The following is a 72,089-nucleotide window of genomic DNA, read 5'->3' as shown; positions in this document are numbered from 1 at the left end:
TGACAATATTACATCTACATTCCGTTGACATTTAGATCAACAACATTGGAGCATGTAACGCTGATTACATAGTGTATGAATGTAGGATATGACAATATACCATCTACAGTACGTTGACATGTAGATCAACAACTTTGGAGCATGTACCGCTGATTACATAGTGTATGAACGTAGGATATGACAATATCACATCTACATTCCGTTGACATGTAGATCAACAACATTGGAGCATGTAACGCTGATAACATAGTGTATGAATGTAGGATGTGACAATGTTACATCTACAATACGTTGACATGTAGATCAACAACATTGGAGCATGTAACGCTGATTACATAGTGTATGAATATAGGATATGACAATATTACATCTACAGTACGTTGACATGTAGATCAAGAACAATGGAGCATGTAACGCTTATTACACAGTGTATGAATGTAGGATATTACTATATTACATCTACATTCCGTTGACATGTAGATCAACAACATTGGAGCATGTAACGCTGATTAGTTAGTGTATGAATGTTGGATATGACAATATTACATCTACATTCCGTTGACATGTAGATCAACAACATTGGAGCATGTAACGCTGATTACATAGTGTATGAATGTAGGATATGACAATATGACATGAACAGTACTTTGACATGTAGATCAACGACATTGGAGCATGTAACGCCGATTACATAGTGTATGAATGTGGGATATGACAATATTACATCTACATTCCGTTGACATGTAGATCAGCAACATCGGAGTATGTAACGCTGTTTACATAGTGTATGAATGTAGGATATGACAATATTACATCTACAGTACGTTGACATGTAGATCAACAACAATGGAGCATGTAACGCTGATTACATAGTGTGTGAATGTAGGATATGACAATATTACATCTACAGTATGTTGACATGTAGATCAACAACATTGGAGCATGTAAAGCAGATTACATAGTTCATGAATGTAGGATTTGACAATATTACATCTACATTCCGTTGACATGTAGATCAACAACAATGGAGCATGTAACGCTGATTACATAGTGTATGAATGTAGGATATGACAATATTACATCTACAGTACGTTGACATGTAGATCAAGAACCATGGAGCATGTACCGCTGATTACATAGTGTATGAATGTGGGATATGACAATATTACATATACATTCCGTTGACATGTAGATCAACAACAATGGAGCATGTAACGCTGATTACATAGTGTATGAATGTAGGATATGACAATATTACATCTACATTGCGTTGACATGTAGATCAACAACTTTGGAGCATGTAACGCTGATTACATAGTGTATGAATGTAGGATATGACAATATCACATCTACCTTCCGTTGACATGTAGATCAACAACATTGGAGCATGTAACGCTGATAACATAGTGTATGAATGTGGGATGTGACAATGTTAAATCTACAATACGTTGACATATAGATCAACAACATTGGAGCATGTAAAGCTGATTACATAGTGCATGAATGTAGGATATGACAATATTACATCTACAGTACTTTGACATGTAGATCAACAACATTGGAGCATGTAACGCTGATTACATAGTGTATGAATATAGGATATGACAATTTACATCTACAGTACGTTGACATGTAGATCAAGAACAATGGAGCATGTAACGCTTATTACATAGTGTATGAATGTGGGATATTACTATATTACATCTACATTCCGTTGACATGTAGATCAACAACATTGGAGCATGTAACGCTGATTAGTTAGTGTATGAATGTTGGATATGACAATATTACATCTACATTCCGTTGACATGTAGATCAACAACAATGGAGCATGTAACGCTGATTAGTTAGTGTATGAATGTTGGATATGACAATATTACATCTACATTCCGTTGACATGTAGATCAACAACATTGGAACATGTAACGCTGATTACATAGTGTATGAATGTAGGATATGACAATATTACATCTACATTCCGTTGACATGTAGATCAACAACAATGGAGCATTTAACGCTGATTACATAGTGTATGAATGTGGGATATGACAATATTACATCTACATTCCGTTGACATGTAGATCAACAACATTGGAGCATTTAACGCTGATTACATAGTGTATGAATGTGGGATATGACAATATTACATCTACATTCCGTTGACATGTAGATCAACAACATTGGAGCATGTAACGCTGATTACATAGTGTATGAGTGTAGGATATGACAATATTACATCTACATTCCGTTGACATGTAGATCAACAACATTGGAACATGTAACGCTGATTACATAGTGTATGAATGTGGGATATGACAATATTACATCTACATTCCGTTGACATGTAGATCAGCAACATCGGAGTATGTAACGCTGTTTACATAGTGTATGAATGTAGCATATGACAATATTACATCTACAGTACGTTGACATGTAGATCAACAACAATGGAGCATATAACGATGATTACATAGTGTGTGAATGTAGTATATGACAATATTACATCTACAGTATGTTGACATGTAGATCAACAACATTGGAGCATGTAAAGCAGATTACATAGTTCATGAATGTAGGATTTTACAATATTACATCTACATTCCGTTGACATGTAGATCAACAACAATGGAGCATGTAACGCTGATTACATAGTGTATGAATGTAGGATATGACAATATTACATCTACATTCCGTTGACATGTAGATTAAGAACCATGGAGCATGTACCGCTGATTACATAGTGTATGAATGTAGGATATGACAATATTACATCTACATTCCGTTGACATGTAGATCAACAACATTGGAGCATGTAACGCTGATTACATAGTGTATGAGTGTAGGATATGACAATATTACATCTACATTCCGTTGACATGTAGATCAACAACATTGGAACATGTAACGCTGATTACATAGTGTATGAATGTAGGATATGACAATATTACATCTACATTCCGTTGACATGTAGATCAACAACAATGGAGCATGTAACGCTGATTACATAGTGTATGAATGTAGGATATGACAATATTACATCTACATTCCGTTGACATGTAGATCAACAACATTGGAACATGTAACGCTGATTACATAGTGTATGAATGTGGGATATGACAATATTACATTTACATTCCGTTGACATGTAGATCAACAACAATGGAGCATGTAACGCTGATTACAGAGTGTATGAATGTAGGATATGACAATATTACATCTACAGTACGTTGACATGTAGATCAAGAACCATGGAGCATGTCACGCTGATTAGTTAGTGTATGAATGTGGGATATGACAATATTACATCTACAGTACGTGTGTGTGTGTGTGTGTGTGTGTGTGTGTGTGTGTGTGTGTGTGTGGACTATTGCTGATCGTGCACGGTTCAAAGGGAGACTACCCTGTCAGTTTCATGTACCCCCCAGACTGGAACCGAATTGTGCACTGTCGTCAGTTACATAGTAACACGGTCAAAATGTGTGAATAAACTATCGAGTCCCTGCACGGTGTAGCAGAGACTTCTCCGTCAGGGTCCTGTTCACTACCTTGACAGTTGTCAGCTCATTTACAACACATGCTTGGTGCGGGTTACACCTTTACAAAGAGATGGAAGCGACTCATTCATGACCAACTCGTGTCACTCCGAGACTTCAGCTGAATGGGATTCCTGCCCCTCTTTTCTAGAAAGGTTGTGTTTGAATGGGCAATTAAAGTGTGTATAATTTATTTCAGTTGCAGCAAGCCCTAACACAGACAGCCAGTCGACTTTATCGGGTTTCACAAGTTTCGCAAGTTTTTAATATATCACTCTCCAAGGGGGACAACTCCGACCCCCCCTTTAAGACTCCGGCACATATGAGCGACTTATAGGTGAACAAACTGGATTTATATCTTCAGCGGTCTGATATTACAAGGTACTGTATTTCTGCTATGATCGGAAGTCACCTGACCATTTCAGGTTATGAAAAACTACATCAAAACAAAATAATGATGAAGTTATGAGGTTTCGCACTTATAGTCTTCAATATGTCTTGAAACATCACATAACTTCATTTCCAAATTCCATTTCTCAAATTCAGCTCCCATTCGCTAAGATCTTCGTAGATTCCGCTTATTTAGGCAATTCAGAAAACTAGACACGTTTGTGTTGTCTCGGCAAGCTCACCGTTATCACCGTTTGACAGGGGATAAGTAGAATCGCTGAAGAAGGAATCCAAGTAGGTCTAGTTATTTGTAGTGTCAGGGTCCATGGGTGCCTTTGACATTAGCCATTTTCTCAGCGATAGAGTGAAGCTACCATTTGTTATTTCATGTAAATATTAAAAGATAGGTGCCCATAAAAACGCTTTAGTTAAACCGCAAGCAACGCCACGGCTGAAGGAAAATCAACGTCAGACATTTTAATGTTCATCGAAACACAATACCATGCCTTTGGAGACATTATATACAGCAGGTCAACACTCGTGACTTGCAACAGGACGCTCGTGTACGTGTGACAACCATATTATGTTGGTGCATCTACGGCATCGATACCAAACTGCCACATTGACAACTCGGACAATTCCTGGGTTGAGACCTATTAGAGGCAGAACCGTACACAGCCGTTTGAGGGAGAACAAGCGTACTTCCATGTCACAGTCAGGTATGCCTAGCTTGGTCCGGACAGCATTTGAGGTTCAGAAGACAAGACTGAGACAGTATGCTGTTCACAGATGATTTCAGGTTTCATCTGCAAGGGTCTACAGGTGTCCAGAACAGGGAACGTTTTAGCGACGCTTGAGTCGTCAGTTTATGGGTGAATTGAAATGATATGGGGTAGCATCACAACTCATGGGAGAATACAACTCATCATTGTTAATGGCAACTGGGAGGACATCTTTCAAGATCATATTCTACCCTTAGTGCAAATGCAGGGACGTAACGTAACGTGGTAGCAAGATAATGTCCACCCACATGTTGCACTTGTTGCATCTTATTGAGGCAGAATAACCTGGCTGTACTGCCATGGCCGACTCCCCGACAGAACATGTCTAGGTTTATAGGGATCGATGCCTTCGACAGGACCAGTACCAGAACTAGCCTGTAAAGCTAGCTCTGTTTGGCCATCTATGGTTCACATTAGAACAACATCCCCCATTCTGTTATCAATCATCTGGTGTCAGTTTGCTGATTTCTTTTACACATTTATACATTTCACTCAATTTCTGACATAAAATTGTTTGCAGCACTAGTCCCATTTACATTATCCAAAAGTCAAACTCACCCCTTCCTATTATTTTGATCAATGACAAATGTGTTTGATGATTTGACCTTTTGCCTATGATTCATTGCTGCACCGTTCCCAATGGGCAATAGATTGAAATGAAGACGAAAAATATATCTGTAATTGTTTTATTCATGCTAAAGCAGTAAAGACATATGTTCGACAATACAAAATCATGCAAATATGTATTGAATCATTTGTTGAAAACATGCAGTCAATTTGAGCAAATGAATAAAATGTCATACATGTATGTATCAGAAAATGCATCTGTGAAGGCATCACATGTTCTGTAAGCCATGGTCGTCAATAACAACCAGAAGTTACAGAGGACCTCAGTAGGTTGGACAACTGATGCTATTGCCCAGAAAGTACTTGCGTAAGGTGAGGATTTGTGAGACAAATGTTTCAATACAAAAATACCAGGTAATACATGTATCTGAATGGCATAATAATATACACAATTAACTTTAACGTTATTCATAATGTTACAAATTCGATTAAAAAAGTAACCTGGATAAAAATTAATTTCTTCTGAAACACAGTCGATGGGTGTACAAACCCTAAAAGAAGAAATTATGGAACTCTGTAAAGCATTACTATATCAAGCGAATGTGTTCATAATGGTTTGTTGGCGAGGAACCTACGTCGTCTGACACATATCCGCATTAAACAATCATCTCGTTCTATAAGTACCACAAATGATGAAATCATGCTTAGAAATATATAAAGTAATAGGGAATGTACTGGAGCTATATGTTTTATCACAGATCGTCAAAGTGAAACAGCAAAATACTCAGAGAAAAGGATATATATCTAGTACCAATCAATAGATATTCCTTGAAATCCGTGTCACCCATCACATACATTATGGGGGGCATGGGTGGCCCAGTCGTATAAGGCGCCGCGATTCGCTGTGCAGAGTTGCGTCCCTTGGGCACGCCAGAAACCTATGATTGTGGGTTCGAATCCTGGTTCGCCCCAATTATGTTTCTAGGTTTGTCAGCACCATACCCGTGTTCGTGGGTTTCACCGAAGTAGTAAACGTCTGAGACCTGCATCACTTCGGTTTCCTCCCACATTAAGCTGACACGCCGTGATATAACTGGAATACTGTTAAAAGCGGCGTTAAACCAAACTCACTCACTCACTCCCTAAATGACATTTTAATCATCCTTTTGTTCTCCAAATGGGGTAAATCTCATAAACGGTGATTGAAAAGCAGGTCAAAACGGCCTCAACAGTTAAGGTCGAAACGGTCACAGAAAGAGTCCCAACGGCCACAAACATTAAAAAGACAACAAACTCCTGGAAGCTCAGTCTCACAGGAGCGCCGTGTTGCTGCCTCAAAGCACATATTAACGGACTTGACTGATGGTGGATGGGGTAATAGACAAAGGTGGTTCATGGAGACAGACTACGTGTCTGTCTTTAGGCGGCTGGGCATAATTGCAAAGGACAAGGGGCAAGAACATCACAGCCCACTCACAGTGGACGTTCATTGATCATTATGGTGGCCATTCTAACATTTTTACCTCTGGCCGTTATGACTTTTTAAAGCCCATTTGATTGTGGGCCATGTTGACTCACGGGGTTTGAGTTTTGAGGCCATATTTTTACTACAACCTTAAGAAGTATCCCCAGTATTTTATATAATATATCTATGGTTTCACAGAATATCCAAGGGATTTTATATTTACATCTTCCGATTATATTGTGATACGTGAATGTCCCTCGCTAGAGATGTATTTTGCATTTGAACACAACATAGGCAAGGAAATGTGCGGAATGATGTAACATCAAATGACAGAGGTAATGTATATTTCAGAGGTTCGTTTAGCTGTAGTTTAGTGGTTCACGTACCAGGCTACAGAGGTGCTGATAATAAACAATGGTTTTACGAATCTCTGTTGCAAGTACGCCAGGACGCCAGGAAGAGATGCTTTACGCTCGTTTCCAAAGGTTCACGTAAAGTATGACTTGATACATACAATTGTTGATAAATGTTGTTTCAGATTCATTGGTCTTTTTATAAGTCGGATAAAACATGTCCAAGGGTTTTTATGAACCCAAATCCGAATGGTAAAATATATGGTATAAAAATCCTTGTTATATGTAAAATAATATCTCATAAATAATGGGTGTTTAAACATTCCTAGCTTTGATTGTTTCTTTTTTTTTTATTGCCTGGACGTCTGTGTGGTATCAGGGAGACAACTCTTCCACACTATTCATTTTCCTTTAATACCATTGGCGCTGATGTGTCTAACTGGAGACTTTTGCCTCATATTGTTCACAATCACTATCACTGTCAATCTGACTTTCCAAAGCAACATGCACGTGACTGTGTTCAGTCCACTTGGCAGCTTGTTCTGGTACAAACTAAATGCATTTAATGACAATTCTGTTACGTTGTGCAAGATCAACATAGGAACATCTACAATGAAACAAGCAGCTTAAAACTTTACACATTAAAGCTAGATGCATGAACAGCAAGCTTCAACTGCATGGGAATACTTAATCTTAATCTGTCATTACCAAATGCCAGACTACGTTGTTGTATTTTCTAAAAACATATTTATACATTGGTCTACAAGCTATGGTGTCAAATGATCCCCAAGTTCATATGTGATCTTCAATACTGTCAGAGGCATTATCACTGCAAAGTATCGTGATGGAAATGACACATAAATATATTGAATGTGTAGGAAAGTAGTACTGTAATGGGAATAATAGTTTCCGCTTTTGTTTTGTAGTTCATTTGGCCCTCTAGTGTGAAATTACCCTTATGTCAAAGACATGTGCCCACTGAGAGCATGACAATGTTGTATGGCATGTGTCACAATCTGGATGTCTGGGCCAAGTACACAAAGGCATTGCCAGACTGTTGGAATTACACCAGGCATGCTGTAGGCTGTGCTCCAGTACCTGGGCTTTTGTGTTCTAGCTGGCCGGCATTCTTGTTGGTAGCATTTCTAATAAAATAAAATTTGCATCTGAAATCCCCGAATGACTCTCCACGTCTGTGCACAAAGGATTTCTCTAAACGTTTTTTCCCACTCTTCAGTGTTTGTTTTTCTTGATCTGTCTCATTCTGTACTATTTCAGTTCATTCAGAGAGAGCTACAGACCCCAATAACAAAGACAACAGAGTCCAGTCCCTGCTGTGAAGCCAACACACTCAAAATGCATGCATAGAGGAACAGATGATTTATGAGAAATGATTAAAGTTAAGTCTTCGACAGGCAGTATAATGGGTTTTTTCCCCCTGATGAGAAATATGATAATATGCCCACAACTATGACACCGAGGATGTACTTTTCCCTTAAATTTTGCTGAGGCTACTTTCATTCGAATGCCTTTGAAGAATATATGACTATCATGGACTCCATGCTTGTTTTCTTAGCTAACGTTCTGGGCTGGTAGCACAAGGCATACCTTGGGGGCTATTATTGTTATTGGGTGAAGAATAATCTATTAAGAACTGTATGTTTCATAAGAATGTTTCAAGTGTTTTTCGTTTGACCTCCGCCATCAACATGTGGTTGAAGTATGGAACATCAAAACAACATTCCAATTGACCAGTGGACCATTATCAAGCTCTCGTCCGATGTAGCTGGTATGTTTAACAGTTTCAACAATTCAAAAAAGGATACTCTCAGCTGTCCTTCTCCTTTCATCTACTGAGACCACCATGCAACACAAGAAGGTTGCACACGTCGCCTCCTTTTCTTGCCAGCATGGTTGCTGTTTCATTTTGTTTGTTCCTGGCGTTGATATTCACAGTATCCAGCGAGAGTACATACTTCACTATGTCAATATGCCCTCCCTCACAGGCCAGATGAAGGATGGTGTTTCTGTCATCATCCTCTGTTAATGCATCAGCTCTTTCAGTCACCAGTAAATCAAATATTTCATTATTTCCAAGCCTTGCTGCCACCATCAGTGGTGTCCTGCTACATTGACCTTGTTTGTTTATGTCCACCTTGCCCAGCTTGAGGACACGGCTAACAATATCCACATGTCCTCCAAGACAGGCCACATGGAGGACGTTGTCACCAGCATCATCAACTAGTGTCAGATCAGCTTCTTTATCAACCAGCAGGTCAAAGACCTTTCCATGTCCCTTGTATGCTGCTGCCATCAATGGAGTCCTGCCAGACTGTCCTCTTCCATCGATGTCTACATCGTCATGTGAGATGATATACTTCACAATCTCCTCATTTCCACCCCAACAGGCCAGTATCAGGATGTTGTTTCCATCCTTGTCAACCTCTGATGGAAGGCCCCCTTTACTCACAAGTAAGTCAAAGATTTGCCTTTTCCCCTCCCGAGCTGCCCACATCAATGGGGTTCTCCCATCCCGTCCCTTACTGTTGATGTCCACCATGTTCTTTGAGACAACATGTTTCACCATTGCCACATGCCCTCCATAACAGGCCCGGTGAAGGATATTGTTACTGGCATCATCCACAAGTTTCAGATCAGCTTCTTTTCTCACAAGCAAGTCCAGCACTTCTCTGTGTCCCCTCCTTGCTGCCCACATCACTGGTGTCATCCCGCCACAGCCTTTCTTGTTGATGTCCTCCGGGCTCTTATACAGAATGTCTCTGACTGCCTTTAGTTTCCCCTCCCTGCACGCAACGATGAGGTCAGTGTCCACTGTAACACAAAGGACTATTGCTGGTCATATGTATCACACATCTTACCAATAAGCAACATGCTACTTAAAACAGTTATATCATGCGAGTTGCATGTTATATTTATACAAATACAAATTGTTTGAATGCAAATAACATCAGCACCTAATATCAGAATGGGTAAGTGAACATATGCTATTCATCGCCCCAGTCAAAGGTAATATTAGCACCTAATATCAGAATGGTATGTGATCAAATGCTATTCATCGCCCCAGTCATAGGTAATATTAGCACCTAATATCAGAATGGGTAAGTGATCAAATGCTATTCATCGCCACAGTCATAGGTAATATTATTACCTATGCTAAAGAATCAGAGTGACAACTATCCACAAGACTGTTGGGAGGGATGACGTCAACTGTCCAATAGTCAATGTTAATTGAGCAATATTCTAGCAGTACCAGCTTTCGGTGTCCACATTTCACAACTTTTGAGGTACAATCGAGCGTACTCTTTTAAGGAGGATTTCATATTGCTCAAAACTTGATTGATCAGGGGGCCACGATGGAGCAGGATATCTGTTTGATAGTGATTCATAAACACGTGCTTTTGATATAGTCGAAATTGTCCAAAGGACTCCTTTTTTTAGAGATTTCTGATGTTTATTGAAAGGGTTTTGTCACAACACATATACTACATTTCATTACATTTTGAAAGAAAATGGCTAAAAGTTTGAGTTGTCAGTATGGTGGAAGTGTGAAGATCAAATCAAAGTCAAAACTTAAAGTATCACAAAAACGGAACATGTGTTGGGCACCGCTACAAACTCATTATTTGGTCATCTGGTATGAAACTATTCTAGTTTGAACAGAGATGACCCAATAATGACCTCAAAAAGCAGCGTTTACAGTAAAAATTGGATTTGACTCGCTTGAACAAATTGGTCATCATTGGAGTGAACAAGTATATAAAGTTTCAGCATTGTTTCAGTGGTGTCTGAAGTGAAGGCGTTTACACTGGACCACACACCACTGGCATCGGGCAATCAGGCCTTGACGTGAGCTCACTTTTAGTGAGCTAACATTACATAAAATACATGTGTCTGTGTTCCTACCTCCTCCTGGGCTAAGCAGTTCTCCACACTCCACGTCGTCCGAGGCTGAAAATGAGAGAAATCTGTCTGAAAAACTTGAATAATCAACTTCAAAACCATATTCTAAAAAAAATGTATAATAGTAGGAAGTCATGATTTAGTCTTTGGATGGATAGGATGGAGCAGCTTACCTTTTGAAAATTCAATTGTTCGATAACTTTCAGTCTTAGAAGATTCAGTAACTTGGTTTTATTGATTGGATTTTAAAATAGGACAACCTTAAAACTATTGGACATTTACATTGGGGAGTAGGATTAATCATAATTTTAAAAATTAAACAAAGTAAAATTACTTGGAAAAAATTAATTTGTTTGATTAAAAAACTGCACAGCACCCATGAGGTACAACTTCAGTCTAACTAAACACCAGTACACTTTACATCTAAAATACAGATAAGACCTTTACATGTTCCTAATATATCATAATATGAGACAATAATTCAATACATCACAGCTAAGCGTGGAATAAGTTCGATCATTAACATATGTTTCTAATATTCAATCCTATGGATTTTTGTAACTAAAAACAGAACTCTTCTCCCTGGGCCTTCAAACGTCTGAGACCTGCATGACTTTAGGCTTTCCTCACACGCCCAGTTGACATGTTGGGAGTAAACTGAAACTATATTTACTCTCTATATTTACTTAATTGTGTTGGTATGTGTTTGTTTGATTTGTTTGTTTGTTGTTTAACGCCACACTCAGCAATATTCCAGCTATATGACGACGGTCTGTAAATAATCGAGTCTGGACCAGACAATCAAGTGATTGATATCATGATCATCGATCCACGCAATTGGGATCGATGACATGCATCAACCAAGTCAGCGAGCCTGACCACCCGATCCCGTTAGTCACCTTTTACGGCAAGCATGGGTTGCTGGAGACCTATTGTACGCCGGATCTTGACGGGTAGTTGGTATGTGTAATCACTGATATCTTTCAACAACTGATTTAATACTTACCCTGATTAGATCTGAAACAGAATAACACATAACATTAGTAATATGACAATCAACACAATTCATGAAATTATCATTAATCAATTCCTGTTGTGGTTAATGCTTATTATGGCACAGGTGATAATAAAGCTTGCTTTTTATTTGTTGTGCAGCGGAAAATGGTCACCAACTATACCTCACAACCATGCAATACTCATATCCCCCGCCAATGTGATATGTCCAATTGTGTGCAAGTCATTAGCCCCTGTGAACTATGTTCACTGGAACATTTAGTAAATGGCCTAATTGCCAAGCACTAAACAATTATTACTGGTGTTTCTTGCCATCTACAGTTTATGATAGAACACGTAAACTGTATTTGTGATGAGATGTGTTATTACTTTAAAAATAATCAGAGAAGTAAGGGAGTTCTTTCTTTACTTAGAGATCAATGCGAGGTGTACTTGGAAGTACAGTATCAATGATCTGATGATCTGAGTAGTAGACTGGAATCTGGAATGCCACCGCACTGGCATGATCGGTGAAGAAGTCCACTGTAGCTCAAAATGTTTTCTGCACATTAAAGAAATCTCAAAATTTTAGTTTTTCACTCAGAACACCGTGGAAATCCCCAGTAACTAGGACAGGTTCCTGAAGTTTCTGCATGAAATCAGTAAGTGAATGTGACAACCCCTGTCCATGACACTTTTGGAGGAACACACACACAAACAGTGCAGAACTTGCCAACAAGAAAGGAAATGTATTCAATACTGTGAGATGACGTTACATCACATAGCCTGACACTGTTCTTGAAACACATACACATCAATACCATGTGTAGTGTCTCCTGGATGGACTTGATGTCCCTGGAGGTCTCTTTCACTGTAATCATTGATGTGAGTTTCTGTGAAACACAAAACATGAACCACCAAAAGTCACCAGTTCATCACTAGTCCTATCTATGTGCCAAGTTTGGTTAAGAAATGTTCTACGGTTTTCACGATCTGCTCCGGAAGCGTGCACTACCGCCAATTTCAGTCCAAGTCAAAGTCGTTGCCATGGAAACTCGACAAATATAATTTTTCAAAATCCCAAACTATCAAAAGGCACCAGCACAGACATACCCATGTGCCAAGTTTGGTAAAAATATCTCTCATGGTGTTTGAGTTCTGTTCCGGAAACGAAACGAGGCCGACGGACGGACAGACGGAAGGACGGAAAGACAGCACCCATTCTTGTATCCCTCTTCCACTTCGTAGTGGGGGATAATAATGCGACTGTTTTCTCCAATGAAATCCTACTTAATCAAGTCGAACATGCCTAATATGTCCTGTAAGAATCAACGTAGTTGAAGATAATCTAGTATTGTGCCGATTCAACCAGTTTACAGACTAGGGAAGTAACATACACAGAGTGCACATACTAAAAGCCATGGTATATGGTATCAAGCAGAAGTTATTGTCTTATCATTGAAAGGAAACCTAATCATGATCATGAGTGAAATATTGTCATACTTTCTGTGTCTTATGAAGAGTACAGCCACGGTGATGATGATGAGGAGGAGGATGGCGGACACAGGGACAAGTATGGCGACCAGTGGTATTGAGGCAGGTTCTTGTGACTGTTTTTGACCATTCTCTGTAACATAATACACTTGTCTCTACACTGCTGAACAATGCTAGAGTTTGGAAGTGAAATACAGTCAGTAAAGTGCTGTAACTGAGCATCTTGATCCATGTGGCCTTCACCCTTCACCCCTTGACCCCATGAACTACCTATTGTCCTATCATACACACAGTATGCCTTGTGCCACATTTATTCATAATTGTTAACTTATTTAGTTAAAATGAAAGAATATCATGTTTTGCTGAGGATGGAAGTTTCCTCCTTGTGTGCGTATATAGCAATATTCCAGCCATATGAATATATCATTTACATAATCTAGTTTGAACCAGACAGTGATGTGGAGTACGATGTGGGGTACGATGAGCTATGATATATGGTCTCTGACGCAATCAACCAGTCACCGAGCACTAAACAAATAAATTGACTCTCACGACCATTATTGCTTGGGACCTGTTCTAACCTGGAATACATATGGGGTCATTATTATACATGTACGAAAAATAGTTTTGCTTTTTTTTAAAAAAAGTCCCTCGCTTTAAGAAATTTAATGTTATGTTCAATTATCAAGGCTATGTTTACTGGTTAACTGACAGGCTCGGGTTTGCTTTTTGCAAATCCCTAATGCGAAAATATTCAAAGTTTTTTAAGTTGTGTAATTCTGTCTTTAATACTATCCCATGATTCAACTAACATGAGTGGCAGTCCATGATGTTAAATGGTGGTCTATAAAACATGTGACAGCTTTGAATAAAATATGAAGTGTCCGCATTTATACAGTTCTTGTTTTAGTCATAAGTAAATGCCAGATCATAGACAGCATGTGCATAATCAACAATGTTCAAATGGAGATAAAGTAAGTAAGTAACATGTTTCTCTGTTTGTCATCCATTGACATGTGCATGTAATTTACAGTATTCTGTGTGTGATAATTACACAATACAGCTTTGCAATGACAGTAATCAATGAATTAAATGCCACTATCTGATGATTCCCAGCCCCCAGTTGTACATACCGTGGTGGATCTCACAGAAATCCCCCGTTTTGTTTCCTTCACACGGCCGAGTACAGTGACCAGTCTGCTGACTGCAGATGTGCCGCGGGCAGTTCTTTTTACAGGGTACATGGCACTGATCGCCGTACCATCCAACCACGCAGCCTTCTGAACACTTGCCACTGTGTCTGTCACAGTGCACATCCTCGCCGGAATGGGGAAAACAGGAACGGCTGCAGTTCAGTTCACAGTGTTCTCCATATTTGCCCTCGGGACACTCCTGGCCCAATACGCCCACAACTGGAAGGGAGAAAAGAGTACTCTTAAACTTTTTGATGGAATAATCAATGCATTTGTCATCATGTCAAAGAAACTAGTGCCGCATTACTTTGTACCTCACCTGAATGTTTCTGGAACATTTACTTGAGATTATCAAAAAGATAAAGACATTAAGAAGGATAAGCAAACATAAGGTAGAGAAGCTTTTATGCCAGAAAAACAACATGACTATTTCATTTTAATACATGCGTAAATCACACCGTAATTGCAAGTTACTTTTTTAACATAAACATTCCTGGGGATTTCAGGCTAGATTTGTTCCCCAGCTACCTATCCCGGCTTTAAAGGGGACTTAATGAATCAGATGGACAACCTACACTGTTGGTAGAGGTGACGTTATGTATGAACCTGACAATGTATACTGGTTACAAGAGGGGACTTAGTGGTTTGGGTGGATAACCTTTGCTTTTATACCAAGTGCACGGATCATTGCTCCTCAATTACTGGATGATCTGGTACATAGTGCTGCACTGAACAACAAACACTTAAGCTGACAGTACTTCTGCAATTACTATTTACAAATACGGGGCAGATTTCTAAGAGCCTTTGCTGGGATCATATTGTCAAATGATAAACTACACTTGTCTTGTGGTTTCAGGGGAAATGTTGAAAATGCGAAAGTTTACAAACTATGACAGGGTGGACTGACAAATGGAATGTTCAGGTGATAAGAAAGGGGTGTGATGTAAGTTCAAGTACAATAAAATCGAAATATGTGTACATTAACATTTTCAGTGCTTTCTTTTTTGGCAAATTATCGTTAACCTCTGAAGATAGATATGGAACTATACAGAAAATCTCATCCGAGTGTCTTTTGATATCAAATATATCAACACGAGTTGATAAAAAGGGAAAAATTCCGAGGCTTGCCGAGGATTTTTGCCACTTTTATCAACGAGTGTTGATATATTTGATATTAAAAGACACGAGGGTGAGATTTTATTTATCATCCAACATCATTCTTTCAACTTTTTTAATTTGTAGACAGTAATTAGCAGTGTCTTCAGCGTAAAAAGTACTGCAAACAGCTTCAGTAGCAGAGCCATTAGTGATGTCATTTGATTGTGACGTCATGGTAACCAGTGACATCACAATGGCCTGCAAAGCATTGTGATGTAATTTCATTGCAGCGATATCTACGGTGTAGATATCGCTTGAACTCATCCAAGCGATATCTCCTGTGGGAGCCAGTTTTGGATGATAAATATCTATGGCCACCACTTTTAGTTCACTTTTTATTAGTTCAGGTAAAAAAATAGCTATTAATTACATACCTTTCAGGACACAAACCAAACCATGAAACATTATCTATATATTCATCACAAGGGCCTAACTACATGTAGCTGTCAGTATTGATGTCAAACGTATAAACGTACCCAGCAGTAGCAGCATCAGGCCCCTGTCCAACATGGTCTGTGTCAGCAGCACCCCTTCTGGTAAAGACGAGAAACAAACAACTGTCATTAACGAAAGTGTCAGGCTCTGACATTGTCAGGTCAATTTACAAAGGGAGGTAATATTAAAACTAATTTTAGAGGGTAGATTAAAGCTGTTTTGGCCATATCAAATCATTTGGTTGATCGTCATCCCTGCCTCTCCAACAAACACCCCGTCTCACATCAGTTCGGTGTCCCCAAGAAGCCATGGATGAGGAACATCGCCAGGTGTGTTCCCTTTTGCCTTGACGTGCTGAAATACACCATACATACAAACTAGTCATGCTTCACATGATTCACATCTGTCAAAAGTAATGGTACACAGGTGCCTTCAACAGTTTGTTTAAAATATGAACCTGAAAAATATAAAGACCCATTCCGGGTTTAGATAAGAATTGGATCAAAAGCTAATGACGGATTCATAATGTTCCTTTCAGTTATCAGTTATGTCGCAAGGTGACTTATTGGAACTCATTATCTGTGTTGTCGTTTGTTAATTCTGAGCATTTTATGTCCTCTTCACATTTCACCCATTGGAAAGTGAGTGAGTCAGTGACCTAGGTTTTACGACGTTTTAGCACATTTCCTGCAATACCACCGTTCACCTAATCTGGGTATTGATTTGATTTATCTGATCATCAAACCATGTGTGTCAAGCGTCTAGAAATAAAATTTGGTGAAATGGAATGAGAGTTGATATCTACTGTTAGTCCATTAGTCCAGGAAGATCAATTTTCATGGTCCTTGCCTTGTGACTTTTGTCCGTGATTGACTGTGTAGGTTATTGTTTTAGAAACAAGCTTGTATGAAACTTACTTCAAATCAACTGATTTGACCCGTTAATAATTCGAATGACTGATACTGATAAGGAATTTTGAAATATTAAGTTTGGTAAAGTGCCATCAGTAAATGTCAAAGTTTATTGTCTGCAAATGTCATGTTTGGGTATGTTTCACCGACCATATTACATATTTATTCACTTTCAGAAAAATATAATTATATGAGGAACATACTGTAAATCCAATAAAAAAAATTAGAAGGGGGGGGGGGGGGGGGGGGGGGGATAAATATACACTCAAAAATGTAATTAATGAGATATTGTAATCTTTTCTTGTTCAATATCATTAAATTATTGTTAGATACCAATAACAAATCAGGGCTTCCGATGCAAGTATTATGGGTGTATTTACGACAAGGAGAAGAAACAATGAGTCATGATTGTGTGTGTTCCTGATAAGTGATCAACAGCCAATACAGTTACTTGACTTAGTAGAATGGAATGTGTAACTTGTAAGCTTTGAAATGTGAGAGATTATGTAACATACATTAGAGTTACCTCCCCTCTTACTACGTTACATACATCCACACCAACATACACGCACACACACACACACACACACACACACACACACACACACATACATACATTTATGCTTTCATGCATGCATGTGCGCGCACGCACGCACGCATAAACACACAAATGCATGCACACATAAATCAATCCACCCATGCATGCATACAAACATGCATATACACATGCATACACACCTACAAACATACATCCACACATACAAACACACACACACACACACACACACACACGCACGCACGCACGCGCGCCACATGACAAACATGTACAGACATGTTCAAACATAATGTTCTTGATAACACTCAAATTAACAAAGGCTGTCCAATATATTACCTGCTAAGTATGTCCGGTATAATTATATCATTCACCACCAGATGCGTGTATTTCCTTCCATGCCACAAGCATGCAGTCACTGACACGGAAAGTAAAATGGATCTATAATATAGTTGACCCCCCTCATCAGCTGATTATAGGCCTATGGTTGACCTCATGGAAGGGCATCATAGTTAATGTATCGCCAACAATTGCAGCAGACGTTGACACTGGTGACTCACCAGTATATATTTATCCTTCGTGTTTTCCCCTGAAAGAAAAAATGAAATCATTTCAATATGCGAAAATAGAAATCGTATCAATACAAAAAACAAATTTCATGAATACTAAAACTCCCACTAGATATGTGCACCCTGCTCCCACAGAGGGACAGGATAGCCGAAGGTGATCTCGTAAACACTTATAGCAACAACAACTTCCCCCGAAAGCCCAGAGCTGAAACACACAACGCAAATGTCACTGTGTCCTTTCACTTTCACTTTGGTGACACAGTGGTCAGACTCTTGCTGACCGACATCGTATAGTTATGTACTACTGGTCACTGAAACAGGCTTTCTGTAGCAGGGATTCGAAGTATGTATGCACCAGCAGCCAGTAGACGTCCGATAGACGGAATGAGAAAGATTCTCGGCCCACCACACATCGGCCACCTTGATCCGTGGAAATCCCACTCGATGTTAGTGTCAGGGCGAGTACACTACGTTATCTAATATCAATGGTTAGTGAAAAATATGAAATATTCAAAGCTAACTTACAAGACAAATGTCTGATGTGTCTGACGTCTTTCCTCGTCCTGACATGTCGCGAATCAACACTCGATCTATGTGTGTTATAAATCCCTACTTTCGTTATTGTGAAACAGGGGAGACAATTCACATTCTGTATTTCCCTGTGAGAATGACTGAGCTGTGGAGATGCAGGTCAATACATTAAAGTAACGAATGTGTACGATGTCTCTGTGTGTACATAATTTGTGCGTGGGTGGTATCTCCTAATGAAATCCTCCTATTGTTTGTCATTGTTCTCAAATGTGTAACTTGCACAGCTCATTATGTTATTCCGAAGCAAAGGCGTCTGAACCGAATGTGAAGAAACATAGTTAAGGGACTTGTCACTTAAATGGGGAGCGTGTGTGGGGTGGTGATGGTCAAATTGATATTAAGACTGCATGTGTACAGTAATATTTTATATTTGGAAACAATTGAGAACGGTGTCAAAGACATGGTCATCTTGGGTCATTTTCTCTTTAATTCGGCCTTTGTGAACACGCCACAAGCCAAACATTTAAAAGTGTAAGAAAGTAAAAAGGTTAAATGTCAACCGTTTGAACATGTCTGATGAATTTCATACCATTATATCACAGTTTTCCGAAAACTTAATGCTTGACTTTTCCAGTGTGTCATAACAATTATTTATTGAAGCAGACCCTGGGCAAATCGGTTGTGACAGCTCCGTCTGTGGACGACAGAAACGAGTAATATCAGTGTACTGATGAAGAATGGTCATAGCTGACTTATGCCCTGCGCCGACCATATGTTTTACCTTGGACATTTAATGGGACAATTACGTATCACAACTGACAAAAGTGACCGAAGAGAATAATGTTTATTATAGTGTCACATGTTATATACACTTCATACTAAAACACGTACACGAACAATACAATATAACATCCGACCAGGTATGGCCTACGAGACACTCAGACATAAAAGCAAATTATAACGTCATGATCTGGATAAGGTAAAATAAGACATATACCAACACAATGTTTAAAATTAAGGTTGGGTTATGAACACGCACGCTCGCACGCACACGCACACACGCCAAATTACTTATAAAGTCACGCACGCAATCATACACAAACACGTAGATACCCACACACCCACCCCGTACCATACCACGCACACACGCACACACACATGCACAAGTACATTATACCACATACACGCACACACACACCATACGTACATTATAACACACACACACACACACACACACACACACACACACACACACACACACACACACACACACACACACACACACACACACACGCGCGCACGCACGCACGCACGCACGCACGCACGCACGCACTCACGCACTCACGCACGATCAAGTCGTTTAGGTTTCCATCTAGCTTGTAAACCTCCTTTTCCCATGAGCGCCCTCTTTTACTTGACCAAGCATGAATGACACGGGTCAATCTTGTAATTTCCACACTGTTAAGGCGGAAGAATAAACCTCAAAACAAAGATCTGAGGACATCCCATTACGGGTCACGTCAGACCGACCTTGCGCGAACTTTGACCGACCAAGATTACTATTCAGAAGGCAGCTTCCTCGTGCTTTACGGCACTAATTTCAAATTGGAGACTACGCTTCGAAACATATTTTGACAAATTCTCGATTACAAATTTGAAACCTGAACAAAAGAACATTCTGGAATGGCTAATAGATGGTCTAGATTGTATGGATTCAGTCGTTAAACCCGAAAGTATCGTTCGGAGTTAAACTTTTCGGGGTTGCATGATTAGAAATCACATTGCGACTGTCACTTTCATAATCTGGTAAGCGATGCTCTGATTGGTCGGATGAAAGGTCGTTCTGACGTGACCCTAATGGGATGTCCTCAGATCTTTGTTCAGCGGGAGCGAGGACTGAGGCCTGATTTCAATGAGATTGGTCAGCCCCGGAAGCAGAGACGTACAATAAGTGGTATCACATAACATGCGATGTTCGTAACCCAGGAGCTGACTATGTTACTGGACTCTTGACTTACACTTCACTTCTTAATTCTTCTTTGAGTGTAGGTATATTAGTGGACCCAGCGTGTGAATGAAACTGGTAGGTTTGCCTGTCAACGCACCTACGGTTTAGGACAGAAGAAACAACAAGATGGGTATCAGTTGTTTCAGTAACATTAAGAACATTCAGATTAGAAACATATGAACAATATGTTAACGATGGTGATATAATAAAAGTTGGAGATTTCTTGAGAATGATGAACCTTTGAGGAAATAGAGCTGTGCGGTTTCGATACAAGGCCAAATAATATATTTTCCGGCTTAGTCTATTGTTTCAGCAGGTTGTTTTTCTTTGTGACTATCCTGTATGTGCACGTGCCGAGGTTGGACGATTCGATTTGGACGAGAGGGGAGTAGGCCTTGGTTCAGGATTTATAGGTAACGGCTACTGCCAAACACTGCGAAATATATTACTTGACACATACCATTTTATGTATATTTCAGCCCCTTCCTATCGAGTACGTAAGTGTGTCACTCCCTTTCGTGCAATGTACGAGGGGTGAAAGAACTAGCTCCGAGTCCACGAAGGATGTACAGTACGCACGTCACAGTTTACAAGTATTACGTACAATACTTTCCATCCTTACAGGCTGCATCTGAATCAAATACACAACCAGGCAGCATATATCTGCAGCATCAAAGTGACAAGGTATTCTTCTTTGATGAAACTGCGATTATTGACATTATGCAAATGATGATGACGTCATTTCCAGTGTGGAAGACATTTAACTATACCAGGAGGGAGCCTTCGACACCAGTCGGGATCAGGCAGAAGTGTGGGTACCTGGGAAGGATTGATTTGGAAAATAATTACCACCCAACTCCAGTGACGGATCGCCCCCTCTTTCATTTGTTACTTCTGTTTGTGGAAGGTTTTGGGGTGGACTCCCACCCCCCAACTTGAAGTTACAAATGGCCAAAGTGGAACACCCTTTTTATAAATCCTGGATCGGCCCCTTTAACGCCGTCCATCCTTGTGAGGCTCACAACGTGTCAGTCACCTCTCATACAGTCCCTGGTGAAGGTCACTGGCAGAAACGTCTGATCTGGAGTGCGTGCGTGCGTACGTGCGTGCGTGAGTGAGTGAGTGAGTGAGTGGGTGGTGGTGTGGTCAAATTGTTCTTAAGACTGTTTGATAGACTCCCAACGCACATTTTACGTATCATTTTCCAGGCACCCCTGCATGTGTACTGTAACCTTTGTTAGTTGAAAGAAGGAAATGTAGAACTTTGTCATTTTGTCATGCATACACCCCCCCCCCCCCCCCCCCCCCCCCCCCCCCACCCCCCGAAAAAAAAGAAAAGAAAAAGGCGATCTTAACAGGTCGCATTCAGCAATATTCAAACAACATCAAGTCGGAAATGTACAGAGTACCCATGTGGGAAAGCATATCCGGGGAGGTTACCCACTCCCCTCTGTTGATGCTAACATCACTGCTGAGGACTTGCGGCTGTTCTCTCCATTGCCGCAATAGGCTTGAAACACTGCACCCGACTACACCACATACGAAACAAGAGTCTCAGTCAGTAATGTTTATTCAGTGTAATGACGTCAAGCCTGTACAACAACATTATACTCAGAACAGGTTATTAGTCACGGTATACATTAAGGAACACAATAGTAATAATGAGACAGCAATACTGCAGACCCGTGAAGATCTGGGTTAGAATAGTTCTTCAGCAACCCATTCTAAAGAGGCGACTATCGGGATCGGGTGGACAGACTCGCTGACTTGGTTGATTGTATCCCAACTGCGTGGATCGATGCTCATGACATCAATCACTAGATTGTCTGGTCCAGACTCGATTATTTACAGACCGCCGTCATACAGCTGGAATATTGCTGAGTGTGGCGTTAAACGACAAACAATCACACAAAGTACTACTGTACCCACCTGCTACAGCCATACAGTGAATACGTTGCAGATATATTTCGACTTCTTAAAGGGAGATACAAATCATAAACCTGATGCAAATATGACATATGTACATAAAGGCGGGTGTCATAAAATGTTATCATACAATCTTCGCACATCGATCAGTTTGGACAGTAGTTACAAGAGGAACAGCAGGTACGTGGGTACGGGTGGCACAGTCGCAGAGTGGCGTCCTCGGTGTCAGAGGCCAATGACCGTGGGTTCACCTGCACCACTTTGAGCGCTCCTCCCACATTAACAACCCTGGTACACTAATCCGCAATTTTGGCACCTAAGTTGACTGCGCCGTTCCCCCTTTGTCCAAGAAGATTATATAATTCATGGAATACTGGGTGAAAACGTGAAAACGAAAGAGATGTTCAGGTTTCAAATTGACATTTTGAGAACATCGGTCCATGTAAACATGTTCAACTGATGTGTAGCGGAAGGTAAATAAGTGTATCATATGATGGATAGTGTTATCTGATAAACTTGGTGGCGCGACCAATCAATATGCAAATAAGGTCACAAAGCAGGAAATGTACATAGATACAATGTCTGCTTGCTCAATAAACTGTTGACTAAGGTTCCGCTTAGCTACAGCATTTCTGATGTGTGGGGGATTGTGTAGACGGAAATGGCCGCCAATAGTTTCGCACTATAATAAGTGAGGCAATTCACACACAAACACACACACACACACACACACACACACACACACACACACACACACACACACACACACACACACACACACACACACACACACACACACACACACACACACACACACACACACACACACACACTCACACACACATCACACACACACATCACACACACATCACACACACACACACACACACACACGCACGCACACACACACGCACGCACACACGCACGCACACACACACGCACGCACGCACGCACGCACACACACACACACGCACGCACGCACACACACACACACACACGCACGCACGCACGCACACGCACACGCACACACACACGCAAGAACACACACGAATAGTAAATATCAGTTTTTAGAAATAAGAAAAAAATGTTTTATACTTGCCACAGGGCTCCGCATAATACAGTTCTGTCCATTAATATATAACATTTTCTGTCCATTAATATATAATATTTTCCTCACACGACGAGGACGAGTAGAATGCGACTTGGCGCAACGGAAAGGAATATGAAACCTTACACAACTCATGTCATACTATAGGTGTGTATTGTTACAGGGATATGACAGGGCCTCTGTGATCTCTGAATGTACACCCATGTCATACTATAGGTGTGCATTGTTACAGGGATATGACAGGGCCTCTGTGATCTCTGAATGTACACCCATGTCATACTATAGGTGTGCATTGTTACAGGGACATGGCAGGGCCTCTGTGATCTCTGAATGTACACCCATGTCATACTATAGGTGTGCATTGTGACAGGGACATAACAGGGCCTCTGTGATCTCTGAATGTACACCCATGTCATACTATAGGTGTGCATTGTGACAGGGACATAACAGGGCCTCTGTGATCTCTGAATGTACACCCATGTCATACTATAGGTGTGCATTGTGACAGGGACATAACAGGGCCTCTGTGATCTCTGAATGTACACCCATGTCATACTATAGGTGTGCATTGTGACAGGGACATAACAGGGCCTCTGTGATCTCTGAGTGAACACCCATGCCATACTATAGGTGTGCATTGTTACAGGGACATGACAGGGCCTCTGTGATCTCTGAGTGTACACCCATGCCATACTATAGGTGTGCATTATTACAGGGACATGACAGGGCCTCTGTGATCTCTGAGTGTACACCCATGTCATACTATAGGTGTGCATTGTTACAGGGACATGACAGGGCCTCTGTGATCTCTGAATGTACACCCATGTTATACTATAGGTGTGCATTGTTACAGGGACATGACAGGGCCTCTGTGATCTCTGAGTGTACACCCATGTTATACTATAGGTGTGTATTGTTACAGGGACATGACAGGGCCTCTGTGATCTCTGAATGTACACCCATGTTATACTATAGGTGTGCATTGTTACAGGGACATGACAGGGCCTCTGTGATCTCTGAATGTACACCCATGCCATACTATAGGTGTGCATTGTTACAGGAACATGACAGGGCCTCTGTGATCTCTGAGTGAACACCCATGCCATACTATAGGTGTGCATTGTTACAGGAACATGACAGGGCCTCTGTGATCTCTGAGTGTACACCCATGCCATACTATAGGTGTGCATTGTTACAGGCATATGACAGGGTCTCTGTGATCTCTGAGTGTACACCCATGTCATACTATAGGTGTGCATTGTTACAGGGACATGACAGGGCCTCTGTGATCTCTGAATGTACACCCATGCCATACTATAGGTGTGCATTGTTACAGGAACATGACAGGGCCTCTGTGATCTCTGAGTGTACACCCATGCCATACTATAGACGTGCATTGTTACAGGGATATGACAGGGTCTCTGTGATCTCTGAGTGTACACCCATGTCATACTATAGGTGTGCATTGTTACAGGAACATGACAGGGCCTCTGTGATCTCTGAGTCTACACTCATGTCATACTATAGGTTCGATTGTTACAGGAACATGACAGGGTCTCTGTGATCTCTGAGTGAACACCCATGCCATACTATAGGCGTGCATTGTTACAGGGACATGACAGGGCCTCTGTGATCTCTGAGTGTACACTCAAGTCATACCATAGGCGTGTATTGTTACAGGGATATGACAGGGTCTCTGTGATCTCTGAGTGTACACCCATGCCATACTATAGGTGTGCATTGTTACAGGGACATGACAGGGCCTCTGTGATCTCTGAGTGTACACTCAAGTCATACTATAGGCGTGTATTGTTACAGGGATATGACAGGGCCTCTGTGATCTCTGAGTGTACACCCATGCCATACTATAGGTGTGCATTGTTACAGGAACATGACAGGGCCTCTGTGATCTCTGAGTGTACACCCATGCCATACTATAGGTGTGCATTGTTACAGGGATATGACAGGGACTCTGTGATCTCTGAGTGTACACCCATGCCATACTATAGGTGTGCATTGTTACAGGAACATGACAGGGTCTCTGTGATCTCTGAGTGTACACCCATGCCATACTATAGGTGTGCATTGTTACAGGGATATGACAGGGCCTCTGTGATCTCTGAATGTACACCCATGTCATACTATAGGTGTGCATTGTTACAGAAACATGACAGGGCCTCTGTGATCTCTGAATGTACACCCATGTTATACTATAGGTGTGCATTGTTACAGGAACATGACAGGGCCTCTGTGATCTCTGAGTGTACACTCAAGTCATACTATAGGCGTGCATTGTTACAGGGACATGACAGGGCCTCTGTGATCTCTGAGTGTACACTCAAGTCATACTATAGGCGTGTATTGTTACAGGGACATGACAGGGCCTCTGTGATCTCTGAGTGTACACCCATGTCATACTATAGGCGTGTATTGTTACAGGGACATGACAGGGCCTCTGTGATCTCTGAGTGTACACCCATGTCATACTATAGGCGTGTATTGTTACAGGGACATGACAGGGCCTCTGTGATCTCTGAGTGTACACTCAAGTCATACTATAGGCGTGCATTGTTACAGGGACATGACAGGGCCTCTGTGATCTCTGAGTGTACACTCAAGTCATACTATAGGCGTGTATTGTTACAGGGACATGACAGGGCCTCTGTGATCTCTGAGTGTACACCCATGTCATACTATAGGCGTGTATTGTTACAGGGACATGACAGGGCCTCTGTGATCTCTGAGTGTAAAACATGGAGGAATGTACACACTATTGCTAACTACCAAGCACCTCCACCGGTACAGCATTCTTTGGTGATTCATCACTTTACATAAAATGACCACCTTTCTAGTAATTGTATCTATATTAAAATATAATAACTATTGTCCAGTCATTTCAGAAACTGGCCAAACTGACATTTTGAGCGATGTTAGAATTAATATGCACAAAATAGCTCTCAACTGGATATTAAGGAGGCAATTCACGATTAAATACAAGAGAGAATTATTTTTTTGATTGATTTTTGGTTTCATAAAAAGTAGCTCAGACAGGAAGAATTTGTTTACACAAAACCTTTCATATGCCGTTGCAACGATTTCCTTTTTTATAAAGAAAACATATCAATATTTCCTTATCCATATGTATTTCCAGACATCACTGTGAAGTCCAAATTGTTAAAAACATCTCACCCAAATCAAAGGCCTTCATAAAATCTAGGAAGGAAAATATTTATTTCCTTGTTTTCGTCAGGACGACACACACACACACACACGCACGCACCCACGCACGCACGCACACACAGACACACAGACACACGCACACACACATACACGCACGCACTCACACACAGAGAGACAGACACACACACATACACACACACGCACGCACACGCACACGCACACACACACACACACACACACACGCACACACACACTGCTTAGACCATTACAGTCTGCCCTAGACCATTACAGCCTACCTTAGACGATTACAGCCTGCCTTAGACCATTACAGTCTGCCTTAGCTCATTACAGTCTTCCTTAGACCATGACAGCCTGCATTAGACCATTACAGTCTGCCTTAGACCATTACAGCCTGCGCGCATGCCTTAGACCATTACAGTCTGCCTTAGACTATTACAGCCTGCCTCAGACCATTATAGCCTGCCCCAGACTATTACAGCCTGCCCCAGACTATTACAGCCTGCCTCAGACCGTTACAGCCTGCCCCAGATCATTACATCCTGTCCTAGACAATTACAGCCTGCCCTAGATCATTACAGCCTGTCTTAGATAATTAAGCCTGCCCTAGACCATTACAGCCTGCCTCAGACCATTACAGTCTGCCTTAGATCATTGCCGCCTGTCCTAGACCATTACAGCCTAACGTAGACCAATACAGACTGCCTTAGACCATAACAGCCTACCTTAGACCTTTACAGTCTACCTTAGACATTTACAGCCTGCCTTAGACCATTACAGACTAACGTAGAACAATACAACCTGCGATAATAGCCTACCTTTACAGTCTACCTTATACAATTACAGCCTATCTTTGGACAATTACAGCATACCTTAGCCAAATACAGTCTGCCCTGGACATTACAACCTGCCTTAGACCATTACAGCCTAACATGGACCACTACCGTCTGCCTTAGACCAATACAGTCTACCTTAGACCTTTACAGTCTCCTTTATACCATTACAGTCTGCCTTGGACCAGAACAGCCTGTCTTAGACCATTACAACCTATCGTAGACCATTACAGCCTACCAAACACCACTAGAGCCTACCTTAGACCAATACAGTCTAACTTAGACAAACATAACCTGCCTTAGACCATAACATCCCGACATAGACCATTTCAGTTTGCCTTAGACCACTACAGCCTGCCATTAGACCAATACTGTGTAACCATGACCATTACAGCCTACATTATACCATTACAGCCTAACGTAGATCTTCACAGCCTGCTTTAGACCATTACAGCCTGCCTTAGACCAATACAGGCTGCCTTAGACCAATACAGCCTGCCTGAGACCATAACATCCCACCGTAGACCAATGCAGTCTGCCTTAGACCATTACAGCCTACCTAAGACCATTACAGCCTGCCTGAGACTCACTACGGCCTACGTTATACCATTACAGCCTAACGTAGATCATTACAGCCTGCCTTAGGTCATTACAGCCTGCCCTAGACCACTACAACCTGCCTTAGACCATTACATCCCACCTTAGACCAATACAACCTGCCCTAGACCATTACAGTCCACCTTTGACCAATACAGCCTACCTTAGACAATTACAGTCTGCCTTAGACCAATACTGAATATTTCTGAAGAATACAACAAGCTTCAGGGTGATATGACGGACCTTCCACCTCTGCAAAGTCCCATATGACCAACGTCATGTTATTATACAATATTACATTGAATAATGATGAATTATGTTTGATTCTTGACAGCAAGAGTTGCTCCTACGGGCCCTTCACATTTCTCCATTACGTCCACACACAATTACGAAAAATGTACGAAAGACATGTGACCAAAAAGTGACAAAAGGAATATTAGGGGTCCTTTGAAACTTGCTCTCCTTGTCACGTGGTGATAGACACAACTAGGTCGCCTTGTCACGTGGGGAAAGACACAAGTAGGTCTCCTTGTCACGTGGGGGGGGAAAGACACATTTAGGTTTCCTTGTCACGTGGGGAAAGACACAAGTAGGTATCCTTGTCACGTTGGGAAAGACACAAGTAGGTCTCCTTGTCACGTGGTGATAGACACATGTAGATCGCCTTGTCACGTGGCGATAGACACAAGTAGCTCTCCTAGTCATGTGGAGATAAGTACCTCACGGATGATCTCGGACGAGGAACACGCGCGCCCTCCTTCAGCTCAGTGTATGGCTGGGAGTCTCGTACTGATTTGTCCTTATCGTTTCGTTCCCCTTGGAAGCAGTCTGCTAAAACAGGAATGTCTAGAGCCTTCTCTCTGCCGGCGCCGTCTTTGTTCTGGTCTGGTCGCATAATATCTTCCTCTCTGATGTCCTCGTAGTGGTGGAGCTCCAGGTAGTCATTGATGGGGACGTCTGCCTGCTCCAGCTTAGCGTCCAGCATCTTGTCATCAGATCCATTCCTGCAACAAATGTCCCCCTGTTTCATTAGCAGGACTAGATTAGACTATCTCTTCAAAATGAAATCATGAAATGCGGTTATTTGAAAGGTTCATGAAGTTAAGATGTAAAATATAACTCCATTACAATTACAATAAAACCATCATGACAATTGTTGACAGGGTAATGTAAGGTTGCGTAAAGTAATTTTGTCAATTACACTGCTGAACATTTTCTTTCTTCCTATTTCATCTACCTTTATTTAATATGATACTGTAAAGCTAAGAATAGTTATCAGGAGGAATCCCACCATAATCGGATTCTGATACGACTAAGGGACACAAATCTACTGAGTGTCAAATGTCATCATAACTCGCCAGGAAGAGCACTGCTTCATCACACTACTGTTGTGGATGTCTACTGACCGTCTCAGACACATTCCTTTACGATAGCAGATGTAGCTTGCGGTACATGCAGCCAGGATGATGAAGACAACCACCACGACCGATGTCACTGTGACGGTGTTGGAGGCGCCTGCCGTCGCGTCATCTGAAGGGGAAGCAATGGGTACATATAGGTATTTATTATTATTATTATTATTATTTTATATATATATATTTTTCAGATTAACATAAATAAATGCAGCAAAGAAGGTTTGGGTGATCCTGGAACATACTGGATGGTTAGGCTTTTGACGGCTGCCTAGTCGAATCCACCAAGAACCTTTCGGAGAATGTAAAGACTCCCCAACACTGCAGCCTTCTAGATTACCCAGATTGTCAGAAGGGCTGTATTCCTGGCAACAAACCCGAGTACTCTCCCAATGTCAGTCCACAGATTGGGAAGAACCAAACCTAAGGCACCGAGAACACTAGGGGTCTGAGGCTGTACTCGGAGCTATTCCAAATCATTTTATAATTAATATGTTCCATGACGCCCTCTACATATTCTGGGTCGTCCAATGGATGGACCCCTGTGTAAAAACCCTAAGCATGGTAAAGACGATAATGAAAAGATCGAGCCACTCCATCATATCGCTTAAGATACTGTGTTTGTGCCAAAGCTGGACATCCACCGACAATGTGTTGGACAGTCACATTAAAATTAATGTACTATCCTATATACTCCCTAGTATGAGGTAAGGGAAGTGTGGCCCTTTATAAAGGGGCTTGAATATGTTGACTGAGGAATTGAGAATATCTTGCACATATTTAAAACCGATTTACAACTTGACATATCTGTTTGTCTACGACTGAAGATGTGTACCTGCGTGGCAAGATCCAGAAGGACAGTCGGGCGTTTGGCAGTTGGTTGTGCAGTTGTCGCCACATCCAGATCCAGTCGTATTGCATCCCTGCACACAGACACCAGAGCTCTCATCACAAACACCCTCAGGACATAGATCACACGTCGTGTTGCAATTTTCCCTGATGCTGCATCCATTCATACAGGATCCGTTACAAGTTTTATTGAGGCATTTCCCACAGCGTTCAACACATACACCCGCATGGTTACACATTTGATGTTTGCAGTTAGAGTTGCATCGCCTTGAACACTTCGGGCCGTACCAGCCATCTACACAACCGTGAACACACTCGCCAGTCTGGCTGTGGCACTCAGGGGTACATGAGTCACCCTCAGGACAGTGTTCATCAGTAGACAGGGAGGGATCAGCTCGGCAGGTGTCACTGCATGCTTCAGTACAGTTGTCTCCATAGAATCCTTGTCTGCATCCCTGTTGGCAGCCACTCTCACATCCACCGACACAGTGCTCACACGAGGATCTACAGTCCAGTCCAGAATATGGAGGCTGACACTCCTCACATGTTCCTGTGATCCTGTTGCAGGACTTGCATCTGCTGGAACACTTCCTACATCCTGCTCCGTAGTATGAGTCGCTGCAGCCAGAGAAACAAGTTCCACCCATCTGGCAGAACTCCTCATCACATCCACCTGGGCATCTGGTACAGTCTTCCTGGTGAGTGTAACATGGCCTCTGGCAGTTTGGGCCTTGGAATCCTGGTATGCAGCCATCAGTACATCTCCCAATCCCCCTGTCGAGGTGCAACTTACATGTGCGGTACCTGCACCTTCTGCTGCACACGTCCATGCACTTTGGGCCGAAATATCCTTTAGAGCAGTTGGTGCTGCATCGACCCGTCTGCTCCTCACACTCGGAGCATTGCTGGTTATCGAAACATTTACCACCTGAGAATGAACACATGGTTGTATTAATATTCTTGTTGTGCTCATATGCGGCACGGGTGGCCCAGTCGTCTAAGGTATCGTAATTCGCTTTGCAGAGTATGGCCACTTGGACTCGCCAGAAACTTATGGTTGTGGGTTCAAATCCTGGTTCGTCCCAATTGTTTCTTGGTTTGTCAGCACCATACTCGTGCTCTTGGGTTTGACCAAAGTTAGTGTCACGCCATGATATAACTGGAATACTGTTCAAAGAAGCGTTAAACCCAAACTAATTAACTCACTCACTCACTGATGTTCTCATCAATGATACTTGTGTAAAGTTACCATTTACTTGGACAAAACACTTTTCAACACATATGTTTTACTTTTCTAACAGCTTGACAATGTGACATGTTTTGAGCCTCGAACAGACAAACCTGATCTTAATACATTAAAATGATAAATTGTTCAACATTATGTTACGGCGATGGAGGGACTGTGTCCCAGTTTCGAAAAAGTCCTTGTCGCCCTAAATGTTCTCCACAACTGCTATGAAGTCATCGGTCAAGTCGAAATGGGTATGAGGTTGGTACTGAAGGAGCATGTTTGACAACAGAGGGCGCCAGATGAGAGGCGTAGGGTTAGTGCTGAAAGAGCATGTTTGACAACAGAGGGCGCCAGATCAGGGGCGTAGGGTTGATGCTGAAGGAGCATGTTTGAGAACAGACGGAGAAAGATCAGGGACGTAGGGTTGGTGCTGAAGGAGCATGTTTGACAACAGAGGGCGCCATATGAGAGGCGTAGGGTTGGTGGTGAAGGAGCATGTTTGACAACAGAGGGCGCCATATGAGAGGCGTAGGGTTGGTGCTGAAGGAGCATGTTTGAGAACAGACGGAGAAAGATCAGGGACGTAGGGTTGGTGCTGAAGGAGCATGTTTGACAAGAGACGGAGAGAGATCAGGGGCGTAGAGTTGGTGCTGAAGGAGCATGTTTGACAACAGAGGGCGCCAGATGAGGGGCGTAGAGTTGGTGCTGAAGGAGCATGTTTGACAACAGACAGAGCCAGATCAGGGCCGTTGGGTTAGTGCTGAAGGAGCATGTTTGACAACAGACGGAGGGAGATCAGGGGCGTAGGGTTGGTGCTGAAGGAGCATGTTTGACAACAGACGGAGGGAGATCAGGGACGTTGGGTTAGTGCTGAAGGAGCATGTTTGACAACAGACGGAGGGAGATCAGGGACGTAGGGTTGGTGCTGAAGGAGCATGTTTGACAACAGACGGAGGGAGATCAGGGGCGTTGGGTTAGTGCTGAAGGAGCATGTTTGACAACAGACGGAGGGAGATCAGGGACGTAGGGTTGGTGCTGAAGGAGCATGTTTGACAACAGACGGAGGGAGATCAGGGGCGTAGGGTTGGTGCTGAAGGAGCATGTTTGACAACAGTCGGAGCCAGATGAGGGTCATAGGTTTGGTGCTGAAGGAGCATGTTTGACAGCAGAGGGCGCCAGATCAGGGGCGTAGGGTTGGTGCTGGAGGAGCATGTTTGACAAGAGACGGAGCCAGATCAGGGGCGTAGGGTTGGTGCTGAAGGAGCATGTTTGACAAGAGACGGAGAGAGATCAGTGGCGTAGGGTTGGTGCTGAAGGAGCATGTTTGACAACAGACGGAGAGAGATCAGGGGCGTAGGGTTGGTGCTGAAGGAGTATGTTTGACAACAGACGGAGAGAGATCAGGGGCGTAGGGTTGGTGCTGAAGGAGCATGTTTGACAACACACGGAGAGAGATCAGGGACGTAGGGTTGGTGCTGAAGGAGCATGTTTGACAACAGAGGGCGCCATATGAGAGGCTTAGGGTTAGTGCTGAAGGAACATGTTTGACGACAGATGGAGCCAGATCAGGGGCGTAGGGTTGGTGCTGAAGGAGCATGTTTGACAAGAGACGGAGCCAGATCAGGGGCGTAGGGTTGGTGCTGAAGGAGCATGTTTGACAACAGAGGGCGCCAGATGAGAGGCGTAGGGTTGGTGCTGAAGGAGCATGTTTGAGAACAGACAGAGCCAGATCAGGGGTGTAGGGTTAGTGCTGAAGGAGCATGTTTGACAACAGAGGGCGCCAGATCAGGGGTTTAGGGTTGGTGCTGAAGGAGCATGTTTGACAACAGAGGGAGCCAGATGAGGGGCGTAGGGTTGGTGCTGAAGGAGCATGTTTGACAACAGACGGAGCCAGATGAGGGGCGTAGGGTTGGTGCTGAAGGAGCATGTTTGACAACAGACGGAGCCAGACGAGGGGCGTAGAATTGGTGCTGAAGGAGCATGTTTGACAACAGAGGGCGCCAGATCAGGTGCGTAGGGTTAGTGCTGAAGGAGCATGTTTGACAACAGAGGGCGCCAGATGAAAGGCGTAGGGTTGGTGCTGAAGGAGCATGTTTGACAACAGATAGAGCCAGATCATCTGTGCACTGGCCTATTGTCCTGATTGAAAGACACACCTTTTCTCAGTTTCCCGCGTCTCTTAATCCCGCAATTTTCTCAAAAGTGCATCATGATATTTATATTCCTTTCATTGTCTGACCTTTTGGCAAATAGTGCACGGTAATGACAACCTCTGCATATGAGGACACGGAGACCTTGACCTTTCCAGCTGATGAGACAGCAGTTGCCTTCTTTGGTGAGTAAGGATAAGAATTGTATCAATCACTTCCTTTATAACGGTCTTAGAACCTACACCAAAACGTCGCTCTTAATTGTAATGAAGAAGTTGTTCACCCATAAATTCTTATCCTTACTTATTACTCCAACTTCTAAATGCCTATCAAAGGAGCCTTCTTTGGTGGTAGTGACGTCAAATGCTAACACGATTTTAATTGGTGTTTGGAAGTGGTGTACCCAGATTTCATCCATTGTCACAAATCGTTGCAAGAACTTTTCTGAGTTTAGATTATCACGAGACATGTTGTGCCTAGTGCGTTTTTGATCAGCTGTCAGAAACTTTGGAACCCAGCAAGTGGATACTTTGTTCAGTGCCAAAGTTTCTGTGATAATGACATGTACTCTTCTGGGGCATGACTATTGACATTGGCAATATGACGGTCAGTCATTCGCTGGTAAGTCATCACTATATTGTGGATTCTAGGGACCTACTGATGACATCACTTAAGGTCTAATCCACTCACTCTTACCTTGTGTATAAAAGACCATGTAAGCCATTAATAAGATCTGAAGAAATGGCATGGCGACCTGAAAATGTAAACGAAATGTTGATGAAGTGCATATACATGTAGGCTTATTAGAAAAATGGCTTGTGCAACTACTAAAGTCAAAATTGAAAAAACTTACCCTTAATGACCACAGTAACATATCACAACTCTTTCAAACGAGCTCTACATGCTCAGTGTGGCTGTTTGAAGGCTTGATACTGAATTGGCTGATCGTAGTTTCGCTGTTAAGGTCAAACGTTTGTTTCGTCTTCCTGATGATCAGATCCTGTCCATTGAGGGAACAACCAAGCTGTACAGAGAAATGTCAAGGCGACCTGTACCATGTTTCTAATTGTTGATGTACGTGTGAAACTTCTTCCTGGTCCTAACTACAATAGGCGCTTCTTTCTAGTTTCACCGACTTGGGGTTCCGTGTACAAAACAAAACACAATCGTATTCCACCGTCGTATGAAAATATTCCAGTTTGAGGGAACAATGATTTTCTCCCCAAACCATGCTAAAGTACGGAAGACCACTAACATTCCAGCAATGCTCTTCACTTTGGTAAGCTGTAAGTTTAGCCTTCAAAGGGTCACGAATTTGTTCTGAGCAACATGCCTAGACGTTCGGTGCCTATATTCACTTTTGATATTCTGTTTTAGGAACGTGATAGAAAATAGTGTAGAAATTGTCCTAACAATTGAAGAATTCGTGCATTAATTCTTTCTTCTGTCATATTAATACATTGAGTTCCATGTCACTGTTTGATATTTAATATCTATCAAGTTTACGGTACAGTGGTTGTGAGTAATGGCTTTGCTGTAATGTATATACGAGTACTTAAGCAGACTCAAGGAACATGATGCTTACACGGACTTCTTCCAAATGGCCCTGAGAATATCTTGGTAGATGGGATGAGAAGGTGGAAAATCAGGAAGGTCGAGAAAATCAATGTAGTCATTTTTCAACTTGGTATGTACATTTTATAGGAGGGCCCTGCTTGTTTCGGTCACGGTCAGCTTTAAATGTCTTGTGAAACACATGGTTTTATTGTTGTCAATGTCTGAGGCAGAGTTACATCCACATCGATGGATGGAACATTATAGTTGCATGTATCTTAACATATCAAATGTCAAGTGCATTTATGTCAATGGCCAAGTTCTCCTTATCATGCTTCTCTTGAATATTGCACAACGACCCCTATGAAATTAGATAATACACTGCAATGGACGTAGGAGACGAGATTTAATGATATAATTTAAGGCGCCGCAATTCGCCATGCAGTGTGGCGTCCATTAGGCGTGCCAGAAAAATAAGATCGTGTGTTCGAATCCCAGATTTATGTTTCAAGGTTTATCAGCTCGTGGGTTTCATTACTTCGGGATTTCCTCCCACATCAAAGTGCCACGCCTTCATGGAACATAATACAGTGGCATAAAATATTGTTCAAAAAGGCATAAAAAAACAAAATCTCTCATTACAGTGGCGGTATTCCATATGAACCAGTGACATTCGTTTGCCACATGCCATTAGGTCAAAGGTCAATGTCACGAGACAGAAAAGAACCGAATTTCATTAGAAAAAGGTGTTGAAGAGGCCCCCAAACGTGTTTTGGGTCCCTCCTTCCGAAAAAACAAAAAAGATGAATTGAAGCAGTCGTTGTCTTGATGAAGGTCAAGGTCTGGAAGTAATATTTTGGATTGCAGATTAAACTGTGAGGAGAAATGGCAGCACATCCCATACAATACCATAAAGTACCATACCACAACCATACCATACAATCTAACCCCATCCCATACCATAAAATACGATACCACAACCACACCATACCGTACCAAACCATACCTTGCCAAATTACTACCACATCAAACAAGCCCATGCGATACCAAAGTACAGCATGACAAATGTATAAAATATGTCACAATTGTCTTTTTCTGGAAAATAACGGGATCCATAAACAAGCTCAAGCTGAATATTTGAAACATCAAAGGTGTTTTATGTAAGTGAAAAGTTTTTTGTCATGTCTAAAGAAAGTGATTGTTGAGAACCAGACACCACAACCCTGGAACTAAGTGAATGAGACAAACTAACTCAAAGTTGACAGTTCCCTTGTCACTCAGCGGCCAGCCATTGGTGCAGCACACTGCTCCGTCACTCGGTGTGTCTGCTGTGGGCTGCTCAGGTCAACATTGTACTTTCGATTTCCCTTGCTGAAAGTCATGACGGGATACCTGGTTCTACTTCGAGGGGACGGAAATGCCAACACAAATATACACCAACCTAAATTAAGCACCGGCTCTTTTGTAGAAACTGCATCCGACTCGTGGAAATTACGCGTTAGAATGGGTCTACAGCAACCAATCCTTGAACGAGGCGACTAAGCGGATCAACTTGGTAACCCCGACATCGTGTAAAAGACTGCGGAGTTTAACAACTATCGTATGAATGGTTGTATAAAACACAAATATGGTTTTCACAGAGACAAACTTATATTGAAATACAGAGACTGGAACCGATTGCCTACTGACTCCTGGGTCGTTCTGAAGTGCCAGTGTTCAACAACTATTCTGATCTGTGACACCGGAAATGAGCTTAACACATTGTACCCATTTGGATATCGAACCCGGGTCTCTGGCGTGACGAGCGAACGCTTTAACAACGGGGCTTTTCCCATCGCACGGCCATCACAACATTTATACAGGGGAAGAGATAATGTTGTGATCGCTAGCTTTAAAGATAATCATCAAGTCATGTCAGTGGCTGGAAGACCGAATGTAACACGTGGCCTAGATACGTCACAGTGGAATTCCCTTTCTGTTCATCCGCACTACATCTTGATCCCATGGCTTGTGTCGTAGGAGGCGACTAACGGGTTGTGTGGTCAGGCTCGCTGACCTGGTTGATGCATGTCATCGTATCCCAATTGCGTGGATCGATGCTCATGATGCCAATCACTGGATTCTCTGATCCAGATTCGATTACTTACAGACCGACGTCATATAGCTTGAATATTGCTGAGTGCGGCGTTAAACAACAAACAAATAAAATAGCTTGTACATTTAAATCAATATTCGAGTTGACGCTGTGCGTGTTTCGTGAAGCCTACTCCCATGAGGTTACAAAATGTCCGCTCCATCCATCACATATTTCTGAAGTTGTTACATCATTCACCGACACTTGCATTTAACAAAGTCATAGTTTGGCTACTCATGCACTCACGCGTCAAGGGAGGAATGCACGTGCACCTGTATGTACTCACGCGTCAAGGGAGGAATGCACGTGCACCTGTATGTACTCACGCGTCAACGGAGGAATGCACGTGCGCCTGTATGTACTCACGCCCTCACACAATCAGTCATTGATCACAACAGGACCTATTTAAGAAGTATGAAGATAATTGTTTCCTTCCATTGTTTCCTGCTATTAAAATTCCACCTATCTCTGTTGCTATTTGACATCACGTAGATTAGAAGGAACGTGTTTTGTGAAGTTTAAAGTTTCTCTTTCGATATGAAGTGTTGTCCTGATAAAATCTAACAATCTGTTTCAGGAACGAATTCAACCCTGAATAGTACTGCCCGAATGTAGTCAGCATTCTATATAGTGTCAAGTAATATAATCAAGCCATGATATGCCATCGCTTCATCTAAGAAACATCACAACAAACATTGTCTCCATATCGTGTAAAGTGACATTATCAAGTATGATCTGCCATCGCTTCATCTTCTAGTTTACATCACAACTGCGCTTATATCACAACAAACACTTGGGAGAGTGCTATGGAATGACTCGTACCGCCCAGATGTGTCAGGATCCGCGATTCAAACAATTATTGTTATTCAAGGTGGTACACTTCTCTCTCATCAGGTGTTGTTCTGAAGGACATCGACAAAGCCCTCTACGTGATCTTCTTTGTCTGCATCATACAAAGGTTGCTGTGTAGCCCGGAGGTCAAGCTGTTGGACTTGTTTCAATTCGGGATACTCTCTTGAGTAACATTTCCGGTTAATCGTTAACATTTGGAACAAAAAGAATAAGTTCTCTTTCCAGTGTTGACATTTCAACACTTTGTTTCACTTTCAGCGATGAGTGGTGTCACGTCGGTACCTTTAGACAAGAAGCAACGCCTGAATGAATGTTGCAAGCCCCAAGCCACTGCGGTTTTCCGAGTTTCGTGTTGTGTTTAATTACTAATTGTCACTTTGAAAAACATAACTACATAAAATATAAACCCTGAAGTCAGTCGATTGTTTAAACAGATGAGGAACTGTATAAACTGGTGAAACCATGACGTCATATTGTGTTATTCTCACCAATGAAGCAATGTGACGTCATATTGTAATATTCTCAACAGTGGAGGAATGTGACGTCATATCAGTTCAACTGACCATTCATTATTGATAATGGCTCACGTGTAATTCATCAAATTCAGTCTTGCTATCCCATGGATAATACTGTTGAACACATAGTGGTCCGGGTGGACTGATCTTGTGTATTACAGGTATAAAGTTGCACTGATAGGGTTCTTACAGATTTAGACCATGAGGACAATCTTCATCGAGTGCATGTGACACGTGAAGTGGGGCTATTGTTTGTTTGTTTGTTATTTAACGCCACACTCAGCAATATTCCAGCTATATGACAGCGGTCTATAAAATTCGAGTCTGGACCAGACAATCCAGTGATTGACATCATTGGCATCAATCAACACATTTGGGATGCAATAACAACCAAGTCAGCGAGTCTGACCACGCGATCCCGTTAGTCGCCTCTCACAAGCATGGGTTGGTGAAGTCCTATTCTTACCCAGATCTAGGGGTGTTGTAACTTGATTGTGTGTTTTATGTTAGAATAAACAATGACATGTTTTCCACCTTGTTTCAGTTTCACTCAGATGTTGCTACGGCTTCCTTGATGTTATAAGCTTCATAATCTTTATATCTGTATTAATGGCAAAGTTGTGTTCAGCTTACCCTGAAAGTGAGTGAAAGGGATAACATTGTATTGTAGACAATTATTTGATACAGTATTCTTACCAAGCACATCTCCACATGTTGATGCGTGTTGAATGTTGAATGTTGAATGATGAGTGTACATTGTGTGACATGTCGACTTCCACATTGAAACAATAAGATAATCCATAAACCTATCCCTAAAGTAATTCAGTGTGAAACTAATAAACAACAAAGAAACGATATGCAATCAACAATTATATTACAAAATTAACAAGGTTTACATATCAATACAACTTACTGCAAAGTAATTACATTGGCTATACACAATAGAGTGGCAGTACAATATTCAATGGCAATACAATTATAATGGCAGTGGTATTAATGTTCACCTAGCCACAAAAGTGGTCAAGCTTCCAAACTAGGCCTAGGCTGGATACACAGTGAAAACACTGATCCAAGTCAGCGAGCCTGACCACCCGATCCAGGTAGTTGCCTTTTACGACAAGCATAGTCGCCTTTTACGGCAAGCATGGGTTGCTGAAGACCTATTCTATCCCGGATCTTCATGGGTAGACTCGGACTGAGATTCAGAAGGCTCACAGAGAGTGCAAAGACGCCATCAGAACAGAAACACTACTTGAAGAGAAACTACTCCCCCGTCAAAGTTCTGCCAAGGATTTCAGAAATGTGAAAGATATCAAAAGATAACACAATACAATGATGAGAAATGTTATGTAAACAATATATTGTTACGTGTTGACTTTCAAGTTAAAACAATTAGTTGACCCAGATATCAATAGTAAAACCAACAAAAAACAAAGAAATGGTATACAATTAAAACAACTGAATTATAGAATTTGCTCAGTTTACATGTCAGTATAGATTACTGCAAAGTTTTTACAATGGCAGTACAAAATTCAGTGGGACCATAAAATTCAGTACCAGTGGTAATAATATTCACCAAGCTGCAACGGTCGAAATCTTCCAAAATAGGTCCAGGCTGGATAATCTTCATACAACCGCGTCTTGATGTCATGTGAGATGTAATGTGAGATGAGAGAGGCATGCGCTGCCCCATTATACAGTCTACATCCCTTCTTGGAGGCTCTATACAGTGCTGGATGAGTCTTGCTGATTCAACATCACACTTGTCTCAAAAAAGCATGTAGATATAGTAACTTCCATACCAATATTTACATTGCATAGTACTTCATTCCTGACAACTAATCATTGTCAAAACACAATGCCATGAACTTTTATGAATCGTAGCATAAACAATACAACATTGTTTGACAATAAATTACACTGCCATGCAACAATAGTCCACTTGTACTCGCCAAGGAAGTGCCTGTGGCATCGTGCACAAATCAAAACATGCCATGATCTTTCAGAATCATGCATGATTCGCATATGTGCAAACAGTTTATCATGATTACTCATAATGCCCCGGAAACTACCTGTGCATCTGGGTCACTGCGTGCCCATGAATAACAAATTTGTCACACATTCACAGGACATGTGGGACCAAGTCAATTCAACAAGTAATTCGTTGAAGTGTTTAGCTGTGTTTAGCTGTGAAAAACAAAGCTATCTTAAAGTGAGTGGTTGTGTGCAATTGGTATGCTTGAAACCACAATTGCACAAAATGTGGTTGCTATGCATTTTGGTGTTTGATTCAGGACTTGGTACGAATAGACTGACAGCACCTGGGATCGAGCACCTTCTAGACGTCCACAAAGTAATGTCATGTTGGCATCATATCCGTCTGGTTCTCCTGGGATATTGGTTTCAGACTGCATCTTTGACATACATCCGATCAGTGCAAGACTGTAAGGAATCAATAATGACGGCTTAGCATCGACCACAAGGTCCAGCTGTACAACCAGGGTTTCTTCCACTGGAACTGCATGCCTGGCATGGTCAAGACAACATCTAACGTTCAGGTTACAGGATTGGAGGTTAATCCACTTCAGAGAGTTCTGGTTTCATTGCGACTCTTGTGTTGCTCAATGTTCAGCATTTGGTGGTGGACAAGTAATGTCCATCACAGGACCCCTCTTGTGGTCACTGATGGCAATTTGTCAGGTGGATGGTCCCATGACAAAGTTATCTGCCCTCACCATCCCGCAGACCCATGGAGGTCAAATCACTTCACAGCAGGACTATTCATGCCCTCACAATCCCGCAGACCCACGGAGGTCAAATCACTTCACAGCAGGACTATTCATGCCCTCACAATCCCGCAGACCCATGGGGGTCAAATCACTTCACATCAGGACCATTCACGCCCTCACAATCCCGCAGACCCACGGAGGTCAAATCACTTCACAGCAGGACCATTCACGCCCTCACAATCCCGCAGACCCACAGAGGTCAAATCACTTCACAGCAGGACCATTCATGCCCTCGCAATCCCGCAGACCCATGGAGGTCAAATCACTTCACAGCAGGACCATTCACGCCCTCACAATCCCGCAGACCCATGGAGGTCAAATCACTTCACAGCAGGACCATTCACGCCCTCACAATCCCGCAGACCCACGGAGGTCAAATCACTTCACAGCAGGACCATTCATGCCCTCACGTTCCCCTTCTGGTCACTGACTTCATTGGACAACAGAACATCTACACAATCCCTAGGCCTGCTGGCGCAGTCACTATCAGATGCGAGTCAAGTCAAGTGTTCACCTGAAAATAATGGGAAAATCTGATACAAGTCTAAGGAAGTGTATCACAAGACACCATTTTTGTCACTAATGCGTCAAACTTGGAAATGTCATCCACATTTCTACAATAAAACCTAGAAAGTTTTGAAGGTAGTAACCTTAATCAAACATCTTTTGAGCAAGACTTGTGTGATGTTCTCTGAAATCTTCATAGAAAGAGCATGCCTGATTGTACCTCAATAGTTGTGACTGTTTCACCATTAATATTCTGAACTTTTGACATACAGTTGACAAAGAATTATATTACCAGATGCTAAGATTTATATGCTGATCACACATTATCTATATTTACACTTGTTCAACAATTTCCTTAACTGATCATGAGAAGTACCAAAAAAACCCAAATGATAAAAGTCTCACAATGGTTATTTTCTCCTCAAAGATATAAAAAAAATATTCTCACCATGGGCCTGAAATATTAAGTCACACACAACGTCACTATGGGTAACAACATGCCTCCTTCAATGTCTGCTCAAACACTACACTCACTTCACTGAGCGCCACGTCACCAGGAGATCCATCAATTTCTGATCTCTCCTAGGTCTCGCTGTGTCGACCCCTGTCCTACCCCACTTGTTCCTGGCGTCGATGTCCACCACGTTCAGAGACAGAACAAAATTAACTGTCTCCACGTCTCCACCCCGACAGGCCCAGTGGAGGATGTTGTCACCATTACAGTCCACCAGTGACACATCAGCTCCTTCGCTCACAAGAACCTCCACCACTTCTCTGTGTCCATTCTGTGACGCTATCATCACTGGTGTTTTCAACCGCCATCCTCCTCTACTGTTGATGTCCACCACATTCAGAGACAGGACCAACTTTACTGTCTCTATGTCTCCTCCCCGAGAGGCCAAGTGAAGGGTGTTGTCACCGACATCGTCCACCAGGGACACATCAGCCCCTTCACTCACCAGGAGCTCCACCACGTCTCTGTGTCCCTTCACTGCGGCGGTCATCACTGGTGTCCTCCCATGCCGATCTCTGCAATTGAGGTCAACCTGACCTGCCACCAGGACCCCTCTGACAGCCGCCACATTTCCCCTACAGCAGGCTTCACGCAGGTCATAGGCTGCCCAGGGGTCACTACGTGCGGGAGTCGGTGTCGCTGTAACACAAAGTAAACTCTGTACACATCTCTATGTGCGGGGGTCGGTGTCGCTGTAACACAAAGTAAACTCTGTACACATCTCTATGTGCGGGGGTCGGTGTCGCTGTAACACAAAGTAAACTCTGTACACGTCAGACATCTTTATCTTACAGCTACGGTGAGGATATAAAACAGTTGATTATCTAAACAAGAGATATGGCTGACAACAACATGGTGAGTTGAGATGGGAATACATGCGACACTGTCTCCACCCACCTTGTGTATCAGGTCTTACAGTTCTAACACAGTTGTGTGTATGTCTGGAGGGTGGTTTGCCCACTACACTACATGCGACATTGTCTCCACCCACCTCGTGTATCAGGTCTTACAGTTCTAACACAGTTGTGTGTATGTCTGGAGGGTGGTGTTCCCACTACAATACATGCGACATTGTCTCCACCCACCTCGTGTATCAGGTCTTACAGTTCTAACACAGTTGTGTGTATGTCTGGAAAGTGGTTTTCCCACTACAATACATGTGACATTGTCTCCACCCACCTCGTGTATCAGGTCTTACAGTTCTAACACAGTTGTGTGTCTACAGGGTGGTTTGCCCACTACAATACATGTGACATTGTCTCCACCCACCTCGTGTATCAGGTCTTACAGTTCTAACACAGTTGTGTGTATGTCTGGAGGGTGGATTGCCCACTACAATACATGTGACATTGTCTCCACCCACCTCGTGTATCAGGTCCTAGGGGTGTCCCAGTCTTCTGTGTTTCCTCCTCTCCGCTCAAGGCTGTGGAGACAAACAGGGTGGTTAAAACAGACTGAAACTATATTTTGTATGTTTGAAGATGCAAATATTGAACATATCCTGACATTACATACACTGTATTATTCTCATGTGGATTAAATGTGTTATCATGCATGTCATGAAGGTCAATAAGGTGCATATCAACCTGCTCATTGCAGAGGTTGTTTCAGATGATGGGCAGAGCTTTTTCATACATCTTTGTTGTTGTTTGCCCTGTTTTACTGGCAATATTCCAGCTGTGCGAAGGCTGTCTGTAAATAATCGGACCAGACACTCCAGGGATTGACATCGATCCACTCAACTGGGATATGATGACATGACTACTGTTAGTCGTGCCCACTGTACACACTATTCTCCAACCTACCGTGTATGTCAGACTCTAGTGTGGTACAAGGGCTCAGTGCTTCCATCTCGCACAAGGTTGGTACACAGAATATGTTCTGTAGAAAACTACAGCAGTGTATGGTCATCAGTTTGGCATGGAAACAACAACAGCATAAGTCGTAAACCGATCTGGATATGTACAGGGTACATGGAGGAATCAGTTGACAACAAATGTATCTGACCAACATTGTTTCAAACAAGTCTGGAATATATGTCCGCAGTTGAGTTAGCAAAACTCGTCGCAGATGACGAACATGAACTGAGTTACTTCCCTTTGCCCAATACATTTGGATAAACATCGGTTCATTTCAACTCAACGATACATGTTTGAGATTTGCAAGTTACCTACGATGTGTTCCGAGTGATTTCTTAGAGGGCTAACAAAGAGATGAAAGCACCTCTATTGTTACTAGAAGCATACATAGAGGTTATCACGCGAGTGTGTTTGGGGATTGTAAATATCCTGCATTAGGAATAAACATTGTATTTAGCGAGCCTTGGCGAGCTAAATACATAGTGTTTATTCCTAATACAGGATATTTACCATCCCCGAACACACAAGCGTGATAACCTCTTTATCATATAATGTCATTCTTTAATTCTGTGCTTGAAAATAGCTCTCCCTCTCTCACAAACATTACCGAAACATTGCGATTTTTTCTGGAATGCGCGCATTAATATTTATTACGTCACAGGGTAAGTGATGTGTCAGTCGGACTGTGACAGTAGCCAATATAGCTCCAACTAAAATCTGTTTCTTATACAGTGGCGAAGCAACATATACGCAAAACAACAATTGTTTTAACTTGCATTTCGCGGCAATCCATCGGTCTGTCCGCTAGAGTAACTGCCCTTTGTCAAAGGGAAGCTACTCAAACCCTAGTCTTTGAGACGTCACTGCCACGTTCAGACTTTGTTGACAGTCGGTCTGTCCTATCATAACGTCAAGTACAGTCAGATGTACACAGAGCGACAAAACGAAACAAGGTAACAACTCAAACATATTTCGGCCTAATCCAACTATTTCAATTTGTGGAAAAGGTTTCAAGCCGCAGAGGTCGACAAGCACAGATATGGCTACTGATCCCGCTTGGCTGGGCCTTGTGCCCTCGCAAAATTGTTTCGAAATTTATATCTCCAAAGTTGCCAAAAGTTATAAAATGCCTTAGCTACGTCACAGTTAGACACTGATTTTCAGTATATTAGACTGTTCTTTTAATAAAGATAGCAATTATCCCTTTAGTTTATCCAGATTCCCGATGGTTAATTCTGACTCGATCGCCGAATGACAAGGGCGATGCCATGTTGTTTGTAAACAGTGAAAGTAGTCCCTACGTGACCTTTGATATTTGCATCTCTATCCGCATATGACCCCAACGGATATCGTTTTTATCCGTTGGCTTTATCCTGCCCTGAAACCTACCCATTATATGATAAACACATATATTGGAGTATGGTATTATTGTTTGTGATGTTATTGTGTCAATGGATGGCAATAAGGGATTCCATTTGTGGCCCGCGGCTTCTATATTGCCAATGTTGAATCAGTGATTCCCAGGGATTTCAAGATTTATAAATATGGTAATGGCATAAAGTAAGTCTTATCAAACATGGATAACATCAGGACAATGTCCCAGTGCTGTTTGTCTTCTACATGCATGTTGTACAGTACCTCCACCGTGGTCTGAGTCCCGGGGTGTTTCTGGGCTCCCTGGCTCCTTCTCTGTGTCAGGGGCTGAAAATAACAAAACAGTCTACTTGAATAACTGTAATGTGTTGATTGTTTTGACTGGCATTTCTGTCCACCCATTACCGATGCATGCTGCATAGACAGGGAGAGGCATTTCAAGATTCCAATGTAGCCGAACATGACCTATACGGAGGGGGCTCATGTAAACAAGATTTGGTTCAATGCGTATATATATATAAATATAAGTTCTGGCAGATTGATTGATTGATTGATTGAGTATGGTTTTACGACGCTTTTAGCAATATTCCAGCAATATCACAGCGGGGGACACCAGAAATGGGCTTCACACATTGTACCCATGTCGGAAATCGAACATGGGTCTTTGGCGTGACGAGCGAACGCTTCAACCACAAGGCTACCCGACCGCCCCAGTTCTGGCAGAACTCTTACTAACAACATTTGTTTCTTTGGAGGTGCACATTGCACAATGTTTTGGTTCCTGTCACACTGACATTTGTTCCGTCATACCGGAACTTTCACATACATATGTCCCATGTTGTGAAACTGTCAAGTGTCTAACAGAGGGTTTTTTTGATAGGAATAAATGAAAAAATGGGGCTTGGTTATTGTCTATTGTGTTGTTATTTTGTTTTTTCTTTTGGGGGAGAGAAAAAAAGGATACATGGTTAAAGTGATATAACGACTTGATTTATTCCCCTCCAAGGCGGGATACATAGTATTTTATCAAGATCACGTGGACCAATCAGATCTCATCATTGTGACATGGAGGTAGGATATAATGACTTATACCTAACCCTTAAGTCACTTAGTGGAATCATGTGACTGACCCCAATTCTATTTGCTGTTCAGCAAATTTGATTTTAATAACTTGGCTTACATATTTCATTTTAAAACCTTATCAGTGAATGAAATCAGAATTCAAATGATGATTAACATCAAAATATAAAAAAACATTGCATGTTTTAATGTGATTTGTTAAAGGTATTGTGATGTTGTAGATATACAGAAAGACAAACAGAGTGAATGAGCACAAGAAGCCAAAGGGTTATCTCCCTTGCCCTACTGGAATACTTTGAAGCTTTGTTGATTCTCTCTCAAAGATGCATTACTCGTATATCATAGTGCTGGCTTACATACAGCTACTTTGGAAAACAACGGGCCATTGAAAAAGCACCACAACAATATTTAGAGGTCACCGCGAAAAGTGAAAGACAGGAACATCATGAACTCAGAAATTTCCCTCACCTTTCTGTTTTTGTCTTAATGATTCAAAACACTTTAGAAAATGTATTTGATGGTCTCTGACCCACACACATGCATCACCACTCAAATCGTTCCGTAACTTACAAGACATCTTGTCCCACTAATGGACAGTTTGGCAAGGACTAAAGGATCAGTGCCATTTCTAACACTGTAAAGAGTGTTTAGTAACATCACAATACCTGGGGATGCAACAATGTTTCACTGTTTGAATCATTACATTGAGCCAACTTGCAGACAGCATGTCACAAAACACTCTCAGTTCTATTCTGGTGAGAAATACCAAGCTCATGGTGGCAGTGGTTGACATTCTTCAGTCTAACAGTGGGATCCCCAATCACTGATACGATAGGTGTCTCGACATGTGCATGTGATGGAGAACAGCCTGGAATGCCTATCGCCCTATACGATAGGTGTCTCGACATGTGCATGTGATGGAGAACAGCCTGGAATGCCTATCACCCTATATGATAGGTGTCTCGACATGTGCATGTGATGGAGAACAGCCTGGAATGCCTATCGCCCTATATGATAGGTGTCTCGACATGTGCATGTGATGGAGAACAGCCTGGAATGCCTATCGCCCTATATAATAGGTGTCTCGACATGTGCATGTGATGGAGAACAGCCTGGAATGCCTATCGCCCTATATGATAGGTGTCTCGACATGAGCATGTCATGGAGAACAGACTGGAATGCCTATCACCCTGCCTTGAACCCCAACATCTATAACGGGGAGTCCCCAGAACTAAAAAATACAGACCCAAGTAAATCCCTTGGTTACCAATCAGAGCTCCAGATAAGCTGCGTATCTGCGTAAAATATGCATCAGAAATGCATAAATACGCAGTAAAATTAAATCCAAGCGTATCAAATACGCAACAAACATTACAGATATGCAACAAAAATAAAAACTTGTGCGTATCATCAAAATATTATGAAGTAGCCCTGCGTATTTGATTAGCAAATCAGCAACTTATTTTGAAATTATACGGGCATTCCGTCAACCTTGCCCAACTCCACAATGACAGTCACATCATGATCATTTGCCATCACACTTTCTTGTGGAAGTATCATTGTATTTTTGAGTCCTATAAAGCTCTCGAACCCACACGACACCAGTTTGCAGGGACTAGATGAATAGTGTTTTTAAATATTTAACTTAAATACCCACATGTGTAAAAACTAGTGGGTAACAGAAATTTGAATACCCAGATAGAATTACAGATAGCAAAAGATTTTAAAATGCACACAACACCAAAAGCTTATCTGGAGCTCTGCCAATACCCACATGATAGAAAACTTGACAACAGATGTAGTTTAGATATTAACTATTTCCTGAATACTTACCCCACACAGATCTGAAACGGAATAGCAAACAGTAACTGGTTGAGTAACTAACAATCATGAAATTATCTTTAATCAATACTTGAAATTTATTTTCTCGTATGACTTGATCAATGTTTACTGCCTTTTATGATGAACCTGATAAATAGAGAATCTGGCCCGAGTGTCTTCTGATATTAAATAGAGTCAACACGAGTTGATAAAAGTGGAAAAACTCGGAAGCTTGCAGAGGAGTTTTTCCACTTTTATTTTATTCATCATCCAAACATCATTCTTCCAACTTTTTCAGTTTGTGACAGTTATAAGCAGCATCTTAAATGTAAGAAGTACTGCTAACAGCTTCAGCAGCAGACCATTAGTGATGTTATTTGATTGTGACGTCATGGTAACCAATGACAACACAATGGTCTGCAAAGCATTGTGATGCAATTTCATTGCAGCGATATCTACAATGTAGATATTGCTTGATCACACCCTAGGAGATCTCCTATGGGAGCCAGTTTTGGATGACAATTAAGGGTGTTTTTTTCGATAGTTGTTCATATTGTGGATAAAATAGTAATAAATTGTACGAAACAATGTGACCCCTATGAACTAATAACTACATCCAGTAAATGGTTAATGTAGTGAAATAGTGAAAATATATAGTTATTGTATCACTGATTGCAACTTCTTGGCTATTCATGTTTAAGTGAAATAGAATTATACCTTCTTCGCCGTCTGTATACAGACACAGTGATGATGATGATGATGATGATGATGGGTATGGCGAACACAGGTACAAGTATAGCAGCCAGTGGAGTTGAGGTAGTTTCTGGTGTTGAGGTGGTTTCTGGAGTTGAGGTGGTTTCTGGAGTTGAGGTGGTTTCCGGTGATGTCTGGTCTTCACTGTGATTGGGACCACTTTCTGTAAAATAATACTTCCATATCAATGGTGTAGATTTTGCTAGAGCTTTGAAAAAAAAATGTGTCTTGAGAAAGTGCAGCGATAATTTTAGTCCACTAGTCCTTATGTTTGTTTGTTTGTTGTTTAACGATGCACTCAGCAATATTCCAGCTATATGACAGTGGTCCGTAAATAAAAAAGGCAATGACATGCATCAACCAAGTCAGGGAGCCTGACCAAACGGTCCTGTTAGTAGCCTCTTACGACAAGCATAGTCGCCTTTTACGGCAAGCATAGGTTGCTGAAGATCTATTCAACCCCAGATGTCCACGGGTCTAGTCCTTAAAATGAGAACATATAGCAAAACCCTTCACAGGGCAAATTTCTACCAGTCCTTATGATACCGAAACTACTGGGCAGTTGGGCAAGGACTACAGGACGAGAGCCAATTTGTATCGCTGAAAGTGTCACCACACTCATAACTGGGTATCTTGAAGCTTGTGGCCTTGACTTGTTGACCTCATGACCTCTGACATGTGACATGAAACTATCATTGTCCAAACATTCACACTGTCCTCTTTCTAAAATCAGGTTAGTGCCTACAGGTAACATGACTCTACATTGAAAGCACAACATGTTTATTTCCAATGCTTATTCAGAATTTTTACCAATGATTTTTTAATTAATGAAAATTTTTTCTGAGAATGATTATTTCTTACTGGAGTGTGTGTTTTTGTTTGATGTCACATTTCGCATTGTCCCAGTTGTATGACTTTAAATACACAAGTTTCCACCACAGAGATGCAATCAGAGTCCTCCGATCACTGATTAACCTGATGAATATTTTAACACTGTGAACTGAAAGCATGCCTGATGTCACTGGTCAGCATAGTGTCGCTGCAGCATGCCTGATGTCGCTGTCAACAATTAGCTCTGTGATATCTTTTGAAACTAAATAATTTGTGAAAAAAAGGTAAAAGTCATAAGTTGGTGGAACACAAGCGTAATAGCAAACTACTGGGCTCAAGACAATCAGCAAGCAGGCAACCTCGTGATTGATATAAAGAAATAACATTCCACACCATCAGGCACGATAACATGCAATGACAGATGGTAATACGGGATTGGTGCGTGATGCAATGACATGGTAATACAGGATTGGTGCATGATGCAATGACACATGGTAATACGGGATCGGTGCATGATGCAATGACAGATGGTAATACGGGATTGGTGCAGGATGCAATGACAGATGGTAATACGGGATTGGTGCATGATGCAATGACAGATGGTAATACGGGATTGGTGCATGATGCAATGACAGATGGTAATATGGGATTGGGGCATGATCCAATGACAGATGGTAATACGGGATTGGTGCATGATGCAATGACAGATGGTAATACGGGATTGGTGCAGGATGCAATGACAGATGGTAATACGGGATTGGTGCATGATGCAATGACAGATGGTAGTACGGGATCGGTGCATGATGCAATGACAGATGGTAATACGGGATTGGTGCATGATGCAATGACACATGGTAATACAGGATCGGTGCATGATGCAATGACAGATGGTAATACGGGATTGGTGCATGATGCAATGACAGATGGTAATACGGGATTGGTGCATGATGCAATGACAGATGGTAATACGGGATTGGTGCACGATGCAATGACAGATGGTAATACGGGATCGGTGCATGTTGCAATGACAGATGATAATACGGGATCGGTGCATGTTGCAATGACAGATGGTAATACGGGATTGGTGCATGATGCAATGACAGATGGTAATACAGGATCGGTGCATGATGCAATGACAGATGGTAATACGGGATTGGTGCATGATGCAATGACAGATGATAAAACGGGATTGGTGCATGATGCAATGACACATGGTAATACAGGATCGGTGCATGATGCAATGACAGATGGTAATACGGGATTGGTGCATGATGCAATGACAGATGGTAATACGGGATTGGTGCATGATGCAATGACAGATGGTAATACGGGATCGGTGCATGTTGCAATGACAGATGGTAATACGGGATTGGTGCATGATGCAATGACAGATGGTAATACGGGATTGGTGCATGATGCAATGACAGATGATAAAACGGGATTGGTGCATGATGCAATGACACATGGTAATACAGGATCGGTGCATGATGCAATGACAGATGATAATACAGGATTGGTGCATGATGCAATGACAGATGGTAATACGGGATCGGTGCATGATGCAATGACAGATGGTAATACGGGATTGGTGCATGATGCAATGACACATGGTAATAGGGGATCGGTGCATGATGCAATGACAGATGGTAATATGGGATTGGTGCGTGATGCAATGACAGATGGTAATACGGGATCGGTGCATGATGCAATGACAGATGGTAATACGGGATTGGTGCATGATGCAATGACAGATGGTAATACGGGATTGGTGCATGATGCAATGACACATGGTAAGACGGGATTGGTGCATGATGCAATGACAAATGGTAATACGGGATTGGTGCATGATGCAATGACACATGGTAAGACGGGATTGGTGCATGATGCAATGACAGATGGTAATACGGGATCGGTGCATGATCTCCGACACTGTTAACCAGTGACCAGGGTTGACCACGTGATCCACTCAGTTGTCTCTGATGACCCGCATATGTTGATGGGGACATAAACCCATAATCCCCGAGAGGTTAATTAATAAGGTTATTAACTTTCAATAAAACGAAAAGAAATCAGAAAATTCATTCAACTGAAATTTACTAATTTTTACGTGTTGATTCCCAAATTGAAACAAAGGTTGACTCAGAAATCACTACAAACTAAATTGAGAATGTAGTAAATTACCATACCAGATCAATGAACATTCAACAACTTTTACTGAAATACACAGGATTAGGTTTACAATCATTAAAACTTATACACCGAGTCAAAACGTGGCAGTAGCAGCATACAATAACAGGCCCCATTACATACGTCAGTGCACTCACGAATGTCAAGTATTTGTACAGCTGAGTCTTGAGTGAGGCACGCGCTCCAGGACAGAATCCCGGAAACAGTGTGGGCACACGCAGACAAGTTGGTGTCCCAGGTATCCTCTCCACACAGTCACCCTCGTCCCGTTCTTATATAGGTAGAGCCAGCCTTCTACAAACAGTAACCACGGCAAGCTCCTGACTGAAGTATTTTGCACCAGTGTGAACAACCAAGGGAGGTCACTCTAACGTGTGGTGCCGAGATATATTGCATGATCGCCTTAATCAAATTGTCACTTGCATTAATCAGAAATAAAGTTACAATATACACTGCCACATAAAACTTGCCTTACAAATTCATTAAAATTACTTACATGTCCATGAAATACAGACAACGATGTCTGTTCACTTTTACAAATAATTTCTTGTTGTAAGTAATTCAATGTTGTGTTCCATGATCAAGAGTATGTGTTTATTGGCTAACTGACAGCTCTGTGGTTTAGTACTAAAATCTTTTGTTTGCTTTATTAAATTCCCTAACTATATAATCCACTATCCTGAGAATGTTCATGTTAATATTTTTGTGCAATTCTGGTTTTTATACTTTGTTGACACATATCTTGTGGTTCTGTTTCAACACGCAGTGGAATGACGTTAGCACTCAGTAATGGATACATGTACTAACTTTTTTCACAAGGGCTAGACTCCTAATGAACACATTTTCCCCTGGGTCCTGTCAAAGAGAATCTGTTCCTGTAGCGACATTGTTCCATTGCACGCTATATTCTCGAGATGAATTACTCCCATGTGCATAATGTGTAATGATTCTATGTAAATTCAGACCAATAATAACTTTCCCATGTGCTGCATGTAACCATAGGAAACATAATGATGTAATGTGACAAAATGGAAGATTGTGAATTGTTTGCACTTTTGAGAGACCATGTATCATGCAGACACCCCAACACCATGGCAAACATCCCAACACTTGAGTGAGTGAGTGAGTGAGCGAGAGAGAGTTTGTGAGTGAATGAGTGAGTGAGAGTGATCTTATGATGTTTTTAGCAACATTCCAGCAATATCAAGGCGGTGGACACTGAAAAATGGACTTCACACATTTTACCCATGAGGGGAATCGAAACCTGGTCTTTGGAGTGACGAGACAACGCTTTAACCACTAGGCTACCAGACCACCGCCCCCCCCCCACCCCTCCCCAGCATGACTAGTACATACCATGGTGGATTTCACAGAAATGCCCTGTGTTGTTGACTAGTACATACCATGGTGGATCTCACAGAAATGCCCTGTGTTGTTTCCCTTACATCCCAGAGTACATTGACCAGTCTGCTGACTACAGATGAGTCTCCGACAGTTCCTGCTACAGGACAGGAGACACTGGCCGCCGAACCATCCCACCACGCATCCCTCAGAACATCTACCACTGTGTCTGTCACAGTGCACATCCTGGCCGGAATGGGGGAAACAGGAACGGCTGCAGTTCAGTTGACAGTCTTCTCCATATTTGCCCACGGGACATTCCTGGCCCAATACGCCCACACCTGAAAAGACAAGGGTTTATTGGTGTGTACAGTTTTTGACCCCGAGGAATGATGTCAGCTTCGTCTGCTTGCCTGCCATTTTGATAGCAGTACACATGGTTATGAACTCGTTCAGAAAATGTTGATGAAATACATCAGTAACAGTAGGAGAAACTGATGTCACGAGATATTCTTAGTGGTATGCAAAGAACATGTGTTTATAGAATTTTCTCCCTTAGGAAGGAAAACGTTTTGTGAACGATTTGTTGTAATGAACGCCCATGGTGGAGAATTGGGAAAACTGCAATGTTTCCATGTAAATGATGAGGAACCATTGTGTTCACGGAGTCTACGATGTAGATGTTGATAACAATGACCAAAATACAATCTGAATGAACCGAAACAAACTTCCAATTCAGCCAAAGTTAGTTTTAGAAAACTATTGTTTCCCTCGTGCGTTAGGTATACAGACTAATTTAAAGATGGCTGAACAAAGTTTTATCACTATGTCAAAGACAGAGAATAAGAGTTGAATTTTTTCAAACAATATATTTTCGGAGAATGGCAACATTCTTTTAAAGACAATGTAAAATAAATTTAGATAGCGTGTATTACCCAATCTCTCAAGTATGACATATTATCAACCATATGGGCAATGGGCCAATGGCATAATCACATTTCTTGAATAAACTTCTTCAACAACAACTAACAACAACTGCTACGTAAGTTCAAGCACATTATACTCTTTATCAAAAGTAGGGGATCATGAAACATAAATGTCATTATCACCCACGTGGTGAAGATAAAGGTGGTAAGATACTAGATCTGTACGTCACACACGTGTTGTACAAGGCTGACCTTGTTTTATTTGTATTGATTGGATAACAGTGACCTCTGTCACACCCAGACTACTTTTTTCATTCACAATAAATCGCGAGATCATTCGTCATTCATTTCGCAAATACAAGGCAGAACTGATGCAATCTCCTGTTTTATTAAACCAAACAAGATAGTCACAGGCATCAATTTCGGTGTGCATTCTGCATAAGTTATGCATAGAGCTTCTACAGATATTATATAATCGAGTGATATCCATTTACAATGTATGACTACTGATCAATAGATCCAGGGTCCCCATGAGCATGAGGCATGCGACCACTCATTTCGTAAAACTGGTATCTAACGAGAATGAGTCTAGTATTCTCTATATACCAGACATGAGAACAAAGATAAGTGTTGATGACAAACATCCTATGCAGTAAGATTTATGTCTGTAAAACTTGCTGACATCACTTCCACTGAGCGAACCCCACTCCATATTGTGCAAGGAAGGGTCAGTGGTCAGTACTATCGGGTCAACGTACATACTGACACCCTTTGTTGTCACATTTGCAAGGTGTGTGGGTCAAGGTTTCCTCTTTCAGGACGACAACGCCCATGCTCACCGTGCACAAGTTGTCATTGCTCACCCCCGGCAGTACAACATCCATGGAGTGCATAACTAGCAATAACATTTCCCCCACTGAACACATCTGGGGCATTAAAAACATCAACTTTGAAATTTCTCATCGATCTTCCACGATCCTTGGCGGTCATAACATCTGCTGTGATACTTCACTCCTGGCTATAGGTTCCCAATACATTCATTATTATCAATCAACTATTACTATCAACTAATATCTCTTACAATTTTGGAAATTTTAAGTTATTTCCGCGCATCCTCTACTTTTTTGTAAGAGTATATAACTTAAACAGTGTGCATTAATTGTACACCTCTGAGTTTAAGGACACCTGACAAGCCATTGAACCGTTTCCTTTAGACGTGTGACCCACCTGGAGAAGATGGACCTTATGGGTGCCAGGATACATTTGTGCTGACTTCATAAAGATGCTGTAGTTTTAAGAAATAATGAAAAGTCAAAATGTAATTCTTCACCCATAAGGTCCCTTATCTCATGGTTGGTCACATGTGTCTTCACAAGCGGTGTTAAAGGGGCACTGATTTAAAGCAATTCCCCGGGACTGGTTGTTGTTTTATCCCCGTGAGTACCTGGATGATGCGCAACACAACTGAGCGTGACAAGAGACTGGGCTACTGTCTGTAAGGACAGCAAAATAAACTTGGGACAATATTTGTTTTACCCATTTTTGAACACTGATTGGTTAACAGTGATCTATAAAGATTTCGACAAAGGGTGCATGTTAATTAATTTCTTCAGCCTAAACAAAAAAAAAAGAATGGCGGAGCTCATTGGTTGTCGTCATTTGGAAACACCCAACGTTATAGTTTAAAAAGAAAATATCCAAGCAGTGAAAGCATTTTCGGATTTCGGATTGCTCAATTACCAAGCAAGTAACTTATCAAAACTCACCATTACCGATGCTACCCACAAAGATACCTACATTTCCTAATTATTTCCAAAATTGTATTTCATTTTTTTGATCAATGTGACCATAACCCTTATACTATCAATAAAAGTGACAAATGCGCTTACGAATTGCGCAGCACAGGTTGCAAACTAGTCTAGGTTTCTTCAATATCATCCGGGTACTCACGGGAAAAAACAATAACAAAGGCAGCAACCAGTCCCGGGGAATTGCTTTAGATCAGTGCCCCTTTAAGGACACAAACTACCTGTGGCTGTTGGTATTGGAGTCACTCAACATAAACGTACCCAGCAGTATCAACAGCAGGCCCCTGTCCAACATGGTCTATGTCAGCATCACCCCTCTGGAAAATATGAGAAACAAACGTGTCAGGCTCCGAGGTGAGTCAAACTACCCTCCCCCCCCCCCCCCCCCCCCTCCACACACACACACAAATAAATGAATAAATGATCCGTCACCAACAGACATAAATTTGATTGTTCTATTTTTCACTCACCAACTTTTAGATCGCTTGTAACAGCGGAGGAGTCGGACACGGCAGGAAGTAACGTGGTTGGCGTTAATGATGAGCACAAGCCCCATTTTTTGTGGTGAAAGCTGGAAAAAACAAAGAAGCATGTGATACAATCATGCAAGTTCTGCACACAATGAAAATAAGAACTAATACAGTACACCCCATCAACACTGATATTAAGTAACTACTACTCACAACATACAGTGATTAATGAACTTTTACCAGAAGGATATCCATATAATTGATGGAGTAATATATTAATATGTATTTAAAACATGATAAGTTTTCATTATATATATATGTTCTGGCATAACTTTTTTACGTGTTGAAAACATTGTGATTTAAGTAATGAAATAGTTTCGCCCATGTTATAGGCAACCATGATGTTCAATAACATTGTGAATAGTTGTAAAACATTTCTAAACATTTCTATGGTCTCTGCTAAAACGTAAATAAATGTTTTCACGAAAATGTTTTTGAAAAACTACAATGAAACCTTTTGAAATTATTTTGAAAAAGTTCAAGTTATGTGTTAGTCCATACATCCCGGGCTAAGATAGTCAACATATGCACGCTTCTTCAGAAGCCATAACCTCTGCTCTACGGCAGACATCAGTCCCAGTCACATATTTCATTACCGACAATGCACTGACTGTGCCAACGCCAAAAACATGTGTTTTGTTCTTCCCCCTCAAACTAGGCTGTTGGCGTATAACATAATCCCTAGAGTTCTCTCCCTTGAATGAACATTCAAGCTCCTCACAGCGATAGCCTGTTCGCGGAGCTCTCTATACTTTCGCTGCCAAGCTCTTTCCCAGCGCGTGACACCTTCGTTACACTCCAGGTAACATAATAGAGAGCTCCGCGAACGGGCTATCGCTGTGAGGAGCTGGTATCGCTGCCACCAGTCAACAAAACTCCCCACTGGGATAGGTGGCCCCAACAAGGCTTGGAGTTGAACTCGCAACCAAATGACCGTTATGTAATTGTTTATAAACAAATGACGACTGTCGTGACGCCAAATACACTTACCCCTGCTAAATTACTTTCTTTGTTTGTCAATTTGAATTTCTATTTCATTAAGACTATCATGTTATTGATATAGTAAGAATGTAAAGGAGAAGTTGGTTGATTTTCCATTAGTCTGCAATCTCGAACCAATCTGATTATACAAACAACAAAGTAAATTCATCTGGAAAACATGGTCAGTCGTATACCTTTTCAAAATTCACTATCATGGGATTCCCAAAGACATAAACAAAAGTATGAAAGTTACTACATTTGGGGTTAGAGGCCAAATTTCAAGATTCTTGTAATGGGGGGCAACTAGCAATATCACGTGACGGTAACAAGATGACTCGTCTGGCTCGGCGATGCATCATGACTGTTAATTAAAGTCCGTGAATTTGATTTACCGATAGAAAATCCCGATGTCATATTTGACGTCAAAACAAAATTGACGGAAGCGGTAGAGATTAACTCAAACGCTGACTGTTTCAAAGATCGTGTTACAATAACAACGGCAGTTTGCATTATATACTCGCCAACAAAAAAACCGCGAATACCATACATGTTGGCAGAGACCATAAAACAGATTTTATTGTCTCTGATGTTGGTTAATATACGAAGAATTACTCAGATTCAAAAGATATTATATTCGTTCGATGCACAAACGAGCACACTGGTATGTTGTGTGAACCGACGCTCATGAACGCATCACATATGACGTCATCGATCCATGACTCGACATGCACAATTTGTCTCGTGCAGGATTAGCGTGTAAAGTTTGGAAATCACGTGCAACATTTCGTGATAAGAATCAGACACTCTGTGGTAACACTTGACTGATTGTTAGTTTTGTCATTAAGTGGTACACATTGGAAACATCTCGTCTTAAGGTACATACCTGTCTATATGTTTCTGTGGTTCGCATTTCTCTTGGCGGTGAGTATACACATTATAGATTTCACTGCCAGTTCTCTTTCGTTAGTGACAAAAAAGAACTTCGGGATAACTGACATCCGATATTTTCAAAGAACAAAAATTAAAGATGTCTTAATAGTCCAAACAATCCTCAAAGTGACATCGCTCAATTTAGACATTATTTTCAATCCTTGAAACGTTTTCATCGGCAGTAAATCTATTCAACAGACCTATTTTCAATCGTAACTCTGTCGCCATGTGACACGGGAATCGCTTTCTTGTACCATCACGCATATACCGCTTCCTTGTACCATCACCCATATACCGCTTCCTTGTTACATCACACATATACCGCTTCCTTGTACCATCACGCATATACCGCTTCCTTGTTACATCACGCATATACCGCTTCCTTGTACCATCACGCATATACCGCTTCCTTGTACCATCACGCATATACCGCTTCCTTGTACCATCACCCATATACCGCTTTCTTGTACAATCACGCATATACCGCTTTCTTGTACAATCACCCATATACCGCTTTCTTGTACAATCACGCATATACCGCTTTCTTGTACAATCACGCATATACCGCTTCCTTGTACAATCACGCATATACCGCTTCCTTGTACAATCACGCATATACCGCTTCCTTGTACAATCACGCATATACCGCTTCCTTGTACAATCACGCATATACCGCTTCCTTGTACAATCACGCATATACCGCTTCCTTGTACAATCACGCATATACCGCTTACTTATACTTCTGGTATTATGGTGTGTCAATGGTTTAAATCTAATTTGTAACAGTTTGAAACGTGAAATAACTGTACTATATTTCAATACTTTGAAAAAGTTTGTAATATATAGTAATCATAGATAAATGAAATTAATGGAATTTTTTGTCATAATAAGAAGAACAGAATACTACTAGTTGTTTTAGTATTGAACTACGAAAAAAAACAACAACACCGTTAATAGTTTTTAGTAATTTTATATTGGTTTGATTTTGATTTATGTTTCGCCTTGCTAAAGTAGAGCATGGAGTGAACATATAATTAAACCTTTGAAAACCCAACCATAAAAAATAAACACAGGAATGTATTTATCTTGCTCTTAGACAAAATGGATTGCTAATAAATTCTAATTCATATTAATGAGCTTTTATACCGAATACATTAGAAAGCCCATGGCATTGAAGTATTGGATAATCAAGATAATGTAGGGTAAAAAAATATAATGAATACATTTTATAATATCAAAACTAAAACCACCTTCACAATGCAAACATTTCATCCTTCAGAAATCAATTATCCACATTGTGTGTAATTACTAATCATGTTATTGAACTGTTAGAGATTAACCTGTGTGGCAAAGTCACACAAAAACGCTGTTTAATCTTTTATCCTGCTTTCGAAAGCTTTCTCACTGTAAAACATTTCAACATTAGAAAATTACGCGAAATTGTAACTGTGTTATTCAAGTGATAAACGGTCTCATTTACTCGATCGTCTGTCACGGTAGATATCTTCCCAGTCGTGATATATAATCCATTATATGACCATGGCATAGATCAGCTGTTAGACGTGACGTCATCTACGTCACAACATTCAAGGTCAAACCACACGCACCTCTCCAGACCATACGTTCACAGTGGCGAGAAATCACCGACATATAGCACTGAGATTATAACGAAAATAAACGAAAAATTAACGCGTTTTCTCATTGTCGACACTGCGAACAGATAACACGTGAAATAAAGTTTGAAGATTAGGACCAGATTATCATACGATAAACTAGAGTACACATAGCACCAATATTGGTTTTGATTCATATTTATTAATATCAATTGCTTAATGTCGTAAGATACATTGTACGAACCTTATCTTGTTATAATAATATATTCCATTTCTGAGGATATGTATAATGTGGATTAGACAGTTTATATACCTACATAATTAGTTATTATATCTACATAATAATTATGTTGTACAATCACAGCATGTTTCATGTACATTAGGCACACGGAAAACACTATTTTAGCCAATCATATACGATAGCTATAGCGCCGTTATCACAGTTTCAATGACAAGAGAAACCCATTGAGAAATAGAACGTTTCAGCACACGTTATCCATGAGAGATTAACATAAATGCGAAAACACACAGTTGTCGTCCTAGTAGAAGTAACGTTGATGTTTTCAGTAGTTGTGTTATTTTTGTACCGCGTGTATCGTCGACAGAAACGGGGGCCGAGGTACCACGTACACGTGAATGCGACCTTGACACAATTTGTTTACAAAACCCCTTTCGTTGCAGAACAAACGTCAACAGTCTTACGTCAATAACTGTACAGTGGGGAAAAGTAGATCTTTCTGATCAGTCTGATCAAATTGTTTTTCAAATTGGTTGTCTATATATGGTCCCTTGGCACCGAGGGGCTTAAAATGGAATAAGTAACTGTTGTGACATGTGACTACAATGCCGAATGTCAGTTACGGAAACACGCGAATGGTGACGAATGGTGAAGAATGGTAGGTGTGGCTGGTGGACGTCACCGATTTACACATGTGTGTTCTCTGATAGTTATCTGCACAGATGTTTACGGAATCCATGCATGCTATCAGAATACAAAAGTAAATAATACGCACATTCCATGGCACAGAACACATGCACAGCTGCGTTCAAATTAATAAAGGTACTCAATATGGGGCTACAAATCGCAAATGTCAGCCATTCGTGAACATGCCTTATATATCTATTGGGTTGTATCGTTCATCACCGGACTCAGTGCAGAAAGTCTGTGTAGACTGGAGTCTGTGGAGACTTGAGACACCCGCCTCCATGCAACCGTTTGTTTGTTGTTTAGTGCTGCATTCCGCAATATTCCAGCTATGACGGCTCGTCCCAACTGTATGATCAGATCAGTAATATGGACCAATAATGCTTAGTCATTATACGTACGGTGTAAGGTGGGTGGGAATATCGTAATATAGCAGACAATGAGACTTTGACACTGTTCACTTACAGGAATGTTCGTGTCCAGAACGTCCGTAGATAACACAGATGTTAACGTGTGCTTTCACTTTCACGCTGACCACACAATGAATAAAGAATAAAGACTTATGTACTGCCCCGCTTTCACTATCCATCAACACCACTCCGAAAACCGTCGGCCATTCCTGCTGAAAATACATCTCTGAGATGACTCGAAGCCATATTGTAAGGAACTACATTTGACCCGCCGACCTCGCTAGCACATGACTGTCATGTGACGTAAACACCCCAGCCTGCTGCCAACAGCTGTGGAAGCCTTGTCAGACGGACACAGAAAATATATACGAGGCGGCATGCTGGGTTATCACACATGCAATTAGATCGTTTATAGTCTGTGCAAGACCATTCGAGTGAATGTACCCTCGTGCCTTTGTTTACAGTCACCGTGTTAGGAGTATATTTCAAAAAGGTGGTATACGAGTATCTTTTCAACTTATATTTAGGATAACATTTCTAAACAAGGAACTACGTGTATATAAGACTAATAAGGAATAAACCCAGAGGGACAGTTGACATGCAAAATAATGTGCTTCTGCGAGAGTGTTTCGGCGGAAGCTTAGCCTGTTTACTGTATGGATGCCAGTTGCCGCATTGCCTACATTCACAGACGAGTATTCATTGCGGTTACGGAAATGGACGAGATTTGGCAACACTGCAGGTTCGCCCGCTACCAACAGCTCAATTACCGCGCTATAGCGCAACCTCTGTCTCGCTATACCGTTATTCGTTTCAGGGTGCTAACACGCCTTGGTGATCCAACAACCATTTTCCATCTCACAGAGCTGACACGCTTTTCAGATCAGACACCCGTTTTAGATCCTTGGGGTTAGCCTGGTCAGGGCTAGGGTTAGCCATAGATTCTTAGCTTATCACGGTGTTTCCAATAACCCGATGGACGTAATCCCATTCAAATAGTCGGTAGCGCGTTCGAACCCCCACAGCCCTTATTAGATCTGATGAAGTACGCCTGATAAAATGCATTTCTCCCCAAGTAGACATCAGATAGAATGAAAACACTATACGAATGTAATGTATCATGTCTGAACTATTGGTTCGAGACTTTTCCGTGCAGGATCAGTGGTTCGAGAGTATTGGCGGCCATATTCAAAGTTACTTGGGGGAATATACTGTATGTTTGTTCAACACGTGTTAATTATGGAAAGCTGATATACTACAAACTGATGAAGAAGTGAACTAAGACGTTGTCAAGTTATGTTAGAGTTGTCAACGTTTTGCAGTATGGTCGATGTAACAGAAAAGTGTGGTAGGGAACACTGTAAGGATAATGTTGATAATAGTAAGGAACGAGGGGTGGGGGTGGGGGTGGGGTGGGGTGGGGTGGTGGTGGTGGGGGTGGTATGGCTAGTAACGACACAAGGGTGAGTTCGCTTTTGAATCAGTACTGAATAAATGTAGCGTGTGAAACTGGCTTGTGCGAATGTTCCAGGACAGTTTCCAATAGCCAAAATATTCGACACTAAATCATTTCATCCTTTTTTCTGGCTTTTGGAAGAATCTCTTCTAACTTATGGTAATTCAAGCGCACCGTTAATACGCAGGACTCATATAAGAAAATCTTAAAAGTCAAATTTGCGCCGCGCTTTGAATATCGGACCAACAGTCGGTCGCTCACACTGCTATGCAATCAAAATGGTTCGGTTTTCTTGATCTATCAGCTGAATTTATACCCTGCCAGTACCATCTTGGAAGAGGGAAATCAGAGTGTTCAACAAAGACATTCATGTTAATTGTACCACCCTATACCGAAGACGTGAAAAACAACAATCTCAAGTCTGTTTGCATGTCAGTGACAGCTTCAAACGAAGGGCAAGGTCACCACCGGAATAAGAAAAGACAACCGTGGTCTACTCACGTTTCACGCTGAAGATAGGGAATGTTATTGTTCACATTTGGGATATTTTGGGCCACATAATCTGAAGTCAGGCACACTTCTATGGAGTTTTTGAATGATTTGTATAGGAAATGTTCACCTTTAGTGATCTGGTCGTGCAGTCGTGTATGTTTGTTCATGAAGAAACACCCCCGGAACCAATGTCACAAAATACGCTTAGAATGGCGACACTGATGGCACAACCGGAGCGTCGAACGTAAGTCTAGATATCTGTCCAGATAGTTTAAACTGACTTCATTTCACCACGCTTAACCTTTTACATCAAATCAAATTGAAAGTCGCGAAAGTGGTCGGACGTGCGTCACGCTCATTGGGACCCTCGATCCATCGGTAGACATTAATTGCATATGGAAATGCTTGTCTCGATTATATAATGTCTACAGTAGCTCTATGCATAACTAATGTAGAATGCAAAGCGGATTTAATGCTTGGGACGATCTTGTTTTGTTAATAAAGTGCGTGTAAATGTTTCTCGCTTTCGTGAGATTCCATCAGTTCTGCTTTGTAGTTGAGAAAGCGAATGACGTCTCGCGATGTTTTTATGAATGAAGAAAGTAGTTCCAGTGTGACAGAGGTCAAGGTTATCAAATCAAAACGAATAAAACGAGATCAACCTTGTCAAACTCCGGCGCAGTGGTGACTCAGCATAACACTTTGCTGGCTGGCTGCCGGCCGCATGGAACTCTGGGTCGGAGAGTGCAACCTTGTACGACACACGTGTGACGTTCGGATTAAGTATCTTACCACCTGTATCTTCAGCACGTGGGTAATAATACAAATAACGTGACAGGGTATAGTCACGTGTTTGAAAAGTTTGTGGTACTGTATTCTAAATGTAGGCCCACAACTGTCTACTGTGGTTAGCCTCACCGTTTACCGTTACTAAAGGAGCTCGTGCACAAAACTTACCAAAATGGTGGAAGATGCATTTATAACTTGCTGTGTTGTGTTTTGTCGCTGTGTGGGACAACCGACTACAGTTTGTATCGTTATAGAGTCTAAAAAGATCTTTACGTTTCACAGACGAGAGTAGCGCCCCTTTTATAATGGGAAAAAACTCAAGCAGGGAGACCGATGGATTGCCGCGAAAAGCAATCATTGACAAAGTTATTTTTGTGCTTTAGGTTATTGTCCTTGGTAATATTTGTTGGGTACCCAGTTGGCAAAATACTTCTAATTTGCGTACTTGTTGGTGGGGACCCAAGAGACAAGAGCTCTTAGTTTGTATCAGAGTCTGCTGTTGGAAAGATGTCAAATTCATGCGTAGTTTACTGAATCTGCGGAACTTCAGACGACAGTGGATAAATGTCCAGCCTAATTTCCAGACAATGGCGTGGTAGTAGTTGTGTTTCCCATGTTAACTTTCCAGACAATGGCGTGGTAGTAGTTGTGTTTCCCACGTTAACTTTCCAGACAATGGCGTGGTAGTAGTTGTGTTTCCCATGTTAACATTCCAGACAATGGCGTGGTAGTAGTTGTGTTTCCCATGGCGTGGTAGTAGTTGTGTTTCCCATGGCGTGGTAGTAGTTGTGTTTCCCATGTTAACATTCCAATGTTAAATCACTAATCAACCACACAAGAGGAATCTCAGCACTCACAGGTTTATTTACATACCAGAGAGTCTCACATAGAAATTTGACAAGTCATAATAATAAGTAATAAACAATTTGGCCGAGAGAGAGATGCGTCGTTTTGCCATGCGTGGAATCGAACCAGGGCCTTTTGCGTGACGAGCTACCGACCTAGACACGTGGCTTCTCAACCGGCCCCTTCACGAGTCATAGCTGCTGTAGCGTCATTGCCGAGTATGGCCGGAAACACCCGAGGTCCCCCATGATGCATACTACGAATGTCCGGGGAAAACATCCCAAATGTAATTGTGCACCCTGAACAAACACGTGCTTTCCGACGTAAATAAACGTTCAAGTTTATTCAGAGTACATAAGACACCACGACTATGGAACACCATTGCACTGACGTCATTATGACGTCATACCAACATATACGGTAATACAGTATTAACAAATACATATTATCAAGAAGTTCCATAAGCTGTTTACTGCACCGATAACAAATATATCTTGACTACATGCATTAATAGGAGACAGAAGTCATAAACATTTTGGAAATATTCACACATGGGTTTTAAATATCAACGCAAATCGTTCAAAATATGACGATAAACACAAGATGTGATACTCATGCCCACATGCAGATACGGCGGCACCGGTTACCATGGAAACCAAATTTATTAAATACATGTCAATATTTAAAAAATATGTCACATGATGACTACATGGAACAAAATAACACTGGGACCATCAGAGGCAGGCAGACCCTCACACAGCATCATAACGTTTTAATTGCCCATTGTGTAACTATAATCATGGCGATTCCACTATCTGCAATGATGATAACCACACATTGTATGTGCATATAACAGTGTCGAAAAAGGGCATGACACCCCCCCCCCCCCCCCACCAAAAAACAAACAAAACAACAAAACAAAAACAAACAAACAAACAACAAAACAACAACAACAAACAAACAAAACCAAACAGGGTTCTCTCTGTGACGCACAGGAGTATTTAAGTGATTCGTGTAGGTATTCTTCAGAATGAAGACCCCTCTCTGATCACTGAGTAGAGATGTCGTCTCACCAGATGTTTATGTATGTATGTATGTATGTATGTATGTATGTCAGGTTTATGTAAAATAGTCAGAGTCGATATCCTGTTATTACACACGAATTATGGTCAAGCTCAAGGCTATACAACACAGCTGTCAGCTTGCTGTGTCGCCCGGCACCTCTGATCAAGTGTTTAGCTCACGCATCACTTGAACAAATCACGCATCACTTGAACAAATCACGCATCACTTGATTAAATCATGCATCACTTGAACAAATCACGCATCACTTGAAACTAACCTCTGCTTCATTGTTAATACATGTCCCCTCTACAGCTTTGTCAACTTTAAAACAGGAAATAAAACCAATATTCATAGTTGACCTAGTTTTGTTACACCCACTCACTATGACAATAGACACACAATCAAAGGAACAAAGATTCCATTGTCTTCCCGCGGAACTAGCATTTTCATCCCCACAAGGTTTATTTGAAACCTTGAATGCTGGTCATAATGTCCGTATGCACTGCCTGCATAGAGTTGTGGAGCAGGAGAACGAACTTGACTGCCCACATGGGTACAATGTGTGAAGCCAGTGGCTGCTGTCCCTCGCCATGCTGGTGCTGGATTATTACCAAAGGCGGCGTAAAACTATACTCAGTCAATATTGTCATTTTGTATGTATGAGTGAGTATGCTTTTTGCCGCTTTTAGCAATATCCCAGCAATATAATGGCGGGGGACACCAGAAAAGGGCTTCACACATTGTACCCATGTTCGGATTCGAACCCGGGTCTTCGGAGTGACAAGCGAACCGTTTAATCACTAGGCTATCGCCCTTTTGTAAATGTATGTATTATAACCTCACGAATAAGTTTATTTCATGATAACAAATACATTTTTTGGGTGAATGTGGTTGCAAAAATAGGCAAGATGTATGTAGACGAAGATGTAGTTATTCTAATAAATGGTACTAGTAAACGAAATATATGATCAAATTTTGAATTGTCTTGATTCAAAATGAATTTTTTCATTGCTATAAATTGAGTCTAACATTGAGTTGAGTTGGATTACAGAAATACAATAACTGGTCCCATGTCGTCCTCATTGATGTCACTGTAAATGTGATCCGACTGACGTGGCTGCCAGGACTGGTCACCCACTTCACCCCATAGACTGTGTTGACAGGTGCGTGCTTCAACTTCATCTGAACATTCATCTTCCAGACCCATCTTTTCTCTAAAATAGGAATAACATAGGATGAGTGACTAAATACATTTAATTAATCGTGATTCTAGTAAGTGGTTATGATAACGATCGGATAGATACATAAACACCCAAATTGAAACAGTATTTAAAACAGCACGCAAGGTTTCGTCGATGTGAAAGGAACATATGTATATGACAAGCATGTCATTATTCCCACTAATATAGCACAGCAATATCGATGTGTACTATCTGCTCAATACGTACACTTTGGCTGAGAGACCTCTGCGGTAGCAGCAGTAGCCGACTGTACTTGCTGCCAGGATGCAGATGACAAACACCACCAGGTACTTCACAGTCTCTGTGTCGATTGGTGGAGAGTCTGAAAGTAATGAACAGCTTATGCCGTATGACACTATTATTGGAAGTTCAGTTGTGCTTATCTTACCTGAAGAATTAGATATTTACTGGACATGTTTCAGATCACTACTATCTACAGTTTTATGAATAAATAGAGTATGTTTTTTCCGAACTCCCACAAAATACACAATACCAACACATGGTTATTGCTACTTTGTCAGAATGAAGTCAACATGTTTTACAATCCCATATAACCATTTCCCAGTTGAACATTTTACAAGAGCTTGCTGAGCAATTAGAAAGTTATCATATTATCTATAGTGAACTGCAAAAGAAACGTCACCCCAGATAGATATATCAGAAACCTTACTTGTCCAAACACACTAAACATACTTTGAGACATATCAAAAAGATGAAACTTGGCAAAACTGATCATCAAGGTTAAAATTAAAGTGTCAAATGTTCTTAAAGTGAAACACAACGCTCGTCTCTGAGAAAATGGCACCACAAGTCAGTATCTCGTGTGTCCGCCATGTGCATTGATGACTGCCGTTCAACGTCGATACATGGAACGGATGAGGCGATTAATGAAGGCCATAGGCACCTGAGCCCACACGCTGAGGAACGCCTGACGCAGTTCAGCTGCAGTTGTCGGACGTCATTCAGCCGTCTGTGAATCTCGTCCCACGGGTGATCAATGGGATTTAAATCGGGACTGAGGGCAGGCCACTGCATGGTTCTGATGCCATTCTGCTGGAGGAAGTATCTTGTTGCTCTCGCAGTGTGGACACGGGCATTATCATGCTGAAACTCGTGGTTGCGGCGACGTGCCAAATGAGGTATGGCGTGTGGTCTCGAGACTTGATCAATGACCCGAGCTGCTGTGACACCATTGCCTCTCCCTGGACCGAGGTTCTGGAAGACCACTGGGCCGACACCATGATGCTCGGACCACCCCACGAATCTCTCTCAACAACACAAACATCCGAATAACGTAACCTACTGGGTCGCCAGATTCTTTCTCTGCCAGCTGCTGTTGCAATACAGTAATGGCTCTCATCTGAGAAGAGGACTATTCACCACTGCTGGTGGCGCCAATGCCGGTGCTGTGTTGCCCACTGAAGACTGTCCCGGCGATGACGTGGGGTCAGAATGGGTCCTCAGTGTGGCCTGTGACAGTGGAGGTGTCTGCCCGTCAATCGTCGACGCACGGTGTCCGCACTAATGTGTCGCTGGTGCGGTTTCCGCAGCAGTAACAAAGCAATCTTGAAGATGCTGTCGCACAATCTGACAATCCTGACGTCGGGTGGTGACCCTTGGTCTTCCACGTGGTCGGTCATCTGTAGTGTTGGTGGTCTAGTACTGTTGCTGGAGCCTGTATATGGTGTATATGGTCCTCACGTGGACTTGAAATGCATTCGCTACTTGCCGGGCGGTTTGTCCAGCTTGCAATCGTCCAAGGGCTTGGTGTCGCTGATTTCTTGTCAATCTTGGCATGTGGTAGCAAATCAATAACGGATGAATGTTACCTGATCTGGGTGGATGTGTTTTGGGCAAGAAATGGGGTAACGTTTATGCATTTCAATTTGTACGGAACTCACGTGCAGCGGGTTACCATGGCCGTTGCCGTGATGCGTTTAGGCGATCGGTTGTCATCTGCTTTGTTTTTATCATCAAATTCAATTTTTCACGACAAGGTAATGTTAAATTTTAGAAACTTTGACAAAAGGTACCAGAATATTTAAATGACAATTTTTCATGCAATGTTACTTGGGATGACGTTTCTTTTGCGGTTTAGTATATTATGGTTATTATTAACATTAATGGCTTTCCTTTGCAGAGCAAGAGGATTTACTTGATATGTAAACAAGGCATGCTATACACACAACATTGATTGTTCCCTGGCTGTGTTGAATGCCAGAGTCGTGACACAATGTGATGTGAAGAGGAACATCCAGGACAAATCAATATTTGATGGCGATGTATCAGACCGTTCAGCATGGCTTACCGGTGTCACAAGATCCGGCAGGACAATTAGATGAGCCGTTGTTTGTACAGTTGTACCCACACATGTATTGAGTGATATTCTTCACATGTATACACACACTTGTGTTCATACCAACAATACCATCCAGACATACGTTGCAAGATAGGTTGCAACTTTCTACCAATAAACCACTGTTGCAACCATTGCAACAAGATCCGTTGTTTAAGGCACAGGTGAGGTTGAGGCATTGCTGTAGGCACAGTTCACAGTCAAACCTAACTTGTCCCGGTGCACATCCTTCAATACACGCACCTGCGCTGTTACACCTTTGATGTTTGCAGTTAGAGATACATCGCCTTGAACACTTCGGGCCGTACCAGCCATCTACACAACCGTGAACACACTCGCCAGTCTGGCTGTGGCACTCAGGGGTACATGAGTCTCCCTCAGGACATTGTTCATCAGTAGACAGGGAGGGATCAGCTCGGCAGGTGTCACTGCATGCTTCAGTACAGTTGTCTCCATAGAATCCTTGTCTGCATCCCTGTTGGCAGCCACTCTCACATCCATCGACACAGTGCTCACACGAGGATCTACAGTCCAGTCCAGAATATGGAGGCTGACACTCCTCACATGTTCCTGTGATCCTGTTGCAGGACTTACATCTGCTGGAACACGTCGTACATCCTGTTCCGTAGTATGAGTCGCTGCAGCCAGAGAAACAAGTTCCGCCCATCTGGCAATACTCCCCATCACATCCACCTGGGCATCTGCTACAGTCTCCCTGGTGAGTGTAACATGGCCTCTGGCAGTTTGGGCCTTGGAATCCCGGGATGCAGCCATCAGTACATCTCCCAATACCCCTGTCGGGAAGCAGCTCACATGTGTTATTCCTGCACCTTGTGCTGCAAACATCCCTGCATGTAGCGCCGAAATATCCTCTATGGCAGTCTGTGAGGCATCCTTGTGTCTGCGCATCACACTCGGAACATTGCTGATTTTCCGTACAACTAGCACCTAGAAAAGAATATACCTTTTATGAATAGATGTAATTTTCATACAGTTACAGCAAAACCACACATTGAGCTGCTGTACATTAGAAAATTAGTGATGCTGATAGTCCCAGTGCAGTGGAAGCAGTTTATCTTCTTATTGCGGTCAGATATGTCTCAGCAACATTAACGTGTACTTGGTCGGGTTTGAGAAGAAAGTAGCAACAGTTTTGGCGATGCGATATGAAGTCTACAATCTAGCATGCGAGGTATAGAAAATCTTCTGAGCAGGGATATGTAATCTTATGAGTGGCATTTCAACAAGGTCTTCATTCCATGTTTTGTTTCTCATCCATGTATGCAAACAAAAACAGTAATATATATGAATGTGAAGAACAGCGTAACTAAAACACGAACATGCTTCCCTCATACCGTTACAGTGCATTATCTGTACACCGGGAAATTAATTGAGCACCAACAAAATCAAAATGACACAGAATGATAAGGTTAGAAAATGAGAAAGTTGT

At 41.7% G+C, this 72,089-nt stretch overlaps 4 protein-coding genes across 4 annotated transcripts; all 4 read right to left on the bottom strand.

Annotated features, from left to right (window-relative positions):
• Window positions 1-5,484: 5,484 nt before the first annotated feature.
• LOC139448332 (ankyrin repeat domain-containing protein 50-like) lies at window positions 5,485-16,413 on the bottom strand. The gene is made up of 6 exons (XM_071229878.1): window positions 16,326-16,413; window positions 14,632-14,910; window positions 13,508-13,631; window positions 12,018-12,028; window positions 11,015-11,059; window positions 5,485-9,922 (listed from the first exon to the last, which is right to left on the bottom strand). The coding sequence occupies exons 1-6, from the start codon at window positions 16,411-16,413 to the stop codon at window positions 8,937-8,939; spliced, it is 1,533 nt and encodes a 510-aa protein (XP_071085979.1). The 3' UTR covers window positions 5,485-8,936.
• Window positions 16,414-29,215: 12,802 nt separating this feature from the next.
• On the bottom strand, window positions 29,216-35,055 carry LOC139448317 (scavenger receptor class F member 1-like). Its single transcript, XM_071229870.1, has 5 exons — window positions 35,014-35,055; window positions 34,857-34,914; window positions 30,766-31,707; window positions 29,925-30,048; window positions 29,216-29,522 (listed from the first exon to the last, which is right to left on the bottom strand). Exons 1-5 carry the CDS (start codon window positions 35,032-35,034, stop codon window positions 29,216-29,218), a joined length of 1,452 nt encoding a protein of 483 aa, XP_071085971.1. The 5' UTR covers window positions 35,035-35,055.
• Window positions 35,056-40,159: 5,104 nt separating this feature from the next.
• LOC139448335 (kinase D-interacting substrate of 220 kDa-like) lies at window positions 40,160-57,322 on the bottom strand. Its single transcript, XM_071229880.1, has 9 exons — window positions 57,267-57,322; window positions 54,334-54,612; window positions 49,877-50,075; window positions 49,172-49,182; window positions 46,523-46,585; window positions 44,831-44,887; window positions 44,389-44,448; window positions 43,046-43,664; window positions 40,160-42,518 (listed from the first exon to the last, which is right to left on the bottom strand). The coding sequence occupies exons 1-9, from the start codon at window positions 57,298-57,300 to the stop codon at window positions 42,515-42,517; spliced, it is 1,326 nt and encodes a 441-aa protein (XP_071085981.1). The 5' UTR covers window positions 57,301-57,322; the 3' UTR covers window positions 40,160-42,514.
• A 10,765-nt stretch (window positions 57,323-68,087) lies between these two features.
• LOC139448325 (platelet endothelial aggregation receptor 1-like) lies at window positions 68,088-71,306 on the bottom strand. Its single transcript, XM_071229874.1, has 3 exons — window positions 70,592-71,306; window positions 68,491-68,605; window positions 68,088-68,256 (listed from the first exon to the last, which is right to left on the bottom strand). Exons 1-3 carry the CDS (start codon window positions 71,304-71,306, stop codon window positions 68,088-68,090), a joined length of 999 nt encoding a protein of 332 aa, XP_071085975.1.
• Between the last annotated feature and the right edge of the window lie 783 nt (window positions 71,307-72,089).

Source organism: Haliotis cracherodii, unplaced genomic scaffold, assembly GCF_022045235.1.
Source record: "Haliotis cracherodii isolate W230 unplaced genomic scaffold, xgHalCrac1.p SCAF_7, whole genome shotgun sequence".
Taxonomy (NCBI): Eukaryota; Metazoa; Mollusca; class Gastropoda; order Lepetellida; family Haliotidae; genus Haliotis; species Haliotis cracherodii.
The sequence above is the reverse complement of the archived record's forward strand: the minus strand, read 5'-3'. Positions and strand labels throughout refer to the sequence as shown.

Excerpts from the sequence above, each read along its gene's own strand:
- LOC139448325 (XM_071229874.1), bottom strand. The coding sequence starts at position 71,306 with ATGGGCGGAACTTGTTTCTCTGGCTGCAGCGACTCATACTACGGAACA. Across the intron at positions 68,606-70,591 it reads TGCCGGATCTTGTGACACCG|ACTCTCCACCAATCGACACA; the intron begins GTAAGCCATGCT and ends CATTACTTTCAG. Across the intron at positions 68,257-68,490 it reads AGAGGTCTCTCAGCCAAAGT|AGAAAAGATGGGTCTGGAAG; the intron begins GTACGTATTGAG and ends TTCCTATTTTAG.
- LOC139448317 (XM_071229870.1), bottom strand. The coding sequence starts at position 35,034 with ATGTTACTGTGGTCATTAAGG. Across the intron at positions 34,915-35,013 it reads TGTTACTGTGGTCATTAAGG|GTCGCCATGCCATTTCTTCA; the intron begins GTAAGTTTTTTC and ends TTACATTTTCAG. Across the intron at positions 30,049-30,765 it reads TTCTGGATCTTGCCACGCAG|ATGACGCGACGGCAGGCGCC; the intron begins GTACACATCTTC and ends CTTCCCCTTCAG.
- LOC139448332 (XM_071229878.1), bottom strand. The coding sequence starts at position 16,413 with ATGACAGTTGTTTGTTTCTCGTCTTTACCAGAAGGGGTGCTGCTGACA. Across the intron at positions 14,911-16,325 it reads CCTGATGCTGCTACTGCTGG|TTGTGGGCGTATTGGGCCAG; the intron begins GTACGTTTATAC and ends TCTCCCTTCCAG. Across the intron at positions 9,923-11,014 it reads ACTGCTTAGCCCAGGAGGAG|TGGACACTGACCTCATCGTT; the intron begins GTAGGAACACAG and ends TTTGTGTTACAG.
- LOC139448335 (XM_071229880.1), bottom strand. The coding sequence starts at position 57,300 with ATGTTGGACAGGGGCCTGCTGTTGATACTGCTGG. Across the intron at positions 50,076-54,333 it reads TTTCTGTGAGATCCACCATG|AAAGTGGTCCCAATCACAGT; the intron begins GTATGTACTAGT and ends ATTATTTTACAG. Across the intron at positions 44,888-46,522 it reads GGACTCAGACCACGGTGGAG|CCTTGTGCGAGATGGAAGCA; the intron begins GTACTGTACAAC and ends TCTGTGTACCAA.